The sequence below is a fragment of the Tubulanus polymorphus genome, chromosome 10, assembly GCF_964204645.1.
Source record: "Tubulanus polymorphus chromosome 10, tnTubPoly1.2, whole genome shotgun sequence".
In the NCBI taxonomy this organism is placed as follows: Eukaryota; Metazoa; Nemertea; class Palaeonemertea; order Tubulaniformes; family Tubulanidae; genus Tubulanus; species Tubulanus polymorphus.
Genome location: NC_134034.1, coordinates 1591205 through 1662257, shown reverse-complemented (window position 1 = coordinate 1662257; position 71053 = coordinate 1591205). Strand labels below are relative to the sequence as shown.

Here is a 71053-nt window from a genome sequence, read left to right as displayed (position 1 = left end):
CATCTCGATATCGTCTGAACCATCGAGACAACCGCGCCCTGCTGCGTCACAGGCAGACGACATTTCATCATCGAATTCAACATCAGAATAATCCGATATTGATTCACTGGCGTCTGACGAGTAACTGTTGTTATAATCATCATCATCATCACTATCCGTCTCAGCTTCTGTCTCTTCATCATATGTAAAGTTTTGCATTAAATCGCGTACCTTTTCACTAGTTAAACCGCTCATCTTCAGCTTGTAGTGTGGATGTGAATCGAGTGATATCCGTTGCTTCACTGAGCAAGACCCGTTTTATACTACACTATACTACGACTACACTAGTACTAATGGGGTCTCAGTATTTTGTAAGGAGAGCGGAGGAATGATGCTATACGTTTTAGATGTGGGTCATATTCAAGTGCTTCTGGCCTTGTTAGATGCGCAGTATGAATAGAAGCAACTATGATTGATGGACTTATGAACTAGTTTATGCGTCCTTGATCTAACGGTAATTAATCCCCATTGAAAACGACTCGGCCCGACACTTTATTTAGACAGCAAGGCGCCTCCAGGTAGCAACGCGTCAGGTGATACTTATAGTGTCGTCAGTGGCTGATTCGGGCTACGAGCAATCTTCTCGTAGCTTCGGGCCACATTAAAAATAAGATAATATGATCCTCGATCTCCACGAGTTCCACAGTAAAAGTTAAGATTTAACTCTGAGTTCCAAGAATCGCCAGCAAATATCTGCATTTCATTTCCTTTAAAATGGTGTGTAAATTGATTTCGTCGAGCAAGGGACTGCAGAACTATATGATATTCAATCTAAACTTATGTTTTAAAAATGAGCGCAAATCATCGCAACAATGGGGACCTCGAGGGACCGCCACAAAATGGCGCCTAGAAACTGGAAACTTCTTTATTGCATTATTGGGATATTAAACTCCCAGTATTGGAAAATATTGATAACTGCATTCACAAATTACAGGTGCCTAATGGTGAAGAAATCTACCAACACAAGCAGGAAGCTTTAGTTTCGATATTCGACCTTGACTCATTATTTCAAAGCATAACAAAAAAAAAACGATAAAGATAAGAAAGAGAAGGAAGTTTGCTTAGATTGATATTTCATATTTCATATTTCACTGTATACAGTCATTGGATCCTTGTACACGTTATCACTGTCGTCTGTTTGGTGATCAGTGACAGACTGAAGAAAATGGCCGCGTCTAAACTTCTAATTCTCGTGGTTGCGATACTGCTGTACCGCCGTGGTATCGTATCGGAAATTATCGATGAAATCGAAAGAACGCCTTGGAGTTCAGAAAGTAATTTACTGGATTATCAGAAATATCGGTCACTCGACGGTAGTATGATGCTGTACTCTGGAATAGTCGACGATAAGCGGCGTCCAAACCGACGCGACGATATCCTCAGCAGACGCTTTTACTACGGTTGCCCGTCGGTGTGTCGCTGTTATTATCAACGCGGGTAAGTTTGATATCTATAACCATTCTATATCGGAGAAATGTAAAGACGAAGCTTATGGGTCAGAATACTTAGTGTTGAACAGAATACTTAGTGTTGAAAAACCCCCCGCAAGGATAAACGGCAGATTCAATTAGAGAGAAACGGGCCCGAAACCCCGAGCTAGCCCATCCCTAGTACGTATATTAATGATATGAGCAACGCAATTTGATTCACAGCAATTCATTCAATTCGATTTAAAAGATACTTTTCTTGCGTAACATTTGCACCTGAAAATATATTTTCAGACATGGTATCGCTAACTGCAGGAATAAAGGACTCACGAAGTTCCCCCGAATAAAGAATAACATAAACATTCTTGACTTGTCGCAGAATAGGATAAAGAGCATAAAACCGTTCCGTCGATTACCGAGATTGGATGGGCTAGGATTACGGGAAAACGCACTGAGTTCACTGGTGGGACGCAAATCACTTCATTATCTACCGAATCTGATATTGCTCGATGTTTCATGTAATCCAGTACGGTTTATTGGCAAACAGGCTCTCATGAAGAACAAGCATCTGAAAACGTTCGTTTACAACTTTTTTCTGTTATTCAAAACTATTACATTATTGGTAAGAAAGGTGTGTCCTACCAAGCATACTGTCAAAGATATTCACAAATTATTTCATTCTTTGCAAAATTGCGCTTTCTTAGAAGAGTTACAATTACGAGGAGCGTGGCATTTTGAACCAATTTCTTTGACCGCTTCAATATCGAAATATCTACCTGTACAGAACTTAAAGATTTTAAGTCTAAGGTATAATCGGATACCTGAAATAGATATAGGCTTTTTTTATGGGTTTAAAAGTTTAGAAATCCTGCAGATGAACTATTGCAAAACGAATTTTCGAAAGCATCAATTCAAAGGACTCGTTAATCTTCAGGAGATATCCTTGGTATTGAACAACATCCACAATTTGAATCTCACAGAAATCATAATTTCCAGCCCAAAACTAAAAGTATTTAACGCACATAGTTCACACGGTTTAACGTGCTTCGATAGTCGCACATCATTTGCCATAAATAACACACTGACAGAATTAGATATCACATGTATTATTGGACTGGTTCCCACTGAATCACCGTGTGGGGATCATAGTGGCCTACCCGGTTCCCTCGAGAGAGTTTTTTATTTGAGGGAGGACATAAAGAACCTGCGGCAGTTGCAAAAATTAGTGATTACATTAGATAGTCCTGCCGCAATGTTATGCCTGAAGTCATTTGATTTGTTACCTGAATCTATGGATTTAATCGGAATAAACAATCTTGCAGGACCGTTTAATTATTATTTAAACAAACTAATGTTTCATAACGCGTGTGAAAGCCTTATGTGGAATAAGACGTTTTATAAACTCGTATATCTGCGACTTACTGGGACGATTATTGGTGAATGTCCAAGTCATGTGATCCATCATATTCTAAGCAGAGTTCCTTCAGTAGAAACACTCGATCTCTCCAGTAATGGAATTAGACATTTGGATAGAAACACGTTTGAATCGACCCCTAGATTACAGGATTTGAGCCTAAAGTATAACAGACTGTCCACGATTCAGCCAGGTCTGTTAAAACCATTAACGAACCTACGCGTTTTGAATTTAGCATCGAATCAACTAAAAACGTTCGATCCTGATGAAATAATTAATTTAAGACATTTTAGATCCATTTTTCTTCTCGGTAATACATTTGAATGCGATTGTCAACTGAGAAAATTGCGAAATTGGCTAAAAGAGTTGAATAGTCATCGAACAAACAATTTTTGCTCATTTGAATACTTAGTAGCAGCAATCTTACACAAAAAGACCACGTTCAAACTCCTATGTACTTCACCAAGAAAACTATCCGGAGTTGCTATCGCAGATTTTCAGTTACATTGGATAGAATGTGACAACCACAAAGATGTAGTCATTTCTCTTTCAACTATTTGCGTCACTGTTATTATTATAGCTATTGGGCGAATTGTCGCCAAAAAGAAATGGCAAATTTACTATTGGTGGATGGTAAAAATCAATCGATTTCTACCGAAACTATTACGTATAGCGACGGTAAGCCGTTCTGATGATATGAAATTTGACGGATTTCTGAGTCATAGCATGGAAGACCTTCAATTTGTCTATTTGGATTTCATACCCGAAATAGAAAAATCCAAAGATTTCGCTTCGAAGTTTTGCATCGAGTTTCGAGACTTTACAATCGGTGGCTACATACAACAGAACAATATCGACGCTATTTACGGGTCTCGGTGGGTCGTGTTTTTGTTGACCGAATCATTCATCGAGGAAAGATGGGTAGAATTTGTAATAAGCATGGCGGCAAACCGGTGCGTCGAGGAGGGCAATAACATCATACTCGTGCTCGATATCGATCATATACCCGAATCGCGCATGCCCGAATCCTTGCGGACGATCATTTCAAATGTTGTTTACATGAAATACCCGCGAGACGATAAAGCCCGTTCTACGTTTTGGAAAAAGGTTCGCCTTACCCTGATCGGTAAACAGAGAAAATTCATACAACCAGCTAATATGTATCGATCTAACCGCTAATCTATCAAAGCTACTCGCCTGATATACCGAGTATGGACCCCTATTTCTTTTTTTGTATCTTAAAATAGGGAGGACCCCCTATCTCAACGTGTGCACATAGCGGTAAATTCCCATCCCCTCAGACCTTTGCCTCCTTAACAAATAAAACTGATTTTCAACGCTTCACCCGGATTTTTTGGCAACACTAAAGCCAGACATCACAGACAAATACATATTTTATGATCATGCGTTGGTAATCAGATTGTCCGACTTTTCATTAAAAATACATTAATTCTAAAAAACTGTGTAAAATCTAATTCACGATATAACATATATAACTCTGTATTAAACACGGTCCAGATTGAAACCCATTTGAAGAAATATAATCTGTTCAAAATAATCATTTGTTATTTATCGTGTTAACCTTATAAACTCACCAGTCATTCCTGTCACGCGCACTAAACAGTTGCTTTAAAGATCATTATTGTTTTACATTCATTTTGAATGTTCGATGTATTTAATTTCTAAATTCAAAATATTCTATCTTGTAAATGCGATCTATAATGAGCTGATTATAAGTGTACTTCAGTTATTTTTTATAATTTGTCAAATATCTCATTTCGGCATTAATTACTCCAGTTTAAACTAGTAGGTCCACCCTTGAAGTGCTTGTAATATATTAAGATATAATACTAATAATATTATAATGATAATGATATTATATTAATAATATTAAGATGTAATATATTATAGATAATATATTAAGTTATGTAAGCCAAGGAATATTTGATTTGTCATTTTGTTCACGTGTATTCGAGTAAAAATAAATCAACAAATTTTGCCGTAGTTGAAATGAGTGTTTGTGCATAAATTTTGTGTGTTAGATTCAGGTATTTTAATTCGAAATAATAATTTGTAAATGCGACGTAAAGGTGAATTATGAGTGAGATATGTTCAAGTTTATCATATTGTATGTAATAACTATATTCGGGTATAAACTAGGCCCGCTCTTGAACTGTTTTGTATATGAATAAGGGATCAATTCATGTTAGCCAAGAATTCCAGAATCGATTTGTCATTTTGTTCGAGTAAAAATAAATTCAACCTTAAAATGAATGTTTTTGCAGTTTGATTTTGGTGTAGACATATCGAGTATAAGTTTCTGCGATACTCAGTATATTTCAGATGTTGTCTCGGGGATTCTAACGTGATAACACCGTGAGACTGGCGGATCTGTAGAGAGGGTATTGTTTAGAATGTTGGGATAGTGGTCTCCTCGCGCGGTACATCATGGTTCATCATGGTCCTGTTAAAAATCCATGAACTCATAATTATTCTGTTTTTGTGAAAAATCGTTTCGCTTAATTCGCTTTTTTTTCAAATTAGGCGGCAAAATTTCCACCTCGTGTTCGTAGCTTTATGTTGTTGAAATAAGCAACCGGCTTGATTACGGTACCTTTGAATATTGAGGATGGTTCCGGGTATCGACAAAACCCCGAAATGCATGCATGTATAGATTAGAAGCCCTAGGTAGAAATGTTCAGAAATTTGGGGCGGCTTTGATAGAACAATGTATCCAATAACCAGGAAGATAAACTAGAATTGATATTAAGTATTAAGTCACTGTGCATTCATTGCAGCGTTTTACACGGAATTTACAATTCATATCATTTGATAATTCATAGTATACTTTTGTTGCATCGATGCACGTAGAATTTTGGTCGTCTGTTCGATGCGATCAGTGACAGAATGATGAAAATGTCCGCGACTAAACTTCTAATTCTCGTGGTTGCGATACTGCTTTGCCGCTATGGTGCCATATCGGAAATTATTGATGAAATCGACAGAACGCCGTGGAGTTCAGAAAGTAACTTACTAGATTATCAGAAATACCGGTCGGCACTCGACGGTAGTATGATGCTGTATTCTGGAATAGTCGACGATAAGCGGCGTCCAAACCGACGCGACGGTATCCTCAGCAGACGCTTTTACTACGGTTGCCCGTCAGTGTGTCGCTGTTATTATAAACGTTATGGTTTGAAATGGTAAGTAAAAATCTATTTTGTATCTATTGCCAGGGCGAATTTGTATCTAGAATTGGAGGCAGGGGTCGAATTGAAAAGAAATGTAAAGTTTAGCAGTGTAGAGCCTGGGGTTAAAATCTCCGATGATGGCACGCGAAAAGATGCATTTGAGAGAGGATGAGTGTTAGAATAGCAGGTATGGGCGATCACTGTTCGGGTAATAAGTCAAATTCAACTAGAATTTCAATAGGCTTTTCTGCGAAGACCCATAAAACCCTAATTAGAAAGGCAGGGCCCGAACCTCCTAACTCACCCGACCCTTGTGTTATTGCCGTTTCCACAACGCAATTTGATTGGAAGTTATTAATAGATTAGGTGATTTTTCGAGTTAAAAGAAACTTTTATCCGCAACACTAACACCTGAACAAATTTTCCAGGTTTGGTATGGCTAACTGCAGGAATAAAGGACTCACGAAGTTCCCCCGAATAAAGAATAACATAAATATTCTTTACTTGTCGAAGAATAGGATAAAGAGTATAAAACCGTTCCGTCGATTACCGATGTTGATTATATTAAAGATAGCGGAAAATGCATTGAGTTCACTGGTGGGACGCGAATCACTTCATCATCTACCGAATCTGAGATCGCTCGATGTTTCATGTAATCCAGTACGGTTTATTGACAAACAGGCTCTCATGAAGAATAAGCATCTGAGATTATTCGCTTACAATTTTATTCTGTTCGCCAAACCTCAATCGGTCATAATCAGACGCGTGTGTCCTACAAATCACTCCGTCGAAGATATTCACAATTTATTTCATTCTTTACACAATTGCGCTTTCTTAGAATATTTATTTTTAGTGGCTGTTTGGTCGTTTGAAGCGATTTCTTCATCAATATTTAAATATTTACACGTACAGAATTTGAAGGCTTTAAGTCTTATGCATAATCGGATACCTGAAATTGATACAGGCTTTTTTCGTGGGTTCAAAAGTTTGGAAAACCTGGGAATGGAATATTGCAGAACGAATTTTAAAAAGCATCAATTCAAAGGACTCGTTGAACTGCGTAGAATATTTTTGGTTCAGAACAACATCCATAATTTGAATCTCACGGAATTCATTATTTCCCACACAAGACTAGAATTATTTAACGCATTAAGTTCACCAGGTTTAACTTGCTTCGATAGTCGCACATCATTTACCATAAACAACAGACTGACAAAATTATTAATCTCGTGTATAATTGAGCTGAATCCCGGTGAATCACCGTGTGGTACCCGATCCCCCGAGAGGGTTTTTTATTTGAGAAAGGACATAAAGAACCTGCGGAATTTGCAAACCTTAGTGATTAAATTAAATAGTCCTTTCGTATTCTTATGCCTGAAGTCGTTCGATCTGTTACCCGAATCTATGCATTATATCGGAATAGACAATCTTGCAGGACCGTTTAATTACTATCTAAAAGAACAACTGCTTCATAACGCGTGTGAAAGCCTTATGTGGAATAAGACGTTTTATAGACTAACTTGGTTAGTCCTTACAGGGACGATGATTGGCAGCTGTCCTAGTCATGTGATCCATCATATCCTAAGCAGAGTCCCTTCAGTAGAAGTACTCGATCTCTCCAGTAATGGAATTAGACATTTGGATATAAACGCATTTGAAGCAATTCTCAACTTAAAGTTTTTGAGGCTAAAGTATAACAGACTGTCCACGATTCAACCAGGTCTGTTAAAACCATTAACGAACCTACGCGTTTTGAATTTAGCATCGAATCAACTAAAAACGTTCGATCCTGATGAAATAATTAATTTAAGACATTTTAGATCCATTTTTCTTCTCGGTAATACATTTGAATGCGATTGTCAACTGAGAAAATTGCGAAATTGGCTAAAAGAGTTAGGTAGTCGTCGAACTAAAAAGCATTACTTTTACGACTTTAGGGCAGAAGACCAACACAATCATACCACGATCAAACTTGTTTGTACTTCACCAAAAAAACTATCCGGAGTTGCTATCGCAGATTTTCAGTTACATTGGATAGAATGTGACAACCACAAAGATATAATCATTTCTCTTTCGACTTTATGCGTCGCTGCTATTATTGTGGCTATTGGACGAATTGTCGCCAAAAAGAAATGGCAAATTTACTATTGGTGGATGGTAAAAATCAATCGATTTCTACCGAAACTATTACGTATAGCGACGGTAAGCCGTTCTGATGATATGAAATTTGACGGATTTCTAAGTCATAGCATGGATGACCTTCAATTTGTCTATTTGGATTTCATACCCGAAATAGAAAAATCCAAAGATTTCGCTTCGAAGTTTTGCGTCGAGTTTCGAGACTTTACAATCGGTGGCTACATACAACAGAACAATATCGACGCTATTTACGGGTCTCGGTGGGTCGTGTTTTTGTTGACCGAATCATTCATCGAGGAAAGATGGGTAGAATTTGTAATAAGCATGGCGGCAAACCGGTGCGTCGAGGAGGGCAATAACATCATACTCGTGCTCGATATCGATCATATACCCGAATCGCGCATGCCCGAATCCTTGCGGACGATCATTTCAAATGTTGTTTACATGAAATACCCGCGAGACGATAAAGCCCGTTCTACGTTTTGGAAAAAGGTTCGCCTTACCCTGATCGGTAAACAGAGAAAATTCATACAACCAGCTAATATGTATCGATCTAACCGCTAATCTATCAAAGCTACTCGCCTGATATACCGAGTATGGACCCCTATTTCTTTTTTTGTATCTGAAAATAGGGAGGACCCCCTATCTCAACGTGTGCACATAGCGGTAAATTCCCATCCCCTCAGACCTTTGCCTACTTAACAAATAAAACTGATTTTCAACGCTTCACCCGGATTTTTTGGCAACACTAAAGCCAGACATCACAGACAAATACATATTTTATGATCATGCGTTGGTAATCAGATTGTCCGACTTTTCATTAAAAATACATTAATTCTAAAAAACTGTGTAAAATCTAATTCACGATATAACATATATAACTCTGTATTAAACACGGTCCAGATTCATTTTGAATGTTCGATGTATTTAATTTTCTAAATTCAAAATATTTTATCTTGTAAATGCGATCTATAATGAGCTGATTATAAGTGTACTTCAGTTATTTTTAATTATTTGTCAAATATCTCATTTCGGCATTAATTACTCCAGTTTAAACTAGTAGGTCCACCCTTGAAGTGCTTGTTATATATTAAGATATAATACTAATAATATTATAATGATAATAATATTATATTAATAATATTAAGATGTAATATATTATAGATGATATATTAAGTTATGTAAGCCAAGGAATATTTGATTTGTCATTTTGTTCACGTGTATTCGAGTAAAAATAAATCAACAAATTTTGCCGTAGTTGAAATGAGTGTTTGTGCATAAATTTTGTGTGTTAGATTCAGGTATTTTAATTCGAAATAATAATTTGTAAATGCGACGTAAAGGTGAATTATGAGTGAGATATGTTCAAGTTTATCATATTGTATGTAATAACTATATTCGGGTATAAACTAGGCCCGCTCTTGAACTGTTTTGTATATGAATAAGGGATCAATTCATGTTAGCCAAGAATTACAGAATCGATTTGTCATTTCGTTCGAGTAAAAATAAATTCAAACCTTAAAATGAATGTTTTTGCAGTTTGATTTTGGTGTAGACATATCGAGTATAAGTTTCTGCGATACTCAGTATATTTCAGATGTTGTCTCGGGGATTCTAACGTGATAACACCGTGAGACTGGCGGATCTGTAGAGAGGGTATTGGGAAGCGACTTTGTTTAGAATGTTGGGATAGTGGTCTCCTCGCGCGGTACATCATGGTTCATCATGGTCCTGTTAAAAATCCATGAACTCATAATTATTCTGTTTTTGTGAAAAATCGTTTCGCTTAATTCGCTTTTTTTTCAAATTAGGCGGCAAAATTTCCACCTCGTGTTCGTAGCTTTATGTTGTTGAAATAAGCAACCGGCTTGAATACGGTACCTTTGAATATTGAGGATGGTTCCGGGTATCGACAAAACCCCGAAATGCATGCATGTATAGATTAGAAGCCCTAGGTAGAAATGTTCAGAAATTTTGGGCGGCTTTGATAGAACAATGTATCCAATAACCAGGAAGATAAACTAGAATTGATATTAAGTATTAAGTCACTGTGCATTCATTGCAGCGTTTTACACGGAATTTACAATTCATATCATTTGATAATTCATAGTATACTTTTGTTGCATCGATGCACGTATAATTTTGGTCGTCTGTTCGATGCGATCAGTGACAGAATGATGAAAATGTCCGCGTCTAAACTTCTAATTCTCGTGGTTGCGATACTGCTTTGCCGCTGTGGTGCCATATCGGAAATTATTGATGAAATCGACAGAACGCCGTGGAGTTCAGAAAGTAACTTACTAGATTATGAGAAATACCGGTCGGCACTCGGCGGTAGTATGATGCTGTATTCTGGAATAGTCGACGATAAGCGGCGTCCAAACCGACGCGACGGTATCCTCAGCAGACGCTTTTACTACGGTTGCCCGTCAGTGTGTCGCTGTTATTATAAACGTTATGGTTTGAAATGGTAAGTAAAAATCTATTTTGTATCTATTGCCAGGGCGAATTTGTATCTAGAATTGGAGGCTGGGGTCAAATTGAAAAGAAATGTAAAGTTTAGCAGTGTAGAGCCTGGGGTTAAAATCTCCGATGATGGCACGCGAAAAGATGCATTTGAGAGAGGATGAGTGTTAGAATAGCAGGTATGGGCGATCACTGTTCGGGTAATAAGTCAAATTCAACTAGAATTTCAATAGGCTTTTCTACGAAGACCCATGAAACCCTAATTAGAAAGGCAGGGCCCGAAACCCCTAACTCACCCGACCCTTGTGTTATTGCCGTTTCCACAACGCAATTTGATTGGAAGTTATTAATAGATTAGGTGATTTTTCGAGTTAAAAGAAACTTTTATCCGCAACACTAACACCTGAACAAATTTTCCAGGTTTGGTATGGCTAACTGCAGGAATAAAGGACTCACGAAGTTCCCCCGAATAAAGAATAACATAAATATTCTTTACTTGTCGAAGAATAGGATAAAGAGTATAAAACCGTTCCGTCGATTACCGATGTTGATTATATTAAAGATAGCGGAAAATGCATTGAGTTCACTGGTGGGACGCGAATCACTTCATCATCTACCGAATCTGAGATCGCTCGATGTTTCATGTAATCCAGTACGGTTTATTGACAAACAGGCTCTCATGAAGAATAAGCATCTGAGATTATTCGCTTACAATTTTATTCTGTTCGCCAAACCTCAATCGGTCATAATCAGACGCGTGTGTCCTACAAATCACTCCGTCGAAGATATTCACAATTTATTTCATTCTTTACAAAATTGCGCTTTCTTAGAATATTTATTTTTAGCGGCTGTTTGGTCGTTTGAAGCGATTTCTTTGACTACATCAATATTTAAATATTTACACGTACAGAATTTGAAGGCTTTAAGTCTTATGCATAATCGGATACCTGAAATTGATACAGGCTTTTTTCGTGGGTTCAAAAGTTTGGAAAACCTGGGAATGGAATATTGCAGAACGAATTTTAAAAAGCATCAATTCAAAGGACTCGTTGAACTGCGTAGAATATTTTTGGTTCAGAACAACATCCATAATTTGAATCTCACGGAATTCATTATTTCCCACACAAGACTAGAATTATTTAACGCATTAAGTTCACCAGGTTTAACTTGCTTCGATAGTCGCACATCATTTACCATAAACAACAGACTGACAAAATTATTAATCTCGTGTATAATTGAGCTGAATGCCGGTGAATCACCGTGTGGTACCCGATCCCCCGAGAGGGTTTTTTATTTGAGAAAGGACATAAAGAACCTGCGGAATTTGCAAACCTTAGTGATTAAATTAAATAGTCCTTTCGTATTCTTATGCCTGAAGTCGTTCGATCTGTTACCCGAATCTATGCACTATATCGGAATAGACAATCTTGCAGGACCGTTTAATTACTATCTAAAAGAACAAATGCTTCGTAACGCGTGTGAAAGCCTTATGTGGAATAAGACGTTTTATAAACTAACTTGGTTCGTCCTTACAGGGACGATGATTGGCAGCTGTCCTAGTCATGTGATCCATCATATCCTAAGCAGAGTCCCTTCAGTAGAAGTACTCGATCTCTCCAGTAATGGAATTAGACATTTGGATATAAACGCATTTGAAGCAATTCTCAACTTAAAGTTTTTGAGGCTAAAGTATAACAGACTGTCAATGATTCAACCAGGTCTGTTAAAACCATTAACGAACCTACGCGTTTTGAATTTAGCGTCGAATCAACTAAAAACGTTCGATCCTGATGAAATAATTAATTTAAGACATTTTAGATCCATTTTTCTTCTCGGTAATACATTTGAATGCGATTGTCAACTGAGAAAATTGCGAAATTGGCTAAAAGAGTTAGGTAGTCGTCGAACTAAAAAGCATTACTTTTACGACTTTAGGGCAGAAGACCAACACAATCATACCACGATCAAACTTGTTTGTACTTCACCAAAAAAACTATCCGGAGTTGCTATCGCAGATTTTCAGTTACATTGGATAGAATGTGACAACCACAAAGACATAATCATTTCTTTTTCAACTTTATGCGTCGCTGCTATTATTATAGCTATTGGGCGAATTGTCGCCAAAAAGAAATGGCAAATTTACTATTGGTGGATGGTAAAAATCAATCGATTTCTACCGAAACTATTACGTATAGCGACGGTAAGCCGTTCTGATGATATGAAATTTGACGGATTTCTAAGTCATAGCATGGATGACCTTCAATTTGTCTATTTGGATTTCATACCCGAAATAGAAAAATCCAAAGATTTCGCTTCGAAGTTTTGCATCGAGTTTCGAGACTTTACAATCGGTGGCTACATACAGCAGAACAATATCGACGCTATTTACGGGTCTCGGTGGGTCGTGTTTTTGTTGACCGAATCATTCATCGAGGAAAGATGGGTAGAATTTGTGATAAGCATGGCGGCAAACCGGTGCGTCGAGGAGGGCAATAACATCATACTCGTGCTCAATATCGATCATATACCCGAATCGCGCATGCCCGAATCCTTGCGGACGATCATTTCAAATGTTGTTTACATGAAATACCCGCGAGACGATAAAGCCCGTTCTACGTTTTGGAAAAAGGTTCGCCTTACCCTGATCGGTAAACAGAAAAAATTCATACAACCAGCTAATATGTATCGATCTAACCGCTAATCTATCAAAGCTACTCGCCTGATATACCCGATAGTATAACCCATTTTTCAACGTACGCACATAGTCACTGGTGATATTCCCAACCCCTCAGATTTTGACACCCTAATAAAAGACTGAACGCTTCACCGGGATTTAAGTCGGCAACATCAAAACCAGGCATCACGAACAAATACATATTCAATTTTTGACCATGCACTAAAAATCAGCTTGTCCCCGATTTATAATTGGAAACAAACTAATTTCAAAACTCCGCGTGGAATCTAATTCACGACTGTATAAAAAAAACGATCCGGATTGATACCCATTTGAAGAAATATGATCTGTTCAATTTGAAAAATAATCATTTTCAAACGTGAAAAGATCCTTCTTGTTTATTTCATAGATGTTATTTAGCGTGTTAACCTCACAAACTCCCCAGACATTTCGGTCACGGGCACAAAACAGTTGCTTTAAAAATGATTATTGTTATACATCAATTTTGCGTGTATAATATGTATTTAAATTGTTTAACAAGAAATATTAACTTGTAAATGTGACCGAAAAATGAGTTTGAATTTAACTTTTTTACTTATTTGTCAATGTCTGATTTCGGCAATGAATTACTCCAGTATAAACAAGTAGGTCTGCTTCTGGAAAGACTTTCCGCAGGACCTCCCCTAGGGTCTACTGTCGGCAACACCCAGGGCCTAACATCACATGATAAGGAATGAAGTTATGTATGCGAAATATTTGATTTGTCATTTTGTTCACGAGTAGAAATATATCAAGAATATCAAGAAATCTTGCTGTAATTTGAAATGAGTGTGTTGTACACTTAAATTTTGCGCGTTTAGATATTGTAAATGTGACCTAAAGATGAATTCTGATTTAGATATTTTCAAGTTTGTTCAAAGCGATATCATCTTGTATATAATAACCATTCGAGTATAAACTCTTGCAGTGCTCTCTATATAGATAAAATATTATGTTATGTAAGCCGAAGAGTATCTACTTTATCATTTTTTCACGTTTATCCAAGCGAATGAAATAAATCAAGAGATTTTATCGTATTTGAAATGAGTGTTTTTACATTTTGATTTTGCGTGTTCTAAATGTATTCAAGGTTTTAATTCAAAATATTTATTTGTAAAGGTGACCTAAATATGAATTATGAGTTTGATATGTTCAAGTTTTCCAAAGTGATATCATCTTGTATATAACAATTCTAACAGTATAAACTAGTAGGTCCGCCATTTAGTTGCTTTTGTATATATATATATATAATAGATTGTTATGTAATAGTCAAGGAATTTAAATTTTTATTTCAATATACATTTATTGTTTCGATACCCGGAATAAACAGTTTCATATACGATGTTTCATATAGTGTTCATTTATTGTATCCTTGTACACGGCGGCGGAATTGACAATTCATCTCATTTTGAACCAATTTCTTTGACCGCTTCAATATCGAAATATCTACCTGTACAGAACTTAAAGGTTTTAAGTCTAATGTATAATCGGATACCTGAAATAGATATAGGCTTTTTTCATGGGTTTAAAAGTTTAGAAAACCTGCAGATGGACTATTGCAAACCGAATTTTCGAAAGCAACAATTTACGATATAACTCCCTATTTCAACGTACACACATAACGATGATAAATTCCCAACCCCTCAGATTTTATCACTCTAATAAAAGACTGAACGCTTCACCGGGATTTAAGTCGGCAACACCAAAGCCAGGCATCACGAACAAATACATATTCAATTTTAACCATGCACTGAAAATCAGCTTGTCGCAATTTTTGATTGGAAATAAACTAATTTCCAAACTCTGTGTGAAAACTAATTGATTCACCTAATTTCTGATGAAGGAGGCTTATAATCAGATTAACTCGTCACGCCCCATGAGATAACGACATTTAAGGGTTTTAAAGTATGGTAATTGAGATGTTCTTCGGATTCGAATTTCGGATATTAACTAATATCAATATGTACATTCTACGGGGTCGTTAGAGTTTCTGTATGCCTTCACATTCGAGTCACTGCTGATACAGGATGAGGGTGGGTTTCGCACCGGGCGGGACTCATAGACGTAGACTATAAACTAGAGACATTGAACCCTTATCAAAACGCGCCATAAACACTAATCTGCTCACTCAGTATTTCATGTAATGCAACGATAATGATGATGAATACGTTTAACAAAGATGCCGCTGACTTTGTGGGGTGAGTTTATAACGCGTTCGGGCCTCGATACTGCGCCTTATGAGCAATCGTCCATGAGAAGTCTGTCACATGGTCGGAACGATAATGGACTCTAAAACTCACAGACACACCATACTTCGAAACTTAAGCTCGGCGCAGGACCGTACCAATTCGGGAACACGACCTGATCGGTAACCATAGAGTAGGAAATCAATAAGAAAAACTGTCTTCTGTCCATAATCTAACCCGGGTTTTATTCCTCCACATATCAATTATAGATATTGGCACCATAGTGTAAAATGATTTTCTAGGAAACAATCCCACTAGAAAATGATGACATCTATAGGTGGTGTGTTGGCAATATATATGTAGATCTGTAGGTATATTATTTATCTTTTCGATGTTGCCTGCGTTTTGTTTTTGCTCGTATGGATTTCATATCAATGGTCAGTATTGTGTAAAGTAGGGGATTGAGGGACGAGTCGATCGGTAGGAAAAGAACCGCCAGCCAAGCCGCCACCTGATTCGGTATTTCTACCCGGAAAACTGCGCAAAACTGAACGATTATTATCGGCAGCCAGCAAAATAAATTACACAGATTTATCACCAAACTCCTGCGTGCCATGATCAGTTCGGTAGGATCAGCTCTACCCGAACCGGACCTGCTTCTAGATACGAGCTTGTACATTTGCGCATACGTTGCCATTATCGTAGCAAGTACCAAGGAGTTGAAAAGAGAAAAAATAGCGAATGAATATTGCCAGGCATTGACATCAATAGAAATTAGATTTATGGGTAAACAAACTCCAGTCGTACCGTAGAAATTGTTTCCAAAGTAAGGGAAAGGTGTAAGAGGTAGTAATACAATGAAACACAAGACAATCCAACATGCTCCACAAATAATGCACACATACCTCGGTGATGTAATCGGGCTTCCAGAAAATGGATCAACGATATTTGAAAATCTATGACGCGTCATGACGAGCAAAAACATCAATGAACCTTCACAAGAAATAGACACCACGATTCCAGCAAGACGACAAAACAAACTGTCCGTCCATGATTCAGAATGGAGAAAGTAGTTACCTTTATAAATGTAATCGGCGCCAGCGATCAAAAATAAATATATAGACATCATGAAATCACACACAGCAATATTAATGATGATTATGTCGGAAGATGGATTTGAGGATGAGAATTTAATCGCATAAATGCGAAGAGAAATGACAATTCCATTAGCGAAAAAGCTGAATGAACCGATGACCCAGATGATAGTTCTGAGGACTGTGTTACCCATCAGATCAGAACAGGAGGAAAATTCATCAGCTTCAGGGAGACAATGGTCAACATTCGGAGCCATGCAGCAGAATTTGTAAGCATCAGACATAAGGGAGACTAAAGATGTAAGATTATTGAAAACATTTCTGTCAGCAGAAATAACTTCGTAGTTGTTGGTTATATCCAGAATTTCAAGTGAAGTTAATCCAGAAAATGCGTAAAGCGAAATATGATGGATTCTGTTACTGCTGATATTCAACGACTGCAATAAAGATAAACCTCTAAACACATTGCTACCAAGCACCTTCAAATGAAACTCGTGAAGGTCGAGAAATTTTAGTGCCTTCAAATCTTGGAAGGTGTCACCCTCTAAATCCCATATTGGATTTCCAGTTATGAATAATTCTTTCAAACTAAACAAACCGGTGAATGTATTTGCAGATAAAGATGTTATGTTGTTATTCGTAAGGTCTAATGCATGCAGATTATGCAGGTTTGAAAACGAGTTTGGTAAAATATAAGACAATTCATTGGAGGAGATGTTAAGCATTCGCAAATAGATGAAGGAAAAGAATGTTGACGTGTCAAAGATAATTTCGTTATTCGACAAAATCAAAACCCGAGTTGATGCCGAAAGATCAGTGGTGTCTTTTATACCAGTATTTCCACAATCGACAGAATACCCCAGACACTTACAACCTCTCGGACATGTGACTATACAGAAAGCCTCGTCATCAGTTGTAAGTCTACAGTTAACGACACCATCACAAACTTCAGGTTGTGGGATACATCGATTTTCCTGGCCACATTTAAACATTCCTGTACATGAAAATGTCTCGCAATTTTGTTCATCTTCTGAATTGGGACAATCAGATTTGCCATCGCACACCTGTCTGATAGGTATACAGTACGATGCTGGACATTTTACAGTACCAGCTGGACATTGAAATTCTTCACATCTCAATACGTGCTCCAGGTTTCTACAAACTGGGTAACCGTTTGTGAATCTTTCAAAAATACATCTGTGACGCCTTGAATAACAGTGGGGAGAATTGAAAGAACACCTTTGTTTATCGGGTTCCATACAAAGATTTGTGAAGTTAGTCGTACAGTGGTTTTCATCATTGCAATAAACCGTAGGATTCACTGTAACATTAGCTGATGTTACTAATTCGTCTTCGTCGAGGCCTCCACTGCAATCCACGACACCATCCTGTGACAGCTGCGAACTGATACAGTCTCCACTGTTACACATGAACCCCTGGCACAGCTGAGCGGTGCATCCCATTTCATCAGATTCGTCTTTACAATCAGTTATTCCATCACATCTATCAGACCTACCGATACATTGGCCACTGTCACAGCGATATTGATCGGGCAAACACGGGGGATGAAAACACGAGTTCTCATCAGAACCATCCACACAATTCTTTATGAAATCACAAAATCTACTCATTGATATAATCTGACCATCGTAGCATTGAAACTGAACAAATGCAGTTTCATCCGTGCAATTGAGTTCATCTTCGCCGTGTTGACAGTCGTGTCTAGAATCACATACGCGATGGTCGCTGATACATATCTGATCGTTACATTCAAACTGCCACGATCTACAACCGCTTATAGAAGCTAACTCCTCATCAGTTGCATTGTAGGAACATAAAACAGAATGCGCTGCATCTGATGTGATGTTCTTAGGTAACATTTCCCAATGAACCGTTTGCTGGTAAGTTAATTCACGCCTTGTAACAAGTGGTTTCATTATCCTCCATTGATTGCTAAAATCCTTACTTAAAATTGCACCATATTGATGTTGATAACGAAGTCTGTCGATCAGTTTTCTGGCGTATATAAGATCCTGTAGCATACCTATTTCACCACTAATGCTATTGCACATCCTTTTCGCACTAACAATATCTAGAATTTGCACTGTGTTCCAATTTGTAAGTACTTGATAACATCGTCCAGCTATACCTAACCAACCTATTCTACAATTCGTATTCGTATTTGTGTTTGATGATTTTACTTGTTTTACTAAATCGTTTTCAGTACTATTTCTCTTGATGTCGATTCTGCTGGTTTCGCAAATAAAACTCGTGTATGCCTCTTGAATGTTGCAAGGGAATCGAACCCAGTTCGCTGATCCTCGTGGGTTATTCAGTATCATCGCCGTACACGGCATATTGACGTCATTAATCGGTTGTTTCCTTAGTGGCGATATCCATCCTCGAATAACGTCTGGTATCGTGTCGTTATTTGTTGGTTTATACCACTCTGTGTAGCTCAATGGTTTGCCGTCAGTCCACGTGTAATAACCAGTATTGGGCTAGAAAAATAATTCTAATAGGAATGAGTAAACCTCATTTCCATATTTATTACAAAACACATAACCTAAATGTACATCAATTTACCTGTAACTTCAGTCCAATCATCGTGAGGGGGGCTTTTTGCGAAAACGCTTGATTTATCAAAGGTTTTCCAGCGAATATCCTTTTCAAGGTCATCATTTCCTGTTCTGAGTTGATACTGAGTAGGTGTCCCGCGTACTTCCGTCTACAGTATAATTCAGCATTCTCCCAATTCAGATGTTCATCTCTGATGAATTTTACGCAGGAAATTCCCGATTCCAGGAATCCTGATTTACAGACATTATCGCTATGTTTCATTGGTATCTGCCACCGTAAATTGTATTGTATGCTGAACGTTGGTAAATAGTTGACGACTTCAAACCTTTGTCGCGACACTTGTAAACTGTAAAATGTAACTCCCGGTGTGTGGTACGTTCCACATAGTTTTCTTTCGTGTTGTATCGTGCCCAAATAACCTCCGCTTTGGTCCCTGTTACGGACTTCTTCGATAAAAACAACGAGGTTTTTATCACTCGTAGATTGTTTTGTACACGGCGCCATATCCATATGTTTTATAACGAATCTGGTGTACTGAATTCGGTATTTGTTACTACTGAACCTGAGGTTAAAAGCTATAGTGCGACCCAACGAATTTACAGCTCTTGCTGGGTAGTTCGGTGATTGCATCAGCCCACAATTTCCTTGATTAATCCAGTATGCTTGAGTTATAGGTATGTTCGATGCTTGGCAACGACGTGACAATTCAACGACGTATGGGTATGACCAGAACATATTTCTGATCTTTATCGTCACAGTGTGCACACGGAGCCTGTTCCTGAGGGACACGACAGCAAGTGACAAGAAATCTCTACATCTTGAATTAGACACATGGTCAGGTACACATCTACTAATTACATATCGGTATTTTGATATTATACGAATTTTATGTAATGGAACGCGTCTGTTTTTGGGATTGATAATCAAACAGCGTGACGTCACTGTGTCCCGGGGTTCTTCCCGTAGATAGTAACCGTTACAGTCAGTCGGAATAAACTTCAAAGTGCCTTTTACCGGCCCAGCTCTACAGTTATATATATACCCTACTGTAATAACCGGTCCACCTGACGTAACCAGACTGACGATACTCCGGCGATAACCCGATGACCCGGGACAATACGGACCGTAGCGTCTAGCTGTAAAATTACCGCCATCATATATGTAGAATCCGGCATTGTCACAATTGTCAGACAGCACCGAGAATATCAATTCCTTGTCTGTGATGCTAACTTTCCACTTTACGTCGAACAGCCTAAATCGATACTCCACCGTCCTCGTTCGAAACGAAAACACCGGCATAGACCACAGCGTCTCGAGGTTGTAATTTATCTAAAATGTATCAAATTTTAAACGAATTTTATAAATTTTAACGATTGAATATTATCTAAACCTCCGCAAAACTGCTTTACTAATGAGTTTGAATATGATGGCATTCATAATTCGACACTTACCCTATGCCTACCGATACGCAAGTTTTTACTTTGTGATATCGATTTCATTCTGAAGTCTATCCTCAGATTCGATTCTGTGATGTTCGGTCTCGTCAAAACGCACAGTATGACGAGAAAGCCGTCGGATTTGACGCTAAGCGACTCGAGGTAGTTGAAGTCGAGTAAAATATCAGTTCCTACAATACGCAACGCTTCTAACTTATGTACACCAATGACATCACCGGATGTGACGAGATCACGTGTCCAGTTGAAGACGACGTACTGTAACACCTGCACTGTGATAGACCAGCAGTGTAAGTGTTTTGATCGAGTTATTATGTGTAAACTGTTGTCATCGGCAATGAGCACTCCCGATTCGTTATTAGAAATCTGAATCAATGGATTAGAGACGTTCCAATCTGATATTTTGTACATCTGAACTAAAAGTTTAGTCGATCCATTGCGTATATGTGTCGTAGAAATAATTGCTTTGTTAGTTTTGGTATAAAACGATGACGGGTGTTGTAGGCGTTGTTCGCCTAGAAGCGCTATCGGTTCACTGCTGGTGTTCCAACCATCATAGATTCGATAACTCGCCACTGGATCGGCGTCTGATCGCTCAGATACAGCCACGTCTAAATCTACAAAAGTCAAATTCATCGCTAAACCATCGGGGATGTCGCTCCATTCGAGGAATAACTGACAATGCAAGGATCGATAATGGAAAATCTCAAATCCGATCGATGTTTTTATTAAATCCATTCCAAAAATGAATTTACGGCAGTTGTGGGTGATTTTCAATTGGCTTCGTTCATAATGATATATAATATAAACCCGACTACCTCGCGCACCATTGAAGACGTTACTTCTAAATATCAAAGATATCGAATTGTTACGGCGGAATTCATGTTTTCCATCGCCACAGAATTGTTTATCAGACTCGTAAACGGAAAGATAGCCATCACTACAAAATATCGATGGCTCGATGTCGTAGTGGATTTGGACGTGAAAAGTTCCCCCGGGTGAAGAGCCGTTGATGAACCAACGACATTCGACACTGCGCACTAACGACGGATAATTCGGTGAAACGATGTAACCGGACGTAGAATCGACAGGGTACCAAGTGTTGTTGCAAGACGACATGACAGTTACCGACGATTCCGCGCGATCGGCGCGTGCGATGCGAACTCGGCAGACGATCAGCGTCGCTATAAACAGCGTTGTCAGTCGCTGCTCCATCCCGAACAACATCATCCCGTTACAATGATCGCAGTGGCTTCAGTTTAGTTTCAGAGACTCGTTTATTGGATGCGATTTTATCCAATCAGAAAATTCATGTTGTCGTGTCGGAAAATCTCCGAATGTTTTCAGAAAAACGTTACAAAATTCGACGTAAGGAAAAATGATAACGTAACATAAGAAATTCTTGATTTCGAAGTTACTCCTCGTTATTCTCATCATCATATGTTATCTTCATATGATTTGATTGAATTTGCAATTCAAGCACATGGCTTATTTGCATATCAAGATCATCCATCCGATTTGAGAAACGGTTTTTCTCGAACTACGCGCAATTGTCAAGGATGAATTTCGAGTAAATACAAATAAAAATTCCTCCCAAAAACCAAATCAATTAAACATGTCACAGGAATCGATCTTGAAATACAATTTTAGATTTTAAAAGATAAAACCCCGAAGTAAACCCTTCGACACACAGGTATACCCCGAAACAAGAGATGAACAAGGTAAGGTGGGAGATGCATTTCATTTTCTACTGGAGTGTCCGGCATATATACCGTCAAAAGACGTACTTTGTACCACGCCTCGGCAAATACCAATAATTATAATATCTTACGTGCTCTGTTCAACTCCCCAAATGAAACGCTCATAAAATAATAAAATAGTAAATAATACAGATTGAAACCACCTTAATCCATCACCCAGAACCTGCACTTTACTTTGTAATAATCATAATGTATGGTTTCTGCGGCGAAGCCAATCAATGAGGAGAACTTGCTTTCTAATTTGAGAATATCGTCTTTATTCTGAAATTGATATTTTTGCGTTCAGATTTTTGCAAAAATCTCCTCTCAATTGTAACTAAGCCTTGTTTAAATTGCGACGAATTGGAGGACCCTTGAATAGTGACCAGTATGCTCAGTTGCGCATTGAAAAAGCCTTTCATCTGGGAACCATGTCAGCTAAATTCGCTCCATTTACGTAGTAATAGGCTAAGCCTACGGCTGGCCTGAAAAGAATATTTCTATAAACTCAAAATTGAATTTATTAAATCCAAAGTATCATATGTTTTAGTTACAGATCCGTAAATTGCCGTTAATCCAAACACACACATGGTCAGCCTTTTCTACATTAAATCCTCTAGAAGAAGTCATTACAACAAGTCGGTTTGAATTTGGTTTTTCTGTGTGTTTTTTTTCTAACAAATTTGACGGTTTACGGTAATTTATTAGCGATTGAGTGACACTGGGTCAATATACTCAATTCTATAGCCGACTACAAAATTGTATACATGTGCGTTAATAACAGGTGTCCATCGACAGAAAAATCGATCTACCGGTACATGATAGACGCTGCACGCCAGTGACAATCCTTTTAGAAATAAAGCCGGGCGTAGATCGGCCTTGCGACGCGATGCGATCGTCGCAAGTGGGGGCATAAGTCGGTTGCACGCGATTATCGGCGACTGTGTGTGACTAGTTGCGATCGTCGCAGTGAATCGCGTCGCAATGAGTCGCAAGGCCGACCTACGCCCGCCTTAACTGAAATTAGCCGACCAACTAAGAGGTTGAAAGAATGTATTAGTTTTGAAACATTTGGAACATACATTTTAGCCGACTTACGTAGCCGAATTTCCGACTTCTAGAATCCGACCAGATTTTGATAGGAAAATGAACTGAAAAAATTTTGGCATTTGCCGATTTTCCGACATAGGGCAGTCCGACTTACACCAGTTCTACTGTACCGATTCAAAGCTGCATCAGTACAGCTTCGTATACCCGTATGGTCTTTTTGAAATGGGTTGTTATGTATTGCTGCGGTATTTTCTAGAGAATCGATCGGAAAGGCGTAAATATATATGTGAAATGAAATGCCCTGAGGCACGAGGACGATCTAATGTATTATATGTGCAGGGAGAGCGAAAGCGGTTTTCAGAATGAATCAATGTATATAACCATCATATTCACTGCTTTCGGGCGCTGTCGGTCTTAAGAAAACTAGCGTAAAGTAGACTCTGTCTCTTACTGCGGTAAAGTTGAGACTGGTAAAATTCTGCTCCGAGTTGGTGTCAAATACTGAGTTAGAGTTTATGAAATACAGTAGACTCTGTCTCTTACTGCGGTAAAGTTGAGACCGGTAAAATTCTACCCCGAGATGGTGTCAAATACTGAGTAAGAGTTTGTGAAATACAGTAGACTCTGTCTCTTACTGCGGTTAAGTTGAGACTGGTAAAATTCTACCCCGAGTTGGTGTCGAATACTGAGTAAGAGTTTATGAAATACAGTAGACTCTGTCTCTTACTGCGGTAAAGTTGAGACCGGTAAAATTCTACCCCGAGTTGGTGTCGAATACTGAGTAAGAGTTTATGAAATACAGTAGACTCTGTCTCTTACTGCGGTAAAGTTGAGACCGGTAAAATTCTACCCCGAGTTGGTGTCAAATACTGAGTAAGAGTTTGTGAAATACAGTAGACTCTGTCTCTTAATGCGATAAAGTTGAGACTCGTAAAATTCTACCCCGAGTTGGTGTCAAATACTGAGTAAGAATTTGTGAAATACAGTAGACTCTGTCTCTTACTGCGGTAAAGTTGAGACTCGTAAAATTCTACCCCGAGTTGGTGTCAAATACTGAGTAAGAGTTTGTGAAATACAGTAGACTCTGTCTCTTACTGCGGTAAAGTTGAGACTCGTAAAATTCTACCCCGAGTTGGTGTCAAATACTGAGTAAGAGTTTGTGAAATACAGTAGACTCTGTCTCTTACTGCGGTAAAGTTGAGCCTGGTAAAATTCTAATCACCCCTCATTATTCTTACAAAACCAAACGTTCCGCACTGACTACAAATTAGTGAAATAGGACGTCTCAAAAATTTATTTAGAATGACCAGAATTTTAACTTAGGTTCTATCTCATTTTTATTTTATAATTGTGATTGCTATAATCTGTTTGTAAACGGCCATTAAGGTTTCATGTTTCGTCTGCAATTCACTGCCAACAGTTTACGCCAATCTACATGCTTTTGTCCGGCTGTACACTCAATCGGGACAGTTCCACGTCGCCATATCACATCATCACATTTTCTACGTTGTTAAAATACCGAGTGTGGCCAGTTTAGCTTTCTGCTGCTTCGCACAAATCCAAATATGATCCTTGATCTCCACAGTGCTGATTTAAGATTTGAGTCGTAGTTAACTCATCGAAAAAGAACTGATTATAACTCAGAGTTAACTCTAACTCGCATTACTGTGGAACTGGATCCTCCATGTTTTAACAATATTTTTCACTCTTCCCTTTGACGCCACGTAAAAACCGGTTCTAAACGAAAACTGCTAAATGTAAAAGGAAAAAAGTGGTGGCTACTGTAGAGAAGTGCAATTTGTTCTCATATCTTCTCTAATTCTCTTATAAATTGAAATTGAATTATCGCCCAGCGCCATTCAGTATTCATTTATTCAATGATACACGTGATGGACTAGTCAACTAAGGCATTTAACATTTTGTGCTTTAGGTTGAGCTGGGAGATAGGTCTGGTGGATTTCAGAGTCTGGGCCCCAGTAAACCAATGATCAGATCCTAACAATCTATTCATATTGTTATTTTCGTTTGGCACAACGCATAACATCCGCCGCGTTGCTACGGAAACGTCCGTTAACAACTAGATACAAAATTACGTTCACTAAAGAATCGATTTTACTCCCGATTTCGGCGCCATATTTAAACACATCGCTCTGTACGATTCCGCGTAACCAACGAAAATCGTAGTTCAACAATGCGAACATTTTCGGAAATTCGCAAAGCAAATGCGCCGTAACTATGGTGACAGTGGTAACCAGCGCCATTTTATCTTTGTTGCTGTTCGTCGGCTGCGAGGAACTCTTCGCCAACAATGAGCGCCGTTTCTTTTGAACTTGTATTACGCTCGAACATAAAATGGCGTTACCGATCAATAAAAGTAAGATCGGGGTGACCGTGCCGAAATATACGATGAGTGGCCGGGTATATCTGCCCATAGGGAACGGCCAAATATTCCCATAACTGTAGAAAACCTCCGATTTGAAATAAAATCGACATTGTCTCTTAAATCTTATCGGATGAATTTTATAGAGTGAATTCGGCACGGACGCGAGCACGTTGAAGCAGACGACCGTGGCGATCACGTAATTCAACGATCGTACGGTCGTCCATCGTTTGACCTTGAACGGAAACAGAACGGTAAGCACTCGTTCCAGGGTGATACAGATCGTTATCCAATTGCGTATCATATAGAACGCGTGCACCACGCCTGGCAGATATCCGTCGAGACGCGGAAGTAACAGGTTGTGGCGGATGTAGATAAATCGTCGGCCATATTGGAAATATCTGTAAAGTGCACCTACGCTGAATTCGGGAACGCTTACCAGCGAAAATAGTGCGTCAACTATTGTCAGCGCTTTCAATAAATGATAGGTAGGCTGGAACGAGAACCGTCTGAGCACGAAATAACAGAACACGTTTAGAATCGTAGCCACTAACGCGATAGGTGTCGCCACTAACGTGTTGATATAGAAACGCGACCACGTGATGTAATTGGGTCGACATGTTTTATTGAAATCATGAACTAAACGCTCGTCGTATAGCGGCCAAAGCCTCGAACGAGACATCTTTGATGCTGTTTTTAAGCGGCTGTCTGCGTGGCTGCTGTCACTATGGCTGTCGTCCTTGATGCTGTCGTCTGCCGTCTGTTAGCGTGGCTTCTGTCACTCTGTCTGTACTGTCCCAGTCACTGTATGTCTGACTGCCCTACCTGACTCCGTCACCCAATCACTGCCTACTGCCTGATTGTTTGGTTGCTGTCCTGGCCTAATGACTGTCCGCTGTCTCTCACTATCTGTCTGTGTGTCTACTAGAATCTGCAATGTGTCTCCTGCATTGCTAGAATGTGTCACTTAATTCATTAAAACCATCGCGCGCACGCGAAACAGCAGCTATCACTGTGTGTAATGTAGGTAACCTACAGAAAAATATACAGATACATGAAATACGTTACCCGCTAATGGAAGGAAGAAACAAATCTTTTTCTCTTGCTATGAATATTAAAATGGTACCGTTGTAACATTTTTCTGTGTACATTTTTTGATTTGATTAAAACATTACGAAGCGAGTTGTAGTCTGTGCGGGGGGGGGGGACCCTAGGCTTAAATATATGTGCAGAAATATTTTACAACGGCTAACCCCATATCTGTTTATCGGCTGCAGTATAGATTAGACATTATGCTAGAAGGGGTCAAGTTCTAAAAAGACCACAGTACCAAAACCGATACAGTGGAACCTCGTCATACAGCGAAATTCACGGGACCCAGAAAATCTGTTCGTTATAACCGATAGTTCGTTATTATATTCAGCATGAAAATAATTGAACTTTCTTACTCGGGACACAATATCTCATTTGTTATATCCGATGAATCGTTGATGCAAATGATACAAATAAATAAGAATCTTTAATTATATTTGTAGTAAATTGGAGTTTGATGATGAATTTTGGGACGAAGAATGTTAAATCGGGGTTTGAATATCATATGGTATTTGATGTTTGATATCATTTGTATAGTGCGGTAAGCCTACTTGATTCCTTCACTTTTTACCTGTAAATATTTTTGTATCTCTTTTATTGTGTATCTTTTATTGTGTATCTTTATTGTGTTCTTCTGGTGATTTTATGTTCATTGACAATCATGCCAATCCTCATTTACCATCAAAGAAGACCATAGGCCTATGTACTGACGGCCTCATTAGTTTAGATACTTAATGTCCTTTAAGTACTTAAAGTACCTCTCTTAAACTGTTCTTTATTAGGTCGCTATATGAAATGATAATAATTTGATAATGATGAACAAACTATAACTATAAATGGTATCCGAATTCGTTGTAACGAGGTACCACTACAAGCGCTACCATAACCGCTAAATATACATAAAGTTTCAAATAGATTAAGTAAATGAATTTGTGTCGAGATAATAACTGGGACATAAATTCGGCTAAACTTTTCATTTATCGTAAATGAATTAATGTTGAGAAAATAACTCGACACAAAATCTGTAAAACTATTTAATAATCGTTTATTTTAGATATCTCGGTTAAGATAAAAAAATCAAACGAAATTCACCAGCCAAATAAATAAATAATGGGCAAAATCCCTATTCTAAGATTTGAAAAAAGATTAAAAATTCTATATCTCGTCTATGGTATATAGTCTGTACTAAACGAGCGATATATCTCGCCAAGGGCCTGCATCGTAACAAGCGTATTACAGAGCGCTCAACATCACTGAAGTATTACGGGTAAACAAGGACGTGTATGCTGTCGAATAAACACTATAATCCGTGTATACTGTAGATATATGAAGAAATCCCACACTTCGAAATTAAAATTATACGATCAAGATTTATTATTATGAAACCACAACGTTTCGGCTGTTGACCAACAGCCATCATCTGGGATAATGGTGACGCGTAAAACACGTAAATTTGATCGCATAATTTCAAATTCGAAGTGTGCTATTTCTTCGTTTTAGGACGTGTTTAATAAGTAATTATATTGCCCGTTTCTCTGAGGCGAGGGGCTCTAAAAAATCAGATCCGCAGCGGTATACGTGAGGCCGTACCCGCTGCTTTTTTAAGCATGGTGATAATAAATACCGCAGAAATGAGGCGGCCTGTATATATACGACCTAACTTGTCAATTTCCAATTGGTGTTTAATCCATTTTCGATTAACTTGCCTGATTATATTTTTCAAGAGCAGTATTTTCTTCTCTCTGTCATTGCTACGGTATAAAATGATATGTTATTCGTTATTCTTGAGAATTTACAAAATTTGAGACGTAGTATATACGGCAGATATGACGCAAGAATAATTGTTGAAGTTCTGAAGTTTTGTAAAGCTCTCACAGATGGCGCTGCTGGATACAAAAATGAATATTTTAGGAACCTCGGTGAATATCAATGATTAATCCAATTCTAAAGCTGGCTTCGTTTTTATTCATCATAATAGGAATCGATGTTTCCCTGCGATGGAAGTATTGTAATGATAGTGCTCGGAAATGTTTGAAACGTAAATGAAATCCATTCGATTCTAATCCGTTGATAAAACATTACATCGGCCGAGTTGTGACGATTATAGAGAATCTGACGTTTAATAACGAGAAGAAAAATAATGATTAAGTCCGACAATGTTTCCTCGAGCTAATTACAGTAGTTTATTCAACGTTTCGACCACTCTACTCTAATGCCAGATGATTTTTTCTTTTTTTTTTTAGAAAAGTCTGGTTCTATTGACAGCAGCATTCCAAAAAGGACCGCCGAATCGTGCGCGCAAATTTGAGAGCAAAAGTACGACCGACCCTGTTCGTCTGGTAGCTCAAACTAATCAATAATCGATCGTCGATCGTCGAAGAAACGATATTGAACGGAGACGGTCTCGTGTCAAGGCCGTTGTAGAAATGGTGGAGTTTCAAATCGGAAAACACCCGACGACCAGTAGGCCTACTCCCGAGGTCGTTCAGAACGCTAAACCTGCCCCAGTTTATCATTACCATATGGGCAGAATATAACTGGTTCTTACCGATCGGTTCACGCGAATTCAATTTCACCGATTTGAAAATTTGAAAAAGACGACCGTTATCGGTCACGTGATCGACGAGTTTCCGTTGCGTCGTCTGCGCCGCTTTCCAGATTCCGGAACCGTCGATGACGTCATCATCGTGCGGCGGAATCCGTATCGGTATATAGAAACAACCCCTAGTCGAATAATCGCCTAGATCGTTTGCGGTTACACCGGCACACATTCTCGGAGATCGAAGGTCGGCGGATGTACGTATGACGACTTCGTCCCAAGGTCGTTGAGCCGCGCCGCCGTGGTGTTGATCGTCCTGCTGCATCTTAACAAAGGATGCGGCAATCAGCGTCATGATGGGAGCGGTGGCTCTGACTCCATTCGCATAAGCTTTTTCTACAATCTGTCGCGTTTCTGTCTCGCTGAAATCGATCTCTACATTTTCTATAGTTTTTCGGGCCGTTCGTTCCAGTCCGTCTTGCGGCGCCAGATTCAATCGAGCAGACATCAGGTCGATCGTCTTAGACGGCCGTAGAAACCTAGCGCGGAATTTCCCTAAGCGAAACCTAGCCCGATCCCACTGGGTAGGGACGATACTGGAACCCATAAAATAATCTCGATTAGGCTTCATCGGTAAACTGACTACAGCCCCATCTGGCGGTATATTCTGGATGAGAAGGTTTTCGAGAATTCGAACGAAATCTTTCACGAAAGTGACCGTCGACACTCCGTCGAATATCAAATGTAAACCCATCAAAACGAACGTGTATTTTTTACAACCAGAATCGGTGGATAGTTCCACCGGTTCTAACATCGTAAGTCTCCACAGAGGTCCACTTTCGTCGACGACCATCGGCAAATCTTCGTCGACCAAAAATCGATAATCGCGCGCCGACGATCGGCGAAAATCGATCGTTTCCGCGTCCATTTCCTCGACGAATTTCATCGTCGTTTTATTTTCGCCGGTGAGTATTTTCGCGATTTTCGCGCGTAACATCGGATGGCGTCGGTACAAATGTCGTACGGTCGTTTCTACCAGAGTAGCCGGTACGTTCACGGCGCTCGTCAACGAAAATACGTTCCAACATTGACCGGTGGCGACTTCGTTTTCGTTCAAATTCCTGATTTCGTGGCAGGCGAGTTTTCTGGCGAATCTCCCTACATGAAAATAGAAGATGATGACACGTGACTCAGTTTGGTAGCTCAGTGGGATAAGGCGGGATGCTGTTGTATTGACTACATGTGGGTTCGAGTCCTGCTGACTGCTTACATTTTACGGGCAACCCTTCAAAGGCTTTGGTCCCGTCGCGAGATTGAAATGAACTATCTAAAGCGACAATTCTTGGGAAACCAAGATCCCAACGACTTTAGGCAAGACACAGTTGATCTAAATCTGACATCTAGTTCCGCAGAACAGAGTGATTACGCAATATATATTGCGGCAGCTCTGTTGAGATCACGCGTGATTATGACTGCTCTTGCGAGATTTGGGCGCAACGTTCATTCATCCACGCGCGTGAACCAAGATGGCCGCCCTTTTAAGAGGATGATCATCTGCGACTTACCCGTTGCAACGATTCTGTTAATTTCATCCGCCAGGCGGCGTTGATTCTTTTCGCCGACGCGTCTGAGATGACTTCGCAGCCAAATCGAACAGACCCAAACGGCCATCAGAACTAACGCAACGAACGACATGTTTCACTTGGCACGCCTGGCAGCTCAGTGCACTGGACGACTCGCTTTATCGATGATACAAAATCCTGCACCAAAGAGATTCATAGTGCTGATATTCGTTCAAAGTTTCGACTCTTTAATACCCGTATGTTCATTTCATTCTTAGTGTGGGTATTTTTACCGTCGATATACACTTGTACTGTATCTCTGCTCGTACAGTGCTATACTCACTGTACTGGTGGATACCGGCAGCTTGTAAACAACCCGATCGATAAAGAGCCGTTCGCGTTTCGCAGGTCGGAGAAGTCTCATGAATCGAACCAGTTTTAGAAACAGATAAAAATAACAAAATGGCTTTATGATAGATAGTATGCACGTATACAGCAATGTCACGAGACAGACTGGAATTGTGTCAGCAAAGTCGAATAATAAACCTTTAGCACTCACGGTACTGAAATACATGAACAATTCAATACTTATATACAGTATATCGCTCCTCTTTGAAGTCAAGAGGTAATTGGCAGCACGAAATATTTTGAATATCTATTTTACAGATTTAATACAAGCCTGTTTAACCTTAATGAAGCATTTGACTGCATAATTTTACCGAATTTTATACCCCTTGATGACAAAAAATAATCTCCCCGCCGGAAACCGAGGATGAAGCACTTAGCAATATATCGTATTGCTAAGGGCTCGCTTTTCAAAATAAACAGCTTGTTTCGTTTATTTCCAATACTTTATCGATTTTTATACTATTCATTGAATAAGGCTCGATTATTCTTTACGTCTTTTTTTCAATTAGTTGCCAACGACTCTTCTTCAAGCAATGACTCAGATGGAAATGTCGTTGGTTTAAATGCCCGTAATTTACACCATATTTTATTCAATTCAAAAGAGTCTCACAGTCCTCGGTAGTATAGTGGTGAGTATCCGCGCCTGTCACGTGCGAGACCCGGGTTCGATTCCCGGCCGGGGAGAATATTTTTTGGTCGTCTCATTTCTGATGTCGGGTTGGCATTTTTGACCCAGGTCTCGGTCTAATGGAGTGTCCTGCCTTATGGAGGTCCGTCACGCGCGATATGTAGATTTTTGTTTTACGGGACGAAGAGTCTTGAAGAACGGCTGCTCGAACATTGACATATTTTTGCCGGACGTCGCCACCTTTTAAGAAATAACTCTTTGTCCTCTTGACTAGAAATGATAGTTTAAGGAGGTCTGAGAAGACCATACTTTGAGAAGCGGTTGCTTCGAATCCTCCATAGCGCCGCCTAACGATCAACAAAACAATCACATCGAATTCGCAAAAGAAAACATAATCGAATTTTATTGATTTCCCTTTAAAACCGAAAAGGACCCGATACAATATAGAGATACAGAAAACAAAAAACTCAGGCACAAGAAATCGATGCATTTTAGGTGTCATCATATCCAAACGATATTGCTCGAACAAACTGCAGTTCTTCAGAATTTTACTCAAATATTATTAAAAACCAACGAGAGGTACCTGAAGCACACACCAGATGGCGAAACAATCGACTGGATGAAGTCGTGAAAATTATTTCGATTATCGACTTATCTGGAAAATGTGCGTTTCTCAATATTGACGGCACGCTACCCCGTGTATTCGAATAGATGCACAGGACATGACTCCGTAGTCGATCGAGTCAAACCCACAACGACTCTGGAGGAGTCGATTTCGAAAATTTGGAGTCAAATTAGATCCACAACTATACGCGCGTCCAGTCACAATAAATCCGCCGCCCTGAGAATCGATTCGTCAGACCGCGATAATATGAAAATACGCTTCTATTTAGATAGGTGAATTCAAAAGCGCACAAACTGAATTTCATTTCATAAAAAAAGTCAGTCAAAATTTCATATATTCAAGTTCGCGAATCATTGAAACGCGCGATGCCTGCAACCTGTTGTTCGCGCTAATTATCACCATTATTTGAATGTCGGCAGATTCTTTTTTTCTGAGCTCATATTTTATGCACACAAGTCCCGTATTATTATCGTTCCCGTGTTTTGAATTCTAATCTAAATTCGACGTTTTCGGAATATTTATTCAGGGGCCTGCTGTGACGCGCATTACCCGGGCCTGGGACATCAATGCAATATGGCGCAGTTTACCGTTAGACAATATAAAGTATAGACAATATTAATCATACAATACGCGATATATGCTAATTAACCTGGAAAATAGTTCACGAATTCATGTTCGAAAACAAATTCGACATTTCAAAGGCAAATCACTCATTGTAGCAGTGACGATTAGCGGATTGATGTTACACTGTTAAGTCATTTCTTCAGGCATTGAGAAATTTGATGTCGAAGTTTTTTGGGTTTTGTTTGTTTCGTCTAAGCAGTCGATACAAGCTCACGTTTGGCCTATCCGAAAACCTACATATTAAGTTTGCAAATCAGATTCCTTGCCCTCCTTGCATTTAATCAAAGAATAATTGATAAATCGTTGACATAGATAGAAAAAGCTAGATAACTAATATCGTACCAATAGTCATAGACCCGTCCACGAAAGATGGCTTATACCTCAACGAATCCCCCTATGACACCATCAAACTGTCTACTAGTGATTTGATCTATCGACACTTCTAGACAAGATGTCTGTCTACGACGTCGTAAATCAGTAAGAAAACAGGATAGCTCGTGCAACGTCATAGGGGGAATTACCGTTTTGAGTAGCCGTCTTTCTGGACAGGTATATTCCTAGCAGAGTGACGGAAAAACATAATGAATAAAATATCATGAAAAAATGTCAGCTATAAATTTGAATATAAGTGTAATATAATTATTATATGTATTTTGATTTGATGTCAGCGTTTTAGTTGATTTTTTATGCATTTATCCCGTTCATTATAGAAAAACCCCTTAAAACCAGCGTTCTTTTTTTTAATTCTTGAACTTAAAATAACAAGATATCGACACAAGCTAAAACAGAATTCGATTGAAAATTAGTATTAAAAATAATTAACAGATACTGTAGGTGATGTGCTTACATTTAACATGCCCATATTTTTTTCCTTAATTTGGTTTTATTTCACAAGTTCCCTTTGGTGAATTTTCTTTTGAAAAATGTTCTAAACTTTGAGATTGAAAATTAAGAATAACGGCAGATTGAGTCGTTATTCTGTCCGTGAAAGTGGGATTCTTTTTTTTAGAATTCGTTTCTAAATTTGGTTATTTTTTTACATGAATTTTGAGACGAGGAAAGCGATCAGTAAAGTGAAAGAGATCGATACCGAAACGGAAGTGGCCGTGTTACATCCGTCGTAGCTGTCACAGCAGTATCCGTGCGTGATATTCGCCATCGCTTTCGTGTCTGTGTTACAACTAGCCAGGTCGCCCGAGTAGCATTCTCTTACGGTCGTCTTCTTGTCCGGTTTGGTGTAAGCCTGAAAATAAACCCGAAATGATGGTCATCACGGTAATGAGTGCTGTGGCCAAATGTGGCCTTAACACTAAGGGCTATTTTTTTAAATGTAATTAGATTGGCTTTAGAAGCAAATGAGTTAAAACTGGTCCTAAGTTGTTGGGTTGGATAAAGAACTCATGAACTTAAGGATGCTAGATTGGCTATACAACTAGATGGGCTTGGACTTAATCATAACCATTAATGTGCAAATAGCCCCAGGAAGGAGAGACGGAAGGAGAGGGAGAGGGAGAGGGAGAGGAAGGAGAGGGAGAGGAAGGAGAGGGAGAGGAAGAGGGAGAGGGAGAGGGAGAGGGAGAGGGACAGGGAGAGGGAGAGGGACAGGGACAGGGACATGGACAGGGACAGGGGACAGAGGGAGAGGGACAGGAAGAAGAAAGAGGGATAATAAAAATTCATACCCTGCAAGCATTTTGTCCTGAACTGCATTCGGTCGGTTTGTGAATCTTGACAAGATTTCTATCGGTACAGCCGACCTCTACACCCATACACTGATAACATTTCATCGCCTGAGCGCCTGAATTCATTATAACGACAACAACAACAATTAATTTCTTCTCACGGAAGCGACCCGGGGACATATTCATTCTTAAAACTTGCTCGAGTAAGTAGCTAATTTCGCGTTGCAAACTCGGAATTAGTCTCGAAAGTTTTTTTGGTTTGTCTGCTCAGCTTAGGTGACCAGTCGGGTCTGTAGTGACCAGTCAGGCTTGGAGAGGCTCTATTCCCTAAGAATACCCGCTGCCACGAGAAAGTTTCAAAAGTCGAAAAATGATCTAAAATGGAATTTTTAAATTAGTCGCTAGCTTTGCGAATGAAGCCCCTGCAAGTGCTCGCAAACTGTTATGAAATATAACTAACTTTTTTTGTAATATGCATATTCAGATTCATACAGCTCGAAATATCATTTCAAATAATTTCCGTAAAATTCTCTTCACGAGATTCGAATAAATTTGAATATCAGAATTTATAAACTGCGGTATATCGGGTATAATCATTAGTCATCGCATGCTCGAGACAGCTGGAGCGCGCGCTCGTGCCTGGATGCCCGCATAAGTTTTCAAAGCCAATGAAAAATAACATTTTGCGCCATTTTCTATTCAAAAACGGAAATTTTTCGCTAGAAAATACCACCTTTTCGCACCTATAGGCTGTGATACAATCGGTCTCAAATCTCAAATCTCAAGTCCATTCAAATCTCAAATCCATTGTTCAAAGATGTTTGCTTGATAATACGAAAAAAATCAAAATCAGCTTGGTTCACCAAAAAATCCATTTCAGTTTCGTGGCCGCGTGTCATCAGGCGCAATATTGGTTTGCTAATACAATAATTTATCTGGTTAGTCTCTATGACTTCGGACAAGAAATGAAGAAAAAAATATATTCTTATTTCGATAAATCCCCTTGTCCGACGAAGCGAAGGCTTTTTCAGATAATTTCAGAAAAAAAGAAATAGTAAAAGCCAAAAAGCAATTCGTTCGAAAAAAAACGAAAAAAAATCGAAAAATGTAGAAAAACCACAATTATGAAGAAAATGGGCTTTCTAAGAGAGTAGTGACGTTAAGACTCAATTCTATGAGACATTTTCAAAAACTAAGAGAGTAGTGACGTTAAGACTCAATTCTATGAGACATTTTCAAAAACTAAGAGAGTAGTGACGTTTAGACTCAATTCTATGAGACATTTTCAAAACTAAGAGAGTAGTGACGTTTAGACTCAATTCTATGAGACATTTTCAAAACTAAGAGAGTAGTGACGTTTAGACTCAATTCTATGAGACATTTTCAAAACTAAGAGAATAGTGACGTTTAGACTCAATTCTATGAGACATTTTCAGAAACTAAGAGAGTAGTGACGTTTAGACTCAATTCTATGAGACATTTTCAGAAACTAAGAGAGTGCTGACGTTTAGACTCAATTCTATGAGACATTTTCAAAACTAAGAGAGTAGTGACGTTTAGACTCAATTCTATGAGACATTTTCAGAAACTAAGAGAGTAGTGACGTTTAGACTCGATTCTATGAGCCATTTTCAAAACTAAGAGAGTAGTGACGTTTAGACTCAATTCTATGAGACATTTTCAGAAACTAAGAGGGTAGTGACGTTTAGACTCAATTCTATGAGACATTTTCAAAACTAAGAGAGTAGTGACGTTTAGACTCAATTCTATGAGCCATTTTCAAAAACTAAGAGAGTAGTGACGTTTAGACTCAATTCTATGAGACATTTTCAAAACTAAGAGAGTACTGACGTTAAGACTCAATTCTATGAGCCATTTTCAAAACTAAGAGAGTAGTGACGTTTAGACTCAATTCTATGAGACATTTTCAAAACTAAGAGAGTAGTGACGTTTAGACTCAATTCTATGAGACATTTTCAAAACTAAGAGAGTACTGACGTTAAGACTCAATTCTATGAGCCATTTTCAAAACTAAGAGAGTAGTGACGTTTAGACTCAATTCTATGAGACATTTTCAAAACTAAGAGAGTAGTGACGTTTAGACTCAATTCTATGAGACATTTTCAAAACTAAGAGAGTAGTGACGTTTAGACTCGATTCTATGAGACATTTTCAAAACTAAGAGAGTAGTGACGTTTAGACTCAATTCTATGAGCCATTTTCAAAACTAAGAGAGTAGTGACGTTTAGACTCGATTCTATGAGACATTTTCAAAACTAAGAGAGTAGTGACGTTTAGACTCAATTCTATGAGACATTTTCAAAACTAAGAGAGTAGTGACGTTTAGACTCAATTCTATGAGACATTTTCAAAACTAAGAGAGTAGTGACGTTTAGACTCAATTCTATGAGACATTTTCAAAACTAAGAGAGTACTGACGTTAAGACTCAATTCTATGAGCCATTTTCAAAACTAAGAGAGTAGTGACGTTTAGACTCAATTCTATGAGACATTTTCAAAACTAAGAGAGTAGTGACGTTTAGACTCGATTCTATGAGCCATTTTCAAAACTAAGAGAGTAGTGACGTTTAGACTCAATTCTTCGAGCCATTTTCATATACATGGGCCGAACCGCCACTAGTCTCTTAGGTTTTTCTCCTCATAATTGCGGATTTTCGTCAACAGCGCATTATTCTGATGCAATTCGATGACAATTTGAAATCATTTTTGCGTTAAAAAAAGTAAAATGCATATATAATTGCACGGGTTACTTACGTGAAACGACTGAAACGAGAAATACAGCTAGTACGGCTACGGATATCTTCATGATCGCGGATGGAGTTATCTTTTCGAAGGAAGCAGGTTCAAAAAAAGTCTGAGGATAGATCAGAGTTGTCGACACACAATGCACGCGGTATAAAAGTGAATCTACGTCTGCGGCGGCGCGCGAATTGTTGAATAGTAATTTCCCGAACCGGGATTGAATTCAATCTGTTACATGTATAACAATTCATCCATAGTTTCACGCATTAAAAATTGACATTAAAATCGTTTTATTTTCAGTAGTGATTCGGGTTTTATGTATATACAGTTACGGGACCTAGATTTGAATGTGTAATAGACTTTGTGTCATCTGATCTCTTGCGCGGTGCTGATGATCATTTTACTGGTCAGTCGGGATGAGTGGCTGCGAGTCGTTCACGATGACCCGCAGCATCGCTATAATCAGTGGCAGTCGAGTCTGGAGTCGATGTGGCGTATTGTGAGTTGTTCACGATGACCCGCAGCATCGCTATAATCAGTGGCAGTTCAGTCTGGAGTCGATGTGGCGTATTGTGAGTTGTTCACGATGACCCGCAGCATCGGTATAATCAGTGGCAGTTCAGTTGGAGTCGATGTGGCGTATTGTGAGTTGTTCACGATGACCCGCAGCATCGGTATAATCAGTGGCAGTTCAGTCTGGAGTCGATGTGGCGTATTGTGAGTTGTTCACGATGACCCGCAGCATCGGTATAATCAGTGGCAGTTCAGTTGGAGTCGATGTGGCGTATTGTGAGTTGTTCACGATGACCCGCAGCATCGGTATAATCAGTGGCAGTTCAGTCTGGAGTCGATGTGGTGTATTGTATAGTATATACTATAACTGCTGTAATAAGTGGGTGCTTCCTTAGGCAATGATGTCATAGGTGGATTCATGGAGGTAGCCATCTTTCCTTGAAGTTTCTATAGATCAAATCGCTAGCTTCTATTTGATGATGTCACATGGGGAATTATAGAGGCAGCCATCTTTTCGGGACGAATCTATAGATCAATTCACTGCTAGGCAATTTGATGATGTCATAGGGTGATTTGTGGAGGCAACCCAATCTGGAAGGTTCTGTAGATCAAATCACTAGTAGTAATTTGGTGTCATAGGGGGATTTATGGAGGCAGACATTCTTAGATGGATGTTTGTTCGTGTAGAGATCTTCATGATATCTGCGCCGACTCAAGGTCAAGGAAAAGCGCCCTCTAACAACCAAAGATTGAATTACAAAGAATTTCGTTGTTTTTTTCCGTGATTCTTTTGTTTTATTTTCCCACAACCAAAAGACGAAAATAACAACATTTGAAAATAACAAACAGCAAACATTAAATCCACATTATGACATGATGGTGACATGATGACATCGCCGGAATATATTGTCATGATTTCATTTTGGGAATTCGATCTAACGTGAGGGCTTATCTGCAATTTCATAATCCTGGTTAATCCGGGTTAATCCACTTCGTCCCCAGGTACCGCAATCTAATATGGCTACCTCTGTATTAAAACGAGATGATTTCAATTGACATAAACCCGTTAACATAATTTCATAAAATTTGCAATCGTTTTAAGTCGCAATAGTCAATCATCACATAATGTTTAGAAAAAGTGAAGCTATTCGTCAGATTTCAAGCGATTTAAATAGAATGATGAATCATTTAAGCGAAGGACAGAAATATGGTGCTCGGTCGGTCGGCTTGGAAAAAAGAGAAAGTCAAAGCATGTGTGTTTGAAAATCCTCGATTGAAAAAGAGGAAAACCAGCAGGCGGTTCCATAGTCAGGGCTAAGACTTAAGACTAGTCTCTTAAACCAACACAGCTTCATAGCCAATCTAACAGCTTTTGACCAGCCTTTAGATCTTAGACGACTTGTGGTCTTCAGTATCGTCTAAGGAACCGGCTCGTCGTATTGTACAGTCGTGACTTTGTCCAAAGTGGTTTCAAACCTTAAGACTGCCTTTGGTTTGTTTGTTTGTTGGTTTGTTTGGCTGAAAAACTAAGATGGCTTAAGCTGATCTCCGATCTAACCCGTGACCAGTACAACTGAGTCCAGTTTCGAGATGTTGGTTTGTCTTAAGACGTTGGAAAAGATTTGGTCTTTATTCTAAAGCGTTGAAAGCCGAAGTAGAACCGCGATTTGGAGTCGAATATACTTTTCCTGATTTTGAGAACGATTCTGAACAGAAACAATCGCAGATGACGATATTTCGACACCATTTTCACGTTTTCGCTTGGAAATGACGACCGTTCTCTGGAGCGGATAGTGGAGGCTGTTTCGCAAGTTTTCCTGTTTCTCAATCCGAGATCCCCGACACCTTACTCCGCGTATTTGGCCTGGAATTGGAATTTATATAAACAATGAAAATGATTAATCAATATCGAAGTAGATGAGTAAGATTATCCTGAAGGTTGAATTTGATGATTATCTTAGCCAGAACACGGGGTCATTTGCACTGTCATTGCTCGCGGATCTGATACCGTGCTATTTCCCAAGCTATTCTACAAGACATGCCAGACTGAGCTCGAAATAAGTTCAATTTTTCTTTAGGGTCAAATTAAGCTCGTCGAATAGATCTTTATTTCTTAGGCACAATTAAAAGATGATTTCATCGATTTTAAAATGACAAAATAGTAATAATTGCTAATCAGTCTAAGCTCATTTCGGTTTAATAAGGAATCAAATATACCAGTTTCATACCAGTTTTTAGGGTCGAAAACTTAGTGAAATATATTTAACAACAACAGGCAATAAAATATAGACTTACGACTTACGATTTACGACTTACCATTTTCAGGCCGAGTTGAGTTTTAAAACAACATCGGTGTGAATTCCATTGTTCTGTTTCTATTTTCAGATTTCTCCGACTCCGGTTTAGATTGACGACAGTTTGCTGCTGGTTTGCTTTAACGAGGAAGTTCGCGATGATTTTGAATCCGTCGCGGGAGATGATGCTACATTTATAATGTATGAACCGCATAATTAACACGGATTACAGGTACCCCCCATCAAGCTGTTACTAATTAAGGTAACACACCAAATACGAGGCCCCCAGTGGCTTAGCATTTAATTGAGGTTAACTATAGGATAAAAGCCAAAATGTTCAAAATTTAATTCTAATTGTCACTCTGCAAATGATTCGATTAACTGAATTTTACTAATATGAAATAGAGTATGGCTCCCGCAGAGTTGAGTTGAATACTAGATAACTGTCCGGAATGAAACTTGAAACTGTTAGATTGGTTATAGAACCAAAATCAGCTTAGACTGGTCGTAAGTTGTTAGATTGGTTATAGAACCAAAATGAGCTTATACTGGTCTTAAGTTGTTAGATTGACTATAGAACCATAATAAGCTTAGACTGGTCTTAAGCTGTTAGATTGGTTATAGAACCATAATCAGTTTAGACTGGGCTTAAGCTGTTAGATTGGTTATAGAACCATAATAAGCTAAGAGTGGTCGTAAGTTGTTAGATTGCTTACAAAACGAATAGACCGGTCTTAAATATACATAACCGACCCTGATAGCAGGTTTCGAAGACCAGTTTTAACTCAAATCTTAACAAATCTTAAACTTTAAGTCAAATTACAGTCGAGTCATCGTTCATAAAAACAACAAGTCATAAATATATTAGAAAAATGAAGCATAAAAGAAAAAATGGCATTGAAAACCGGTAGAAGTTAATCAACAAAATAAATACTATTTTGATGATTAGATGTCTTTATTTGAATTGTCGGTTAATTCTATAAAAGGTTTGTAACCTATCAGTGAAAACAGCTGTAATTCCTCTCACCGAGAACTTGATTGTGCTGTGGGGAGGGACTCGTCGTCTATCTGGTATCCGCCCGCTCGATCGCTCGCTGGTCCATACTCGCTCGATTCGTCACCGCCACCGTAGAACTCTGAAAACCGCGCGTTCGGTAAAGTATGAATTTTTGAAATAACGGTCGATTTCGATAAGATGCTAATCAGGGACCAGGGTGTACTTTACACTAGCGAATTAAGTCCAAAAGTGATCTTAAATCTTAGGGCTAGTCTCAAGTTGTTATATTAAATACAGGACAAGGATGGTCTTAGACTGGTTAGATTGGCTTTAGAACCAAAAATTGAGCTTAGACTTAGTTAGATAACAACTTAAGACCATTCTTAACTCATAACTGTGGAATCCAGGATCCAGTCTATCCACAGTTTTTGAGTTAATATTTAACCTATTGAAAATGAGTTAAGCCATTCAAAATCGAACTTATTTCAAATTCAGAGTTTATTCGAATTCACAACACTTTGGGTTCCAGAATTAGAAATACGGTCATTTTAACAGATTTTGTTCTGTGTTTTCAGAAGAATCATGTGGATTTTTTGCTTATTGTTGGTAACCGGGGTGATGGCCAGTCCCGTTACCAAAGGTAGCATTCGCAAACCGCACCCAGAGGAAGCTGGAGGATTCATAGAAGGCGATATCATGCCTGATCCGGTCGAAGGCCAGGTAGGTGTTGGGGGGGGGGGGGGAAGGGTAGGGGGTGGTGATACTTTATTCTATCCACTATTTCATTGTTAAGTCCACGTGTATTGAACTGAGCCCACTGGGCCGTCATTGCGTCATAACGTTATCTTTTGTCGTAGATGCCACGAACTGGTTTGTACCGTACCAGAACAATCAAAGTCTGGTCAAACTAAAGATTGCGCATGAGTGGTCCGTAGAAGGACTATTGCGGCTCGCCTTGAGCATGATCCACGATAGGCGAAATTTTTTGAGAATGTTACGTTTTTTTCTTATAGTTTCGAAGTACGATAAAAAATCCGAAGAAATTCTGGACCGATGGAATTGTACCTTACAAACTAGACGACCCAACAAAATTCTGTAAGTCACTGAATTAGCACCGGTCATATCTCTCTGAACTCTCAGGACTGTGGCTAAACTTGGTCTGTCTTAAGTCTCTACTATGGAAATTGACCGCATTGTGTTTAGCCTGTCGTTGTCGTAAGTCTAATGGCCTAAGTCTTAAGTCTGAACTAACACGGTCATTTCTTGGATTTTTTTGTGTAGCCGAAGAAGAGAAAAGGAATCTGACCCTGGCAATGGAGGGATTTCATAAACACACGTGTGTCCGATGGGTTCCGTATACAGACCAACCTTACTTTATTCTATTCAGAAGAACACAAGGCGGGTTGGTATTTAAATTTCAATCAATATAGCCGCCAGGCACCTATATGGGATACAATGTTGTATATTGCGCCTAGATTTTCTAGATATTCAAGTAGATATTCAACCAATTGAAAGTAGGTATTGAAATCTGAGTGACTACTAGCGACACCTGTAGGATCTTCGCTTGCCTCAAATGGAATGCTCTGAAATCCTGACGTGCCACATTACACGCATGCGCCATCTATCGGAATACATGCATAAATGCACAGTTTTCAAAATTTTTTTTTAAATGTGTTATATTTCTACCACCAGCTGTTCGTCTGGTATCGGAATGAGTTCGAATTTCTACAACTACAAAGGCCAGAGACTGTTGTTGGGTGAGGGCTGTTTCATAATCGGCACGATCCGTCACGAGATGATGCACGCACTCGGGTTCTACCACGAGCAAAGTCGCTGGGACAGAGACAAATACATCACCATTAATCAGAGGAACGTTCTACAGGGTAAGCATGGAAAACAAGATGGCTGCGTTGATATACATCTCCTTATGACGTCATCCATCGATAAAATACAATACGATCGCATCCATACATCCCCTATGGCATAATCGTTTGATATAAAACATGAAGAATGCATCTTCACATCCCCCTATGACGTCATCAACTGATCATTGATTTATGTAAAATCCTACACGACATCTTATGCCGAAATTTCTTGTATGGAATCTGCCTATATGACGTCATCAAATACTCACTGGTGATCTATCTCACAGGACGGATGGGCAACTTCCGTCTATTCGACGTGGACGAGTCCTTCACCGAGATTGGCGCCCCCTACGATTACGGAAGTCTGATGCACTACCCGCGTGACGCGTTCAGCACGTCGGAAACGGAGCCGACCATCGTGACGATCGAACCCGGAGTAGAGATCGGGCAACGTCGGGATTTCTCGGAAATCGACATTTTCAAGATCAACACCGTTTACAAATGTACGGATAAAATAAGTAAGTAGGCGCAATTTGGAGCTACGAATTTTTGAGATCTGACATGAAAATATTTTTACTTTTCTCATGAATTATTTTCAGAGCCTCTCCCCGAGTCTGCCTTCAAAGTACCAACACCGATTCCCACAGTAGCGCCAGGTATTTTGCGACTTTCTCAATAAATCCCCCTATGACATCATCGAATTGTCTCATAGTGATTTGATCCTTAGCCCAAAAGATGTCTGCTTCCATAAATCCCCCTATGACATCATCACATTGTTTACTAGTGATTTGAACGATATACACTTATTGAAAAGATGTCTGCCTCCCTAAATCCCCCCATGACATCATCAAATCACACCTAGCAATTTGTTTCTATATATTCTATAGGAAAGATGGCCGCGAATCTGCCTTTGTTGCAATCAAATTTACCGGAAAAAGTTACAAATAGATTTTCTGTCTCTTAAAAACAGCAAATCAGAAAATCTTTTGCTTTCTCTTGTCTTGTCTATACTTAACGAAGATGTTCATTTTTTTCAGAACCTCCTACAGAGGTTCTGGATCGGTTCACTTGGAGGTGTTATTTCGATCTGTTCTGGGCATGCGGGATGCACGATGACTTACAAGCCGATATGGACTGGACACTGAAATCTGGGCCGTCCAGCACTGAAGCCTCGGGACCTGCGTCCGACTACGACGGCAAATATGAAAGTTAGTATGGCCGCCATATTACTCATCTTAGATAACAAGTAACCGCGACACCAGACACCCAATCAGATGGCGTAACGAACGCCCAGTCCTACGTCGTCAAGATTGATTAAATGAAAAAGAATATCTACGCCTGGCTTCGATACGAATGGTCTTCATGCAAAATTAAAAGAGAAGTTTGCAACAAAATTAATCTCCCCGGCCGGGAATCGAACCCGGGTCTCGCACGTGACAGGCGCGGATACTCACCACTATACTACCGAGGAATGTGCGATATCAATACCGCTTTGATACAATCTGAATGATTTCGTGAGATAAAACAAGAATAAGTAAACTAGGGGAGGAGTTTATTATATAGAACATAGGAAGTATTTAAGAAAATAAGTTTTTTTGTTCGTTATCGTTGTAGAGTTCTACATGTACACCGAGTCAACCGGGCGTCATGCCGGCAACGTGGCCACCCTTGTCTCGCCCTACTTCGCCCCGACCACGAAACTGGGCGATCGGTGTTTCTCGTTCGCCTATCACATGCGAGGCCCGGATATGGGAACGTTCAGGGTATATTTGAAGGATTATACGGGAGCTGTTCAGGAGTTGTTCACGGCCAGCGGTGATCACGGTGACAAGTGGATGACCACGGCTCTCGTGTTGAAATCAGACAAAGCGTTCGAGGTAGGCCTACAAACACAGCCTCATAGTGGAAATGTGCTGAGAAATCAAGTTCAGCAAAAATGTGGGGATTCTTATTTGACTCTGCAACCCGAACCACAGTTGCCAGGGTTTGATTCGACTCTGGATCCAGTTCCACAGTTGTGTGGGTTTAATTTGACTCTGAACGCAGTTCCACAGTTGTGTGGGTTTAATTTGACTCTGAACCCAGTTAGACTGTTGTGTGGGTTTAATTTGACTCTGAACCCAGTTAGACTGTTGTGTGGGTTTAATTCGACTCTGAACCTAGTTCCACAGTTGCGTGGGTTTGATTTGACTCAAGATCCAGAGTTCTGTGTGGGTTTAATTTGCCTCTTGGCCAGCGGCATAACTTCATGGCTTAGACTTGAAACCAGTCTAAGACCAACTTAGTTATATGGCCAATTTAACAACTTAAGACCAGTCTTAAGATGTAAGACCACTTTTGGACTTAAGTCACGACTGTGCAACTGGACCCTGGTCAACGCCGCAATTGAAACAACTTCTATTATTCACTTAAAGTTGAACAGTTCATTATTTACACATTAATAATTAAAACTAATTTGATATTTGTTTGTTTTTGTTACAGATATATTTTGAACACACGCTCGGACAGGCAGATCCTCGTTATAACACGAACGCCGCCGATTTGGCCATCGATACGATTAAAATGCGACCCCTGGCGGACAATCCGTGCGAATTCTCCGTCTAGGTGGCACCTTGCGTACGGACCGTTCTCGCATATTCTTTAATAAAGAAGTTGCAAGTGAAATACAAACAGAATACAAAGACATTCATTTCTCACTGAATAATTCTATCATTTCAATCAGTTTTATTTTTTCAACATTTTTTAGTATGAAACACAGAAGATACAAAAACGTTACATTTTCCAACAATAATTTAACATACTCAACATTGTTCACATTTGTTATTATATAATGATATAACACATACACTAATTACTATGATTTGTAGGCATTCACTTCATTAACCCGTAGTTTTAACGAGAAAAACGATACACATCGAAATTGAGATTAAGTTTCTTTTTTATTTAGAAATTAAAATTGACGACTGAATCTTTAAGATGTACATTGGTGCATTTCTAGTCAATAGCGCTCACATGACGTCAAGAGTTCCCGACGATTAGCGTGACGTCACCAGTTCTTGACGCATTACACCACGCGCGCGTGACGTCCGCAATCGCTCAATTGTGACGTCACATATTTATAAGTGTTCATCGGGAGATCAAACCGACAGTCTGATGTGACGTCACTAGTTTAATTGCTCATCGGGAGATCATACCGCCAGTCTAATGTGACGTCACTTGTTTAATTGCTCATCGGGAGATCATACCGCCAGTCTGATGTGACGTCACTTGTTTAAGTGCTCATTGGGATCATGCCGTTCTCACGTTGGTTCGGGGGAATATTTCTAACCGAGTAGACTCGTATTCTATCCCCGATCGGACCTTGTCGTTTCTCGTCCCACAGCAACAACGCCACTTTGTCGTCGGCTAATCTGACGATCTCGGCCGCTTCTTCCAGTTCCGGTTCGTCGCGATCGAGTACGACGCTAGGTGGCAGCAGCTGACCGTTCGCGGCGACGCTCACGTGCAGCAGTAACGTTTTCATCGGCGCAGACGATGAGATGCTGACTATGATATTGTGAGAGTCGATGAAACAAGCCGAACGGGCACCAGTCCGACTATACATCCGGGAACTTACGTACGGCATCAAATCGAGATAATGTGCCGTATTCTTATCTACTAAATACAAAATCAGCGACGATGAAACGCCGAGGAAGCGCCCCCTACCGTCGACGGATAAGAGTCGCCCGAAATCATCCGGAAGTTTCACGGCCTTGTTTCTGTCGTCTGCTTCGACGATCTTTTCCGTCAGCGACGCATGCGCGTTCGGCGTCGTGTTGTTATTCCCGAGTAAGCGCAGATTATCGATTCGTACGCTCGGCCGACACGTGTCCGGGTCGAAACACTGCACGAAAAGTCGCGAAGCCGTCGTGAACATAAACAACGGACGACCTGTTGTACCTATGGCGCCGGTGACGTCCTGCTCGAGAAAGACGCTGGATGCTATATCCCCGTAAAGTCGCAGTTTGTAGGGTTTGTCTTTGGCGCCAATAAGCACCAGTACCCCGTCGCTATCACCATAGCAACACATACAACACACATCCGAATCTTCCACCTGCAACGCCGCAAGCGGATTCGAACCCGGGTCGTCAGACTCGACCGAAAATACGTCTACGAACTTACCCCTATACGCCGCTAGGTGGCGTCCGTTCGTGCCGTTGCCCAACGCGACGAGATTCGAGCATCGTCTCGATGACGTCCACGATCGATCGAATGATAAACTGGGCGCCTGCTGGCCGTCCATTATCGGTACGATGTCTTTCAACTCGCGCACGCTGTTTGAATGACTGCTCTCCCTCATGCCGTTCGACACGCGACTACCGCCTCGTGATCAACGAGTCCATCCTATCGAAGCCGGTCGCGTGAATGCTAATAAAACGTGGGGGGTAGAACTAATCCTTCCCAGTTCCAGACTTAGAGACACATTCCGGAAACAAGCAGATGATACCTTCTAACAATTTACTGCAACGGTAAGCGCTAACCGACGTATCCGGCTTTTTGCTACGAGTTGGTATCGTGAACTTTAATCTAACTGACTAATTCAGTGCGCTAACTGTCTTCGCTACGCAGACTGAGACTAGACGTATAGAGAAGTCTGTGCCTTTTGCTGGACGGACGAAATTGTCGATCAAAGTATGTTAAACTCGATAATATCTACGATATATACTCGCTTTAGAGTCGTTTGAGTTTGACTAAACTTTATACGTATATATCGCTATTAAAGTAATCCTAGTAACAAACAAACCGAACCGACGACGCGATCTGGAAGTTTGTAAACATAACTGAATTGCGTGTAATCTTTTAGTCAGACGACTACGAGATTATGCGCTATAGACATTTACCAGTATAAATATGACAGCGTGTCGTACTTGGAATAAAAGAGCCTCTTTCGTGCTCTGACGTCATTTCTGCGTACCTATCTGCGTACGTACTTTCTGACCCGGTTTTGCTGTTATTGTATCGTATGTGAACGCGTCGTGAAGGGAGCGATAAAGATTAAGAAAGTTCAAATCGGACTTTCCCCGAATAACGTTAGCGATAGAACTGGGCTTGACCTATTCTAGAATCTTCAATTTTGCACTCCGATTCCGATTTGAAATGAAAGTTCTGTAACTCCGACCGACATTCATACAACTACATGTATATCTGTTAGATGCTGCGACCTTCGGCGCTACGACTCAATGAGTCGACCCAAAAACAATCTCCCCGGCCGGAAATCGAACCCGGGTCTCGCACGTGACAGGCGCGGATACTCACCACTATACTACCGAGGACTATTGGCAATTGATTAGTTTATCGGTCTCAATTATACACAATTCGTGTGATAAACATGTTAACACTTTATTTCTACTCTGACAAAAACTCGGGTAGAATTTTCCCATTCTATCCTTACCGCAGTAAGAGACAGAGTCTACTGTATTTCATAAACTCTTACTCAGTATTTGACACAAACTCGGGGTAGAATTTTACCAGTCTCAACTTTACCCCAGTAAGAGACAGAGTCTACTGTATTTCACAAACTCTTACTCAGTATTTGGCACCAACTCGGGGTAGAATTTTACCAGTCTCAACTTTACCGCAGTATGAGACAGAGTCTACTGTATTTCACAAACTCTTACTCAGTATTTGACACCAACTCGGGGTAGAATTTTACCAGTCTCAACTTTACCGCAGTATGAGACAGAGTCTACTGTATTTCACAAACTCTTACTCAGTATTTGACACAAACTCGGGGTAGAATTTTACCAGTCTCAACTTTACCGCAGTATGAGACAGAGTCTACTGTATTTCACAAACTCTTACTCAGTATTTGACACCAACTCGGGGTAGAATTTTACCGGTCTTAACTTTACCCCAGTAAGATACAGAGTCTACTGTATTTCACAAACTCTTACTCAGTATTTGACACCAACTCGGGGTAGAATTTTACCAGTCTCAACTTTACCGCAGTAAGAGACAGAGTCTACTGTATTTCACAGACTCTTACTCAGTATTTGACACCAACTCGGGGTAGAATTTTACCGGTCTCAACTTTACCCCAGTAAGAGACAGAGTCTACTGTATTTCACAAACTCTTACTCAGTATTTGACACCAACTCGGGGTAGAATTTTACCGGTCTCAACTTTACCGCAGTAAGAGACAGAGTCTACTGTATTTCACAGACTCTTACTCAGTATTTGACACCAACTCGGGGTAGAATTTTACCAGTCTCAACTTAACCGCAGTAAGAGACAGAGTCTACTGTATTTCACAGACTCTTACTCAGTATTTGACACCAACTCGGGGTAGAATTTTACCGGTCTCAACTTTACCGCAGTAAGAGACAGAGTCTACTGTATTTCACAGACTCTTACTCAGTATTTGACACCAACTCGGGGTAGAATTTTACCCGTCTCAACTTAACTGCAGTAAGAGACAGAGTCTATTTTATTTCACAAACTCTTACTCAGTATTTCAGTTTCAACTTTTGGTCGGACTAAAGACTTTCTCAGTGTTTTCAATAATGGAATTTGGATGGATACGATGTATGTACCTTCTCAATATTGGGATAGACTGGTTGCTGGTCAATTCGATTTTAGATGTACTAAATTTAAAAATGAATTTTTAAACCTTGATCGTCATCGACAAGTATCTCGACAAGTATCTCGACAAGTATCTCGACAAGTATCTCGACAAGCGACAAGTATTTTGAAAAGTATATCGACAAGGCTTTCAAGGCGTCAATTCCCACACAAATCTTAGTTTATATAACGTGTATAGATTTTCTATATCGTCGTCACAACCCGTCGAAGTGTTTCGTCAAATGGTTCGTTCATGACGACCTGGCGACCTGAGCGCGCATCGGCGAGATGAATTATTCCATCGCGCTGCTGCCAAACCGAATGTTCGGTCTGCGATATGCGCATGAAATTCGTTTATTCTTTTACGGTTACGTGTATTTGCCGATTCTCCTGGTCGGAACTATGGGCAGTTTAGTCATAGTCGTGGTGTTCATCAAACACAAGCGGTGGAACAAACCGGGAGTGATATACATGTTCTGTCTGGCTATCACCGACGGCATGTACTCCCTTCTATCCGGTATATTCACCTGGCTGAATCGAGGCCTAGCCTCGCTTACCGACGGTCGGTACAGCGTCAACATTTTCGGATCAAGTCAACTTAGTTGTAAGTTATTGATATTGGTAGTGTTCTGGTGTATGGGCGCCTCGGCGTTCATCACGATAGCGATGACACTGGAGAGATTCTGTGCCATTCAGTTCCCGATGCATATGTTGCGTGTGACGCGTAGAATGCGTATTATTTTACTGTCGAGCGCCGCTGTCCTGTTCGCCTTACTCGAAGTCAGGCAACTATTCTTTTTCGAAGTGGCCGCGGAGGAAGTCACGCGCAAGTTCATGTGCACAGAAAGTCGCGCAATAGATCCAGATATCATGTTCTCCTTTCGGTTCCTGTTGATGCTGATTGGTTACTACGTCATACCGTCCGTTCTGCTTTTAGTCATCAACGCTCTCATATGTTGGGCGTTGTTCCGCGCGTATCGGACCACGACTAACGACCGGACATCACTCGGCTCGGGCGGCAAGCGACACGAAAAAGGTATCAGTATAACATTGATGGCCGTGGCTTCGATTTTCGTGTTGTGCAATCCGATGGTGTCTGGACTTTTTTACGGATATAACGTCGATAAAAATCCGCATTTATTGAGCCGTCAAGATAGGTCTCATCTGGTAGACTTATACTGGGTTGCCTCCGGTATTTCCTACATCAACAACGCCACCAGTCTCCCTCTTTACGTCATCAGATTGTCCTATTTTCGCGTTCATCTGTCAGAGATTTTCTGCCGTCTGTGTTTACTCAAAAGGAATCGTTCTGACAGCCACTGAGAGAATTCCATCGGCATACAGGGTCTCTCAGAAAATGAGTTACCGTAGCTTAAGAGTTGGCCTGTGATTCAGTCTATCGGCCATCGATATAGTCTCAAATAAACCGTGAATTTGAGCTCAAGGAGGCATTTCGGACTCTAAATTCATTATCAGGCGTCGATACTAATTTCGATGAATAAATCCGGTTCAGAAAATTCGATTTAGCAACTGCAACTGTACTAAGCAACGCCATCTGCGGGAGTTATACAGAACTTAAACAATTAGTCTAGAGTTTGAATCTGCTTGAATTTGAATATTTAGAACATTCTCTAGAAAAAGCAATAATACACTATTTTGTACCTAATAATGAGCAAGGAGTCCGAAATGCCACGGAGGAAAGAAAATGGTGATCTTGAAAATAAGAATAGGCACATTTATGGAGAATGAATGAATCGCCAAATCGTATTTGTCAAGTTAGGTCCTATAACAAATTGGCTTTTTCGTTAAATTGAAAACGCCTTTTCTCGCGCCGTGTGAGCGCTTTCCTGATTATTTGTAGCCCTTCTTATCAGAGAGAGGGGCAACACGAAGAAACGTCAATCATCAATTCACACCATTCATTTCTTACTCGTTACTCAGATATTAGCACCGATTTGACGAATGCTTTCCTCCGCGCAAACCCATACTTTCTAAGTATATTGCTTCATGCCTTGCCAAACGCTATTTACTCACTCACTATTTTACTCAATTAACCTGTTCTCCTCTGTATATATACCCCTGTAATTAGTCAATATCTCACACCTGACGATAATCTCTAGGGTCAGATCGAAACGTCGCGTATTTTACATTTCAGTTTTTTTGAATAAATAAATTCTCGATTTTAAAATCTTTTAATTTGTACATAGCGGGTTTTTATCATATCATCCGTTCACCACGTTTGAGTTTGGATATTGTACTAAACATTTCTTCATCAAACCTTCCTCAGTAATTGTCAGCGAAATATGATATAAATCAACTTGAACGGTTTAAACCCTGTACGATATTTCGTTCATTTGACTACTTTTTATCAACTTATACTCTTTGTATTATCTATAATTAACTCATCCGTATTATGATACACGGACTAATTGTTCAATTTAATAAACTGCTATAAATATATTCTGTATATTGTTACATGTACACTGTACCCTTATATCAACATCATTTTCCTGGTTGCATATACCGCAGCCGCCAAGTCGTCAATACAGTCAACACTGATAGAAAATATTATCCGCAAAATCAAAAATACTCTTGACAACGTGAAACATGGATATTGTATAGAAAGTAATCAATGACGGTTTTCTCGGGAGGACATTTTGATCTCCTATATCCACTCGACGTGTCATTGGCAGGCGACCCAAAAAAACAACTCACTCAGTGAAAGCCTTACCCTTAATTCCGCCGGTCAGTTTGTTCTCCTGCACTCACTTTATCATTCCTCTCATCCTTCATTCCTTTCCATCAGTTTGTTTATCACCCCTGATTTGTCTAAGCTAACATTTATTACTTAAGTCCTCGTTTCCAATTACTCTGACTTGAATTCACGATTCCACTCTCTCGTTGATTATTATATAAATCCTAAATCTATATGTAACCTATATTTCTAATGAAAGCATATATACTGGTTATGGTAATTCGCTTCTTTTTCATGATTATTGATCCTCAATTGACCAGGTTCGAATCCGGGGGATGTATGGCATGGAAGTCGACCATAGTATCCATGACGAAATACGCTTTTAAATATTTTACAAAGCTTTTGACAAAATGCTACCGAATAAGAGTTTTATACTCGATATTTGACACGAAGTTTACACCAAAATCAAACAGCTAAACACTCATTTCAACTGCTATAAGATTTTTTTGAATTTATTTTTACTCGTGTACAAAATGACAAATGAAATATTCATTGGCTTACGTAACTTATTCTATAATTATCTATACACAAACCACTTCAAAAGCGGACCTACTAGTTCATACAAGAAGAACTATTTTATAAAATCTGATATCACCTTGGTTAAACGTAAACATATCTTACTCATAATTCCTTGTTCAAGTCACATTTGCAAATGATTATTTTCAATTAAAGAACTTGAATATACTTAACACGAAGAATTAATGTACAAACACTACATTTCGACTACGATGAGATTTCTTGATTTATTTCCACTCGAATACACCTACAAAATGACAAACCAAATATTCTATGGAAATATATTTATTTCGAATTGCTTTGTCTAAGCTTTTAGCCACAGTATACATACAATGCAACTTCAACCAACTTGTTTAAACTGGTAGAATTATTATGTACAAATTGATGTAACTTTGAATAAACTGGAACATATCTAACTCATAATTCATCTTTTTTTTTAATGTCACATTTACAAATAAATATTTTGAATTAAAAACTTGAATAAATTAAACACGCAAAATTAATGTACAAAACACTTATTTCGACTACGGTAAAATTTATTGATTTTCTTTTTCTTGAATAAACGTGAACAAAATGTAAACAACAACTGTAAACTTAATCCCTTATTTAGATACAAAGCACTTCAGATGCTAGAATACTCTGGTAGAATTATTATAGAAAAGATGATATCACCGTCATCGGATAAACTTAAACATATCTAACTCACAATTCATCTGTAAGTCAAATTTACAAATAAAATTACATTTTAAAATTTAAAAAAAAAACCTGTAAAAAGCATATCAGGAACCGACCTAGTTCAAACTCGAGTTATTATTGCCGAAAGCAGATAGACACAGAAATTACTTGTCTTTAATTTCAGGCCCTAGATCCTGCAGACAGAGGTCTTATACAAATCTAGTCTAGTCTGGTCTACAAATAGTTGCCTAGTGAAGTGTTGGCTATCAGTTTTTCTTATGATAGAGAAAAAGGTCCGAGGGGTATGAAGGGAAAATTGGAGGGGTGGGGTACATTCACCAAATTTACCGCTATGCACATTCGCTAGAATAGGGGGATAGGGGGAGGTGAGTTATACTACCGGGTACACCGGGAGGGTAATGTTAATAGATTAGCGGTTAGATCGATACATATTAGCTGGTTGTATGAATTTTTTCTGTTTACCGATCAGGGTAAGGCGAACCTTTTTCCAAAACGTAGAACGGGCTTTATCGTCTCGCGGGTATTTCATGTAAACAACATTTGAAATGATCGTCCGCAAGGATTCGGGCATGCGCGATTCGGGTATATGATCGATATCGAGCACGAGTATGATGTTTTTGCCCTCCTCGACGCACCGGTTTGCCGCCATGCTTATTACAAATTCTACCCATCTTTCCTCGATGAATGATTCGGTCAACAAAAACACGACCCACCGAGACCCGTAAATAGCGTCGATATTGTTCTGTTGTATGTAGGCACCGATTGTAAAGTCTCGAAACTCGACGCAAAACTTCGAAGCGAAATCTTTGGATTTTTCTATTTCGGGTATGAAATTCAAATAGACAAATTGAAGGTCATCCATGCTATGGCTCAGAAATCCGTCAAATTTCATATCATCAGAACGGCTTACCGTCGCTATACGTAATAGTTTCGGTAGAAATCGATTGATTTTTACCATCCACCAATAGTAAATTTGCCATTTCTTTTTGGCAACAATTCTCCCAATAGCTATAATAATAACAGTGACGCATAAAGTTGAAAGAGAAATGATTATATCTTTGTGGTTGTCACATTCTATCCAACCTAACTGAAAATCTGCGATAGCAACTCCGGATAGTTTTTTTGGTGAAGTACAAACAAGTTTGATCGTGGTACGATTGTGTTGGTCTTCTGCCCTAAAGTCGTAATAGTAATGCTTTTTAGTTCGACGACTACCTAACTCTTTTAGCCAATTTCGCAATTTTCTCAGTTGACAATCGCATTCAAATGTATTATCGAGAAGAGAAATGGATATAAAATGTCTTAAATTAATTATTTCATCAGGATCGAACGTTTTTAGTTGATTCGATGCTAAATTCAAAACGCGTAGGTTCGTTAATGGCTTAAACAGACCTGGCTGAATCGTAGTCAGTCTGTTATACTTTAGCCACAAAAACTTTAAGTTAAGAATTGCTTCAAATGTGTTTATATCCAAATGTCTAATTCCATTACTGGATAGATTTAGTGTTTCTAGTGAAGGAACTCTAGTGAGGATATGACGGAGTACATGACTAGGACAGCTGCCAATAATCGTCCCACCAAGGAAAAACCAAGTTAGTTTATAAAACGTCTTATTCCACATAAAGCTTTCACACGCGTTACGAAGCATTTGTTCTTTTAGATAGTAATTAAACGGTCCTGCAAGATTGTCTATTCCGATATAATGCATAGATTCGGGTAACAGATCGAATGACTTCAGGCATAAGAATACGAAAGGACTTTTCAAATGAATCACTAAGGAATGCAACTTCCGCAGGTTCTTTATGTCCTTTCTCAAATAAAAAACCCTCTCAGGGTATCGGGTACCACACGGTGATTCACCGGGATTCAGCTCAATTATACACGAGATTAATAATTTTGTCAGTCTGTTGTTTATGGTAAATGATGTGCGACTATCGAAGCAAATTAAACCTGGTGAACTTAATGCGCTAAATGAATCTAGTCTTGTGTGGGAAATAATGAATTCTGTGAGATTCAAATTTTGGATGATGTTCTGACGCAGAAATACATTACGAAGATTAACGAGTCCTTTGAATTGATGCATTTTAAAATTCGTTCTGCAATTTTCCATACTCAGGTATTCCAAACTTTTGAACCCACGAAAAAAGCCTGTATCAATTTCAGGTATCCGATTATTGCTTAGTTTTAAAACCTTCAAATTCTGTACGTGTAAATATTTAGATATTGATGTAGTCAAAGAAATCGCTTCAAGCGGCCAAACAGCAATTAAAAATAAATATTCTAAGAGAGCGCAATTTTGTAAAGAATGAAATAAATTGTGAACATCTTCGACGGAGTGATTTGTAGGACACACGCGTCTGACCGTGACCGATTGAGGTCCGGCGAACAGAATAGAATTGTAAGCGAATGATCTCAGATGCGTATTCTTCATGAGAGCATGTTTGTCAATAAACCGTACTGGATTACATGAAACATCGAGATACCCTAGTCTCGGTAGATGATGAAGTGATTTGTGTCCCACCAGTGAACTCAATGCGTTTTCCTGTAATCCTAGCCAATACAATCTCGGTAATCGACGGAACGGTTTTATGCTCTTTATCCTATTCTTCGACAAGTACAGAATATTTATGTTATTCTTTATTCGGGGGAACTTCGTGAGTCCTTTATTCCTGCAGTTAGCCATACCAAACCTGAAAAATTTGTTCAGGTGTTAGTGTTGCGGAAAAAAGTTTCTTTTCAATCGAAAAATCACCTAATCTTTTAATAACTTCCAATCAAATTGCGTTGTGGAAACGGCAATAACACAAGGGTCGGGTGAGTTAGGAGGTTCGGGCCCTGCCTTTCTAATTAGGGTTTTATGGGTCTTCGCAGAAAAGCCTATTGAAATTCTAGTTGAATTTGACTTATTACCCGAACAGTGATCGCCCATACCCGCTATTCTAACACTCATCCTCTCTCAAAATGCATCTTTTCGCGTGTCATCATCGGAGATTTAAACCCCAGGCTCTACACTGCTAAACTTTACATTTCTTTTCAATTTGACCCCAGCCTCCAATTCTAGATACAAATTCGCCCTGGCAATAGATACAAAATAGATTTTTACTTACCATTGCAAACCATAACGTTTATAATAACAGCGACACACTGACGGGCAACCGTAGTAAAAGCGTCTGCTGAGGATATCGTCGCGTCGGTTTGGACGCCGCTTATCGCCGACTATTCCAGAATACAGCATCATACTACCGCCGAGTGACCGGTATTTCTCATAATCTAGTAAGTTACTTTCTGAACTCCACGGCGTTCTTTCGATTTCATCGATAATTTCCGATATGGCACCACAGCGGCACAGCAGTATCGCAACCACGAGAATTAGAAGTTTAGACGCGGCCATTTTCATCATTCTGTCACTGATCGCATCGAACAGACGAGCAGAATACCGCGAACAATGACCCAATAAATAATGTACGATGACATATATCATACGTATGAAATATCAATTCTAGCAAAGCTTCCTGGTTGTTAGGTACATTGTTTTTTTGTTTCAATCACTGAATATTGTCAACCTACGGCTTCTGATCTTGAAAGATGCCCTCATATACTATAAACGCAAAACCACTAATCTCTAACTGACGAAATATTCGTTTTTATGAGCTTATTACGGGAAAAAATAATTTCGGTCGGAAATAGAAATTACCTGAGGTGAAAATGCAAACATTCTTTTTCAGAATTAATTACAGCAGCAACGAAAAGTATCAATTTCATGAAAAATCCACTGTGATTATCATTTAATTGGATGAACTGTAACTAGTGATGGGTTGTTGTTAAATGATTTCATTGGGTTATGTATATGCAGTTCGGTATAGAGCGACCGAGAGCGCTGTTCATGGCGTCGCTGATCGTCTGGCGTGATAACATCGCACACGCTGATTCGCCTGACTTGACGGTCAGTTCGTCTTGTAACAACACTTGGTACCCAGTCGATTCTTCGTCCGGTTACATCGTTTCACCTAATTACCCGTCGTTAACGCGTGGGGTTGAATGTCGTTGGCTCGTCAACAGCTCTTCAGTCGGGGGAACATTCAACGTCAAACTAAACTACGACCTCGAGCCGTCGATATTCTGTAGTGATAACTACCTTCTCGTCGGTCAGTCCGATAACAGATTCTGCGGTTACGGAGGACAGGAAATGCACCTCCGTAACGATTCGATCTCGTTGATGTTTAGAAGCGACGTCGATGGTGCTCGAGGTAGTCGGGTTTACATCGTGTATCGCTATGAACGAAGTCGTTTGAATCTAAGTCCCAAATGTAAAGGTAATTTTCTTAAATTGAGTAAGTTACAAACATCGATGGGGTACAAATTTGCTATAAAGAAGTTACAATGCCAGCTCTATTTAGAATGGGTCGGACTTACGGATGACGTTGCATTGAATCTCACATTCATAGCTGTTAGCTTCAAATTATTCCGGATTTTTGAATCGGCTTCAGTTAAGATTCACGACGGCTGGAACACGAGCAGTAAACCTATCGCAAATATACCTGAACAAAATGGACAACCATCGGTAACATTTTATACAAAAACTAACAAAGCTGTGATTGTAGGTTTGACGTACGATTTCCAATTTCATGCGCAATTACTAGTGCAAATTTACAAAATATCAGATTGGAACGTTACTGATCCGTTGATTCAGATCTTCAATAACAATTCGGGAGTGCTCGTTACTGATGACTCCAGTTTACACGTAATAACTCGATCAAAACACTTACACTGCTGGTCCATCGCAGTGCAAGTGTTACAGTACGTCGTCTTCAACTGGACACGTGATCTCATCACTACAAGCAACGTCGTCGGTGTCTATAAACTGGAAGGGTTACGCGTTGTGGGAACTGATATTTTACTCGGTAACAACTACCTGGAATCGTTCAGTGCAAAATCAGAAGGGTTTCTCGTCACCTTGTGCGCGTTATTGAATGGCGAACTGACAACTCGCTCGCAAATAAAAATATACTTTGAAATGGAATCGCTTTCGATGGCGAATGTTATGTTTTCTACGTTGGAAGTAAGTATGCGAATAGATTCGGATTTAGAAATAGATTTCGCACGACTAAAAACGTTAAGATGCTCAGCCAATTGAGCGGCTGTGATGATTAATACTTACGATATCTTTATCTATTAGCAGCATCTGACGAGTGCCTCAGTCTTCGATAAGTTTCCAAAGAGAATCGATGAGGCGATTGCGTATCGCGTGATTAGAATAGAATTCACATCGAAAGTCGATATTTACGATGATGACTTGAGAATGTTTGTTTTATCAGAGAACTGCGAACGAGCCGGACTTTACATCTACGACGGGGGTAATTTGACGGCCAGACGCTACGGACCGTATTGTCCTAGTTCTAATAGATACGACCGTAACGTCGTCAGTCTGATTACATCAGGTGGTCCCGTTACTATAGTAGCGTTCGCTTACAAATGGGACGGGCGGTTAGTGGAAGAAAAACATTACCAAACTATGAAATTTCAACCGACGGACTGTACGGGACGCACACTACAGGAAGACGAACGTCAGATTAATGTGACGTCACACTGTGTCGTCATTACACCTAAGAACCGACGCCTTCCCTTAAAGAGCATCCGTATACTATCGGAACACGAATATCAAATTGATCGATGTTTTCCTGGAAATCAGAAAAACCCATGCACCAGATTCATGATTTTAGCAAGTCAGTTTCTCAATAACGGTCGCGTATTGAATATCGTGACATTACATTTCGGCAACAGATTCTGGCAGTATCCACTGATAGTTAAACTACGTCGTAAATGTTATCGGTTGAAGAATGTTGTTGCGTCAGTCGATTTGGGATCTTCGTTTTTCTTAGATAAGGATAAGTGCGGAATCTTACAGTCACCGAACTATCCAGGAGTGGAACGCCGCCTTGCACGACTACAAAACTATATATTTAGCGCAATGACGTTAGGGGCTAGCATCGAATACAAATATTACAGATTCGTGATCAAATACATGGAAAACACGCCGTGCTCAAAGGCATCTCCACTAGACAAGGATCCGATCATTTTTAGGCAATTGATTGGTAGTTCACATCAAGAACGGCAAGAACTTGACGTCAAGATCTGTATTGTTATTCACCCATTGCTTGATAGCGTATTTCACAGTTTAATCAACACTGGCTTCTCCTTCTTAATAAAAGAACGAGTTCCGACATTCCAAATACAATACACTTTAGAAGAAGCGACAAAGATCGAAGGGAATCGCTGTAAACCGGGATTACTCGATTCTGGATATTTTTCCTGTGTCAGATACGTCAAACACGAACGTCTGAATTGGGAGAATGCTGAATTGTACTGTAGACAGAAGTACGCGGGACATCTTCTCAGCATCAACTCAGAACAGGAGATGATCGCCATCAAAAGATTATTCGCTACGAAACTTCTACATCAGGCGTATTCACAGAAAGCCCTCATAATGCTGATCGGATTAAAACTACAGGTACAAATGCAACGTCAAATATTGTTGACAATCCAAGTTTCGTATTTCGATTTGGTGGAAGCCTTCGGTAGTAGTACGCATGGCATACATGTCGGAGAAGTTGCCGGGCAATATGTTGCTGGTCTTCACTTAACAAAATTCGGAAAAATATGTACATTTTACATAAATCCCCTTTTCCAATGGATCTGTATATACTGACCCCTATTGTTCATTTCTATGGTGTTTTTTTTCAGCCAAACTCCGCTGGTAACTACACGTGGACTGACGGTAGACCATTGAGCTACGCAGAGTGGTTTAAACCAACGAGTAACGAAACGATACCAGAAGTTATTCGAGGATTGATATCTCCTATTAGAAAGCAGCCGATTAATGATGTCAATATGCCGTGCACGGCGATGATACTGAATAATCCACGGGGATCGGCGAACTGGGTTCGATTCCCGTGTCAAATCGAGGAGGTCCATACGACTTTCGTTTGCGAATCGGATCGATATGATAGTAGACAGGAGGATAATCTAACTACGATTGTCAATGAAACAAAAGTAACCTCTAGCGACAATATGATGCCAAACACTTTAAACTTAACCTGTACTCGAGGTTGGATAGGTGTAGCCGGGCGATGCTACCAAATACTGACAGACTGGAACAACCATCGAGGTTTAGATATAAAAACAGCGACCGAGATGTGTCGTGACATCCGTGGTGAAATAGGCGCGATTACTTCTTTTACGGACAGAGTAGTTGATAACTTAATCACTACGTTTAACTATCAGCATCAGTATGGCGCTGTGTTAGTAATGGATGGAAGGAACAGATATGGGGCGATACGGCCATCACTAACCAGGGATGAAATCACATATATTCATTCACTAGTTTGGTTCGCTAATACGACCCTTTTTACGGCCGAGATAGGCGTTGTGCATTCCGTGTTGTGTTCCCGCAATGTAACTGGTGAAGAATTAGCTTCTATAAGCGGTTGTAAATCGTGGCAGTTTCGATGCAACGATGAAAGGTGTATCAGCGACCATCGGGTATGTGATACCAGACTCGACTGTCAACACGGTGAAGATGAACTCAATTGTACGGATATACATCTACACAGTCAGTTTCGTTGTGACGATGGACAGGTTATATCAACGAGTGGTTTATGTGACTTCATACAGGACTGTTCAGATGGTTCTGATGAAAACTCATGTTTTCATCCCCCATGTATGCCCGACCAATACCAATGTACGAATGGTCAATGTATACATAGTCCTTACAGATGTGACGGAGTAAATACTTGTAAGGACGGCTCCGATGAAATAGAATGCACTCTGAACCTATGTCAGGGGTTCATGTGTAACAGTGGAGATTGTATCAGTTCTCAGTTGTATCAGGATGGTGTTGTGGATTGCAGTGGAAGTCTCGAAGAAGACGAATTCGTTACCACTGCTGATGGTATAGTGAATCCTCTGGTTCAGTGCAATAATGAGAACCATTGTAGGACCAACTTCACAAACCTCTGTACAGAATCCGATGAACAAAGGTGTTCTTTCGATTCCCCGCATTGCTATTCTAGACGTCACAGATGTATTCTAGAAAGAATGACAAACGGTTACCCAGTTTGTAGAAATCTTGACCATATTTTGAAATGTAAAGAATTTGAATGTCCGGCAGGTACTGTAAAATGTCCAGCATCGTACTGTATACCGATACGACAGGTGTGCGATGGTCAATCAGATTGTCCCAATTCAGAGGATGAGCAAAACTGCAAGACATTGTCATGCCCAGGATTGTTTAAATGCGGCCACGAGAATCGATGCATTCCACAAACTGAAGTTTGTGATGGTGTCGTACATTGTAAAAATACCACCGACGACGAGGCTTTCTGCAACGTCACGTGTCCTGACCGTTGTCAATGTCGAGGTCATTCTATTGACTGTAGAAATGTCGGTCTCACCGATATAACTGACCTCATCGCAGCATCAACTCGGATTCTAATGTTGTCGAATAACAGAATTCTGTTCAATGTGTCGACGTTTTCTTCCTTCGTTTATCTTCGTACGCTTAACATCTCCTCCAATAGATTATCGCACGTTTTTGCCAATTCGTTCTCAAACCTGCGTAATCTACACACGTTGGACCTTACAGATAATAATATAACATCATTATCTGCCAATGTATTTTTTGGCTTGGGTAGTTTGAGGAAACTGTTCGTAAAAGGAAATCCAATTCGCTATTTAGAAGAAGGATGTTTTCGGGGTTTGATTTCGCTTTCAATTTTTGATCTTAACGGACTACATATTTCGGTACTTGGCGAAAATGTATTCACGGGTCTATCCTCAATTACTTCATTGAATATCAGCAGCAATAGAATCAACCGTATATCAAAATATGCTTTCTCCAGTTTAGGCCAACTGTTGTATCTCGATTTAGCCAATAATTCAAATTACATTTCCACAGAAACTAGCACTTTCAGCAACCTGACATCACTACTCTTCTTAAAGTCTGATGCTTACAAATTTTGTTGCATGGCCCCGAATGTCGACCATTGCCTTCCCGAAGCTGATCAATTTTCCTCCTGTTCTGACCTGATGGGTAACTCGGTCCTCAGAGCTATTATCTGGGTCATCGCTGCGTTCAGTTTCTTCGCGAACAGCGTTGTTATTTTACTGCGCATTCAACTACCAGCATCCGCAACGCGCAACAGATCTTCTGATATCCTCATCATGAATCTCGCTGCTTGTGATTTCATCATGTCAATTTATCTATTCTCGATCGCGGGAGCCGATTACGTTTACAAAGGCGTTTATTTCCTAAATTCTGAAATTTGGACGAGCAGTTCATTGTGTCGCGTTGCCGGTATCTTAGTAACTGTTTCTTGTGAAGGCTCTTTGACATTCTTGCTTCTTATTACACGTCATCGATACTCGAACATCATCGATCTATTTTCTGACAGTTTCCTAATATCGCCCAAACATGTCACCATTATTTGCTGTATTTGCTGGCTCATTCTGAGTATAATTTCTTTGCTACCGCTGTCACAATCGCCGTACTTCGGTCACAACTTCTATGGCACAACCGGAGTTTGTTTACCGATGAATTTACTGACCACTGACGTCCACGCCTGGCAATATTCTTTGGCCGTTTTTGCCGTGTCCAACTCGTTCATACTTGGCACGATAATGGCGACGTATGCGCAGATGTACAGACACGTATCAGGAAGCAGGTTCGGTTCGGGTAGAATTGACCCTACTGAACTGATTTTGGCACGTAGGAGTTTGGTGATAAATCTTTCTAATTTATTTTGCTGGCTGCCGATGATAACCGTTCAGTTTTGCGCGGTGTTTCGGGTAGAAATACCGAATCAGGTGGCGGCTTGGCTGGCGGTTCTTTTCCTACCGATCAACTCGTCCCTCAACCCCATTCTTTACACCATACTGACTATCGATATGAAATCAATACGAGCAAAGTATAAACGTCGTCGGCAATAAAGTACTAACATGATCGGAGGTCGAGTGTCGAGTATATTTTGTTCTGCATTGTTTTTCTCAATGCGGGTATGGATAGATGTTTCTTCATTAATCAACTTTTGATGGATGATTTCTGAAAGATCTTATTTTCCCCCATGAATAGGGGACTAACTATCTATGTGTCTGTGGGGTCGATCTAGATGTCCTTCTAGATTCAGACTAGTTGCTGGAGAATTTTGGTGACCAGTTTTTTAAGGATCGCGAAATATTCTACCAGTATGTCGCAGGGGGTGGTACAAACAACATATACCTAAATCAGTTCTAACTTATTCTATATGCCTACGTACATTTCATAGAACATTATTACAAAAAAAAGTTAAACAATTAAAAAAAATTGAGAGAAAAAATATAAATTTACCAATCTTTACATGCAGTGACATTGATACACGCTGACGGGCTACCGAAGTAGGAGGATATTATCGTGTCGGTTTGGACGCCGCTTATCGCCAGAACGCAGCATCGGGGCCCAGTTCCACAGGACTGTGAGTTACAGTTAACTGTGAGTTAAAGCCAGTTCATTTTCGATGAGTTAAATGAAGAATCAAACCTTAACTCAGAACTGTGGAACTGGACCCAGGCTGCCACCAAATGACCAGTATTTCGCATAATCTAGTTAGTAACTTTCTTAACCCGTGTTCTTTGCTATCGTCGTAATAACGGATATTTCCACCCAGAAGTACACGTAGTAGCAATCTAGGAAATGAGAAGTTGATGATGCCTCTCAAAACAGTTTCTCACTGATCACATCAAACTGAAAACAAAGATTCAATGTACACACTATGTAGGCCTATTATCAACAGGTATAAAGAAATATCTCGGACATCCAAGCAAAGCTAACTCCACCTTTTACATTAATCGCTGTTCACTTGTCGTCTCAATATATTTTTTTTTCAATTATGATTCAAGGTCGAATATTTAAGAGGGGGACTGCTGCGCGCGCTATCCCCTCTTTTAATGGTGATTGAAGAAAACCTTGGCCACCATCAATTAGATAAATCTTACTCACAATAACCTTATCGCAAACACAAACCACTGGTCACAAATCTATTTGAGTTAAGAGGAGTCAGTTGACGTAAAGGGAAATGAATAGACCTCGAGCTTACAGCTCCAGTCTTGCACAAGCTGTCATGTGTCGTTTTTACGGTAACTGCCTCGAGGCATTTCACTCATGCGCTCTGTTGAAGAGTTGACTTGTATACTTCCCTCGGTTCGGATCGATTCTCTAGAAAATACCGCAACGCTAAAACATAAACCATTCTGGATAGAACTGCCTTATACGTACGAAGCCGTTCAGAGGATTTTCTTACTACTAATGCTGCTTTGAATCTTAGGACTCTCAATTCGGACAGCAGAGTATTCCCGGATAATGTGTTTTTTCAATAATTCTAAATAACTGAAGATGTCCGAAAATAGGCGAAACTTTTCACGAGTTCGCTACAAGCATGTACGTATATACATAGTATTTGCATTGAATATGGACTTTGTATTTTTGTGGCCTCTTCGAGAGTGAAAGAACGCCGCATTTGACACAATCCGTAGCATCGAGCGGTTTTAAACTAGGGGACTAAATTGTAATTGTAATTTGTTTGCAATCTAATAAAAAATGTACATAACAAATACAATATATCACGAATAAGAATGAGAATGCCAGGGACCAGAAGATTCGAGACTTTGTCGAGTAGGGTCCCGGTCGATGTCAATTAAGGGAAACTGTATCTTGGCGAACTGGTGAAGCCATCCGAGGACGAAAACCAGCGACGAGGATTTTTATTGATGGAAGCAAGTATAATTTCTGCAAGAGTAAAGAAACCTTTTGAAATTCAGTGAAATGAAGATGGACAAAAAGTAAACGTAATTAATTCGAACTAGGCATAATGAAATTAGGGTAGGGTAACAAATCGGGGTGTAGGTCTGATATTTTATTTATAAGATTCGACCTCGATTGCAAGCGAATGAATGACGTCGTAGATGATTTCGAGCATTGTAAAATATCAAGGCCTTCTGCGTATTACATCCGGGTAACGGAAACTAAATGAATCTTGTGATGATTTTATCTTTTGACAAGATTATTAGATGCAAAAAAATGCAAATAACTATTGAAATGCGAGAAATCAAATTGGAATACTTTTGGGAAATGTGAGAATTCAAATTGGAATACTTTTGGTTAGGTTAAAATGTAAGTCCCACTGTCACGAAGCCGTAAAACTTTAAATGTCGTAATGTTAAAATTTCGTGTCATGAAGTGACGATGGTTTTTTTTTAGGAAAAACCGAAAATTCGGATTTTTAATAAATTTCAACATTTCGACTTCGTGACTGCGGGACTTAAATTTTACTCTCCTTCATTGCGAAGTTTAACCTCGATATTTTGGTCAGGTTGGACGAGTGTTTTTCCGAAAGAAATCGGGTGTTTGTGTCGAATTTGCAATGATAATATGAACTCATAGTATACAGTAGTGAGTGAACAAACTAAAACTGCGAAAATCAAGAATTTTTTCTCCAGTCGAATTTGTACATATTTTTACTGAAAGCATTTGAAGATTTTCTGACAGCATGAAATTCTGATTGGACGAAATCGCATCCAATAAACGAGTCTCTGAAACTAAACTGAAGCCACTGCGATCATTGTAACGGGATGATGTTGTTCGGTATGGAGCAGCGACTGAGAACGCTGTTTATAGCGACGCTGATCGTCTGCCGAGTTCGCATCGCACGCGCCGATCGCGCGGACTCTATCGAGGAATCGTCGGTAACTGTCATGTCGTCTTGCAACAACACTTGGTACCCTGTCGATTCTACGTCCGGTTACATCGTTTCACCGAATTATCCGTCGTTAGCGCGCGGTGTCGAATGTCGTTGGTTCATCAACGGCTCTTCATCCGGGGGAACTTTTCACGTCCAAATCCACTACGACATCGAGCCATCGATATTTTGTAGTGATGGCTATCTTCTCGTTTACGAGTCTGATAAACAATTCTGTGGCGATGGAAAACATGAATTCCGCCGTAACAATTCGATATCCTTGATATTTAGAAGTGACGTCTTCAATGGTGCGCGAGGTAGTCGGGTTTATATTATATATCATTATGAACGAAACCGATTGAAAATCAGCCACAACTGCCGTAAATCGATTTTTGCAATGGATTTGATAAAAACATCAATCGGATATGAGATTTCCAATAAACAGCGATGTCAGTTATTCCTCGAATGGAGCAACATCCCCGATGGTGTAGCGATGAATTTGACGTTTGTAGATTTAGTCCTGGTTGTATATCCGCGATCAGACGCCGATCCAGCGGTGGGTTTCCGAATCTATGATGGTTGGAACACCAGCGGTGAACCGATGGCGCTTATAGGTGATCAACGCCAACAACACCCGTCATCGTTTTATACCAAAACTAACAAAGCAATTATTTCTTCGACATATATGCGCGGTGCAACGACTAAACTTTTAGTTCAGATGTACAAAATATCAGATTGGAACATTTCTAATCCATTGATTCAGATTTCTAATAACGAATCGGGAGTGCTCATTGCCGATGACAACAGTTTACACATAATAACTCGATCAAAACACTTACACTGCTGGTCTATCACAGTGCAGGTGTTACAGTACGTCGTCTTCAACTGGACACGTGATCTCAGCGCATCCGGTGATGTCATTGGTGTATATAAGTTAGAAGCGTTGCGTATTGTAGGAACTGATATTTTACTCAGTTACAACTACCTACAATCACTGAGTGCCAAATCTGACGGATTTCTCGTCATACTGTGCGTTCTGACGAGACCGAACATCACAGAATCGAATCTGAGCATAAACTTCAGAATGGAATCGATTTCGATATCAAAACTTGCCATCAATAAGCATTGGGTAAGTGTCGAATTATGAATGCCCTTATATTCAAACTCGTTCGCAGTGGAGAATAATCAATTGTTAAAATTAACGAAACCTGTTTAAAATTAACATTTCAGATACTTTACGACTTCGAGTCACTGCAACATAACCCGATATCAACACATCGATCGAGGATGGTGGAGTATCGAATCGAGCTGTTCGATATACATTGGAAAGTTAGCATCACAGACGAGGAATTGATATTACCGGTGCAGTCTGAAAATTGTGACAATTCCGGATTCTACATATATGATGGCGGTAATCTAACAGCTAGACGCTACGGTCCGTATTGTCCCGGGTCGTCGGGTTATCGCCGAAGTGTCGTCAGTCTGGTAACGTCAGGTGGACCGGTTATTACAGTAGGGTATAGTTATAACAATAGAGCCAGGCCTGGAGGCGTTTTAAGATTACGTCCAACTGACTGTAACGGTTACTATCCACGGGAGGAACCCCGGGACACAGTGACGTCACGCTGTTTGATTATCAATCCCAAAAACAGACGCGTTCCATTACATAAAATTCGTATAATATCAAAATACCGATATGAAATTAGTAGATGTGTACCTGACCATGCAACAGGTGTCAGATTTTGTAGAGAATTTGCGTCACTTACTATCGAGGGTCTCAAAAACGGGCTCTTATTGCACATTGTAACGATAAAGAAGGCGAATTCGTTGTGGTCAGACCCGTACCTTGTTGAATTGGCACATATTTGCCAAGCACCGAAAAGGCCTAGTCGTTGGAGATCTGCTCGTAACGACGGAAGAAACTGTGGAATAATGCAATCACCAGACTACCCTGCTATTCCTAATTCTTTGTATGAACGCATTATTACTTATAGCTTCACGTTCAGAAGAAATGTAAAGCGAATTCAGTACACCAGATTCATTATAAAACATATGGAGATGGTGCAATGTTTCAAAGATACTATGAATGTTATAGACCCTGTTTTATTCGTCGAAAAATTCGTGATAAGACACGAAAGAAGACTCTGTGGAACGTACAACACACCGGGAGTTACATTTTACAGTTTACAAGTGACGGGACAAAGGCTCGAAGTCACCAAAAATGTACCAACGTTCAGCATACAATACATTTTACAAGAACAGATGCGGATGAAACATCGCGATAATGTCTGTAAATCGGGATTTCTAGATTCGGGAATTTCCTGCATAAAATACATCAAAGATAAACGTCTGAATTGGATAGATGCTGAATTACACTGCAGGCAGAAGTACGCGGGACATCTACTGAGTGTCAACTCAGAGCAAGAGATGATAAACCTAAAAAGAATATTCGCTGAAAAACCTTTAATAAAGCAAGCGTTTTCGCAGGAAGTCGTCCTACTGATGATTGGACTGAAATTACAGGTAAATTGATGTAGTTTAGGTTAATATGTGTGTTAATCCTTAGAATGGTTCTGAGAGTAACTTTATGTCAGATCCTAATGGCAGAAATTATAACCACCGATAATAAACAGTTGATTTTCTGTAATAAGGAGGGAAATGGGGGTTTGAATTCGTGCGGAATTTTTTGTCCATCAGCTCAGGGGCTGTAGATGCTAAAACGATGGTTAAAGGTAACCGCTATGTCAACTATCCAGGTTAACTCTAAACCAACTTTTGAGCAACTGGACCCTGATATTCTGTAATTAGGAGGGAAATAGGGGTTTGCATTTGCGTAGAATGTAATGTTCATCAGCTCTGAGCCGTTTGGAAGTACCGGGAGAGGACGAACAAAATTTCAATCGATATTTCCTCTTTACTAATCGATGCTTGACCTCGTTTCTCGATAATGACATCACCGGGAAAGCCTTCAGCGTCCCAAGTTCAACGTTGGATGCCGATGGGCTTTCCCAGGGATGTCATTATCAATAACACTTAAAGAACGTAGTACTTATTGTGTTGACTGAGCTATTGAGTCACGGAGAGAACAAAACCATGAATACCATCAAAGTAAAATCTAGTTTAGTTGTAAAATGCCCTTATTTGAAGATTAGCCCTTTATTTGAAAAAAGTTGGCAGTGAGGTTTGTTTATTTCATTTACAATCTTTTTCCTAGCCCGATACTGGTTATTACACGTGGACTGATGGGAAACCATTGAGCTACACGGAGTGGTACAAACCTACAAATAATGAAACGGTACCAGAAGTTATTCAAGGATTGATATCTCATCTACGAACACAACCGATTCATGACGTCAGTATGCCGTGTACGGCGATGATACTGAATAATCCACGAGGATCAGCGAACTGGATTCGATTCTCCTGCGAAATCGAAGAGGTTCACACAAGTTTCATTTGCGAATCGGAAAGAACAGATATAAATAGAAATAGTACTGCAAACGATTTAATAAAACAAGTAGTATCATCAAATGCAGATATAAATACGAATTGCAGAATAGGTTGGTTAGGTATAGCTGGACGATGTTATCAAGTACTTACCAATTGGAACACAGTGCCAATTCTAGATATTGTTAGTACGAAAAGGATGTGCAATAGCATTAGTGGTGAAATAGGTATGCTGCAGGATCTTATATACGCCAGAAAACTGATCGACAGACTTCGTTATCAACATCAATATGGTGCAATTTTAAGTAAGGATTTTAGCAATCAATGGAGGATAATAAAACCATCTGTTACAAGGCATGAATTAACTTACCAGCAAACAGTTCATTGGGAAATGTTACCTAAGAACATCACATCAGATGCAGCGCATTCTGTTTTATGTTCCTACAATGCAACTGATGAGGAGTTAGCTTCTATAAGCGGTTGTAAATCGTGGCAGTTTGAATGTCACGATCAGATATGTATCAGCGACCATCGCGTATGTGATACCAGAAACGACTGTCAACACGGTGAAGATGAACTCAATTGCACGGATGTAAATTCACACATTCATTTTCAATGCTACGATGGTCAGGTTATATCAATAAGTAGATTTTGTGATTTCACTAAGAATTGTGTGGATGGTTCTGATGAGAACTCGTGTTTTCATCCCCCGTGTTTGTCCGAACAATATCGCTGTGACAATGGCCAATGTATCAGTAGGTCTGATAGATGTGATGGAGTCACAAATTGCAAAGACGGCTCTGATGAAATGGGA

The 71053-nt window shown here is 39.7% G+C and overlaps 9 protein-coding genes and 3 non-coding genes across 12 annotated transcripts; 7 read left to right on the top strand and 5 right to left on the bottom strand.

The window, feature by feature from the left end:
* Positions 1 to 1187: 1187 nt before the first annotated feature.
* LOC141912321 (uncharacterized) lies at positions 1188 to 5088 on the top strand. Its single transcript, XM_074803571.1, has 2 exons — positions 1188 to 1476; positions 1761 to 5088. The coding sequence occupies exons 1-2, from the start codon at positions 1205 to 1207 to the stop codon at positions 4057 to 4059; spliced, it is 2571 nt and encodes an 856-aa protein (XP_074659672.1). The 5' UTR covers positions 1188 to 1204; the 3' UTR covers positions 4060 to 5088.
* Positions 5089 to 5747: 659 nt separating this feature from the next.
* On the top strand, positions 5748 to 9173 carry LOC141912320 (uncharacterized). The gene is made up of 2 exons (XM_074803570.1): positions 5748 to 6083; positions 6500 to 9173. The coding sequence occupies exons 1-2, from the start codon at positions 5788 to 5790 to the stop codon at positions 8772 to 8774; spliced, it is 2571 nt and encodes an 856-aa protein (XP_074659671.1). The 5' UTR covers positions 5748 to 5787; the 3' UTR covers positions 8775 to 9173.
* A 1200-nt stretch (positions 9174 to 10373) lies between these two features.
* LOC141912204 (uncharacterized) lies at positions 10374 to 11554 on the top strand. The gene is made up of 3 exons (XM_074803419.1): positions 10374 to 10680; positions 11097 to 11433; positions 11522 to 11554. The coding sequence occupies exons 1-3, from the start codon at positions 10385 to 10387 to the stop codon at positions 11552 to 11554; spliced, it is 666 nt and encodes a 221-aa protein (XP_074659520.1). The 5' UTR covers positions 10374 to 10384.
* Positions 11555 to 12381: 827 nt separating this feature from the next.
* On the top strand, positions 12382 to 14135 carry LOC141912202 (toll-like receptor 2 type-2). Its single transcript, XM_074803416.1, has one exon. It carries the CDS (start codon positions 12382 to 12384, stop codon positions 13375 to 13377), a length of 996 nt encoding a protein of 331 aa, XP_074659517.1. The 3' UTR covers positions 13378 to 14135.
* Positions 14136 to 28657: 14522 nt separating this feature from the next.
* LOC141911884 (uncharacterized) lies at positions 28658 to 31459 on the bottom strand. Its single transcript, XM_074802964.1, has 2 exons — positions 31069 to 31459; positions 28658 to 30661 (listed from the first exon to the last, which is right to left on the bottom strand). Exons 1-2 carry the CDS (start codon positions 31196 to 31198, stop codon positions 29220 to 29222), a joined length of 1572 nt encoding a protein of 523 aa, XP_074659065.1. The 5' UTR covers positions 31199 to 31459; the 3' UTR covers positions 28658 to 29219.
* A 626-nt stretch (positions 31460 to 32085) lies between these two features.
* Trnad-guc (transfer RNA aspartic acid (anticodon GUC)) lies at positions 32086 to 32157 on the top strand. Its single transcript has one exon. It is a non-coding gene; the product is annotated as a tRNA-Asp (tRNA).
* A 320-nt stretch (positions 32158 to 32477) lies between these two features.
* LOC141912101 (uncharacterized) lies at positions 32478 to 37971 on the bottom strand. Its single transcript, XM_074803319.1, has 3 exons — positions 37808 to 37971; positions 35033 to 35148; positions 32478 to 34593 (listed from the first exon to the last, which is right to left on the bottom strand). The coding sequence occupies exons 1-3, from the start codon at positions 37857 to 37859 to the stop codon at positions 34387 to 34389; spliced, it is 375 nt and encodes a 124-aa protein (XP_074659420.1). The 5' UTR covers positions 37860 to 37971; the 3' UTR covers positions 32478 to 34386.
* Positions 37972 to 41603: 3632 nt separating this feature from the next.
* Positions 41604 to 46168, top strand: LOC141911819 (astacin-like). The gene is made up of 10 exons (XM_074802877.1): positions 41604 to 41761; positions 42175 to 42319; positions 42613 to 42694; positions 42881 to 43001; positions 43292 to 43482; positions 43752 to 43982; positions 44064 to 44120; positions 44502 to 44672; positions 45079 to 45341; positions 45946 to 46168. The coding sequence occupies exons 2-10, from the start codon at positions 42182 to 42184 to the stop codon at positions 46066 to 46068; spliced, it is 1377 nt and encodes a 458-aa protein (XP_074658978.1). The 5' UTR covers positions 41604 to 41761; positions 42175 to 42181; the 3' UTR covers positions 46069 to 46168.
* Positions 44864 to 44935, bottom strand: Trnad-guc (transfer RNA aspartic acid (anticodon GUC)). Its single transcript has one exon. It is a non-coding gene; the product is annotated as a tRNA-Asp (tRNA).
* Positions 46169 to 48704: 2536 nt separating the features above from the next.
* Positions 48705 to 48776, bottom strand: Trnad-guc (transfer RNA aspartic acid (anticodon GUC)). The gene has a single exon. It is a non-coding gene; the product is annotated as a tRNA-Asp (tRNA).
* A 1576-nt stretch (positions 48777 to 50352) lies between these two features.
* Positions 50353 to 51387, top strand: LOC141912201 (neuropeptides capa receptor-like). The gene has a single exon (XM_074803414.1). It carries the CDS (start codon positions 50353 to 50355, stop codon positions 51385 to 51387), a length of 1035 nt encoding a protein of 344 aa, XP_074659515.1.
* A 2670-nt stretch (positions 51388 to 54057) lies between these two features.
* On the bottom strand, positions 54058 to 56005 carry LOC141912121 (toll-like receptor 2). The gene has a single exon (XM_074803343.1). The coding sequence runs from the start codon at positions 55737 to 55739 to the stop codon at positions 54441 to 54443; it is 1299 nt and encodes a 432-aa protein (XP_074659444.1). The 5' UTR covers positions 55740 to 56005; the 3' UTR covers positions 54058 to 54440.
* Between the last annotated feature and the right edge of the window lie 15048 nt (positions 56006 to 71053).

What these genes read in the sequence shown, in the direction of transcription:
- LOC141912321 (XM_074803571.1), top strand. Translation starts at nt 1,205, where the DNA reads ATGGCCGCGTCTAAACTTCTAATTCTCGTGGTTGCGATACTGCTGTAC. An exon ending in CGCTGTTATTATCAACGCGG is followed by an intron (nt 1,477 to 1,760) that starts GTAAGTTTGATA and finishes ATATATTTTCAG; the next exon opens with ACATGGTATCGCTAACTGCA.
- LOC141912320 (XM_074803570.1), top strand. Translation starts at nt 5,788, where the DNA reads ATGATGAAAATGTCCGCGACTAAACTTCTAATTCTCGTGGTTGCGATA. An exon ending in AAACGTTATGGTTTGAAATG is followed by an intron (nt 6,084 to 6,499) that starts GTAAGTAAAAAT and finishes CAAATTTTCCAG; the next exon opens with GTTTGGTATGGCTAACTGCA.
- LOC141912204 (XM_074803419.1), top strand. Translation starts at nt 10,385, where the DNA reads ATGATGAAAATGTCCGCGTCTAAACTTCTAATTCTCGTGGTTGCGATA. An exon ending in AAACGTTATGGTTTGAAATG is followed by an intron (nt 10,681 to 11,096) that starts GTAAGTAAAAAT and finishes CAAATTTTCCAG; the next exon opens with GTTTGGTATGGCTAACTGCA. An exon ending in AATCGGTCATAATCAGACGC is followed by an intron (nt 11,434 to 11,521) that starts GTGTGTCCTACA and finishes ATTTATTTTTAG; the next exon opens with CGGCTGTTTGGTCGTTTGAA.
- LOC141912202 (XM_074803416.1), top strand. Translation starts at nt 12,382, where the DNA reads ATGATTCAACCAGGTCTGTTAAAACCATTAACGAACCTACGCGTTTTG.
- LOC141911884 (XM_074802964.1), bottom strand. Translation starts at nt 31,198, where the DNA reads ATGTCGTTCGTTGCGTTAGTTCTGATGGCCGTTTGGGTCTGTTCGATT. An exon ending in TAACAGAATCGTTGCAACGG is followed by an intron (nt 30,662 to 31,068) that starts GTAAGTCGCAGA and finishes ATTTTCATGTAG; the next exon opens with GGAGATTCGCCAGAAAACTC.
- LOC141912101 (XM_074803319.1), bottom strand. Translation starts at nt 37,859, where the DNA reads ATGAAGATATCCGTAGCCGTACTAGCTGTATTTCTCGTTTCAGTCGTT. An exon ending in TCTCGTTTCAGTCGTTTCAC is followed by an intron (nt 35,149 to 37,807) that starts GTAAGTAACCCG and finishes TAATGAATTCAG; the next exon opens with GCGCTCAGGCGATGAAATGT. An exon ending in CAGGACAAAATGCTTGCAGG is followed by an intron (nt 34,594 to 35,032) that starts GTATGAATTTTT and finishes GTTTATTTTCAG; the next exon opens with GCTTACACCAAACCGGACAA.
- LOC141911819 (XM_074802877.1), top strand. Translation starts at nt 42,182, where the DNA reads ATGTGGATTTTTTGCTTATTGTTGGTAACCGGGGTGATGGCCAGTCCC. An exon ending in GATTCCCACAGTAGCGCCAG is followed by an intron (nt 44,121 to 44,501) that starts GTATTTTGCGAC and finishes CATTTTTTTCAG; the next exon opens with AACCTCCTACAGAGGTTCTG. An exon ending in CTACGACGGCAAATATGAAA is followed by an intron (nt 44,673 to 45,078) that starts GTTAGTATGGCC and finishes TTATCGTTGTAG; the next exon opens with AGTTCTACATGTACACCGAG.
- LOC141912201 (XM_074803414.1), top strand. Translation starts at nt 50,353, where the DNA reads ATGAATTATTCCATCGCGCTGCTGCCAAACCGAATGTTCGGTCTGCGA.
- LOC141912121 (XM_074803343.1), bottom strand. Translation starts at nt 55,739, where the DNA reads ATGCATTATATCGGAATAGACAATCTTGCAGGACCGTTTAATTACTAT.